Source organism: Lethenteron reissneri, chromosome 2, assembly GCF_015708825.2.
Source record: "Lethenteron reissneri isolate LAM-NWPU_2019-01 chromosome 2, ASM1570882v1, whole genome shotgun sequence".
In the NCBI taxonomy this organism is placed as follows: domain Eukaryota; kingdom Metazoa; phylum Chordata; class Hyperoartia; order Petromyzontiformes; family Petromyzontidae; genus Lethenteron; species Lethenteron reissneri.
The window spans coordinates 748,660-809,930 of record NC_083780.1 but is presented as its reverse complement, the minus strand read 5'-3'; the positions used below and the strand labels follow the sequence as shown (position 1 = coordinate 809,930).

Sequence of the window (61,271 nt, the reverse complement as noted above, 5' to 3'; positions counted from 1 at the left end):
TTGGTGTAGTGGTGTGTGTGGTGTGGTGGTGGTGTACTGTAGGTGTGGTGTAGTGGTTGTGGGATGTTGTTGGTAGTGGTGTGTGTGTGGTGTTGATGTAGTGGTGTGTGTGGTGTTGGTGTAGTGGTGTGTGTTGTGTTGATTATTGGTGTGTGGTGTTGATGTAGTGGGGTGTAGTGTTGATGTAGTTGTGTGTGCGTGGTGTTGATGTAGTGGTGTGTGTGGTGTTGATGTAGTGCTGTGTGTGGGGTGTTGGTGTAGTGGGTGTGTGGTGTTGATGTAGTGGTGTGTGTGGTGTTGTTGTGTAGGGGTGTGTGTGTGGTGTTGATGTAGTGTGTGTGTGGTGTTGATGTAGTGGTGTGTGTGGTGTTGATGTAGTGGTGTGTGTGGTGTGATGTCGTGGGTGTGTGGTGTTGATGTAGTCGTGTGTGTGTGTGTGTGGTGTTGATGTAGTGGTGTGTGTGTGGTGTTGATGTAGTGGTGTGTGTGTGGTGTTGGTGTAGTGGTGTGTGTGGTGTTGATGTAGTGGTGTGTGTGGTGTTGATGTAGTGGAGTGTGTGGGGTGTTGGTGTAGTGGTGTGTGTTGTGTTGATGTAGTGGTGTGTGTGTGGTGTTGATGTAGTGGTTTGTGGCGTGTGGATGTAGTGGCGTGTGTGTGGTGTTGATGTAGTGGTGTGTGTGGTGTTGGTGTAGTGGTGTGTGTGGTGTTGGTGTAGTGGTGTGTGTGGTGTTGGTGTAGTGGTGTGTGTGGTGTTGGTGTAGTGGTGTGTGTGGGATGTTGGTGTAGTGGTGTGTGTGTGGTGTTGATGTAGTGGTGTGTGTGGTGTTGATGTCGTGGGTGTGTGTGGTGTTGATGTAGTCGTGTGTGTGGTGTGTGTGGTGTTGATGTAGTGGTGTGTGTGTGGTGTTGATGTAGTGGTGTGTGTGTGGTGTTGGTGTAGTGGTGTGTGTGGTGTTGATGTAGTGGTGTGTGTGGGGTGTTGGTGTAGTGGTGTGTGTTGTGTTGATGTAGTGGTGTGTGTGTGGGGTTGATGTAGTGGTTTGTGGCGTGTTGATGTAGTGGCGTGTGTGTGGTGTTGATGTAGTGGTGTGTGTGGTGTTGGTGTAGTGGTATGTGTGGTGTTGGTGTAGTGGTGTGTGTGGTGTTGGTGTAGTGGTGTGTGTGTGTTGGTGTAGTGGTGTGTGTGGGATGTTGGTGTAGTGGTGTGTGTGTGGTGTTGATGTAGTGGTGTGTGTGGGGTGTTGGTGTAGTGGTGTGTGTCGTGTTGATGTAGTGGTATGTGTGTGGTGTTGATGTAGTGGTTTGTGTCGTGTTGATGTAGTGGTGTGTGTGGTGTTGATGTAGTGGTGTGTGTGGTGTTGGTAGTGGTGTGTGTGGGGTGTTGGTGTAGTGGTGTGTGTGGGGTGTTGGTGTAGTGGTGTGTGTTGGGGTGTTGGTGTAGTGGTGTGTGTGTGGTGTTGATGTAGTGGTGTGTGTGGTGTTGTTGTAGTGGTGTGTGTGGTGTTGATGTAGTGGTGTGTATGTGGTGTTGAAGTAGTGGTGTGTGTGTGGTGTTGATGTAGTGGTGTGTGTGGTGTTGATGTAGTGGTGTGTGTGTGTTGATGTAGTGGTGTGTGTGCGGTGTGTGTGTGGTGTTGATGTAGTGGTGTGTGCGTGGTGTTGATGTAGTGGTGTGTGCGTGGTGTTGATGTAGTGGTGTGTGTGGTGTTGATGTAGTGCTGTGTGTGGGGTGTTGGTGTAGTGGTGTGTGTGGTGTTGATGTAGTGGTGTGTGTGGTGTTGATGTAGTGGTGTGTGTGTGGTGTTGGTGTAGTGGTGTGTGTGTGATGTTGATGTAGTGGTGTGTGTGGTGTTGATGTAGTGGTGTGTGTGTGGTGTTGATGTCGTGGGTGTGGTGGTGGTTGATGTAGTCGTGTGTGTGGTGTGTGTGGTGTTGATGTGGTGGTGTGTGTGTGGTGTTGGTGTAGTGGTGGGTTGTGGTGTTGATGTAGTGGTGTGTGTGGGGTGTTGGTGTAGTGGTGTGTGTTGTGTTGATGTAGTGGTGTGTGTGTGGTGTTGATGTAGTGGTTTGTGGCGTGTTGATGTAGTGGTGTGTGTGTGGTGTTGGTGTAGTGGTATGTGTGGTGTTGGTTTAGTGGTGTGTGTGGTGTGTGTGGTGTTGGTGTAGTGATGTGTGTGGGATGTTGGTGCAGTGGTGTGTGTGTGGTGTTGATGTAGTGGTATGTGTGGTGTTGGTGTAGTGGTGTGTGTTGTGTTGATGTAGTGGTGTGTGGTGTTGATGTAATGGTTTGTGTCGTGTTGATGTAGTGGTGTGTGTGTGGTGTTAATTTAGTGGTGTGTGTGGTGTTGGTGTAGTGGTATGTGTGGTGTTGGTGTAGTGGTGTGTGTGGGGTGTTGGTGTAGTGGTGTGTGTGGGGTGTTGGTGTAGTGGTGTGTGTGTGGTGTTGATGTAGTGGTGTGTGTGTGGTGTTGGTGTAGTGGTGTGTGTGGGGTGTTGGTGTAGTGGTGTGTGTGTGGTGTTGATGTAGTGGTGTGTGTGGTGTTGATGTAGTTCTGTGTGTGGGGTGTTGATGTAGTGGGTGTGTGTGGTGTTGGTGTAGTGGTGTGTGTGTGGTGTTGGTGTAGTGGTGTGTGTGTGGTGTTGATGTAGTGGTGTGTGTGGTGTTGATGTAGTGGTGTGTGTGTGGTGTTGATGTAGTGGTGTGTGTGGTGTTGATGTAGTGGTGTGTGTGTGGTGTTGATGTAGTGGTGTGTGTGGTGTTGATGTAGTGGTGCGTGGGGTGTGTGTGGTGTTGATGTAGTGGTGTGTGTGGTGTTGATGTAGTGGTGTGTGTGTGTGGTGTTGATGTAGTGGTGTGTGTGTGGTGTTGGTGTAGTGGTGTGTGTGTGGGGGTGATGTAGTGGTGTGTGGGTGGTGTAGTGGTGTCGTGTTGATGTAGTGGTGTGTGTGTGGTGTTGATGTAGTGGTTTGTGTCGTGTTGATGTAGTGGTGTGTGTGTGGTGTTGATGTAGTGGTGTGTGTGGTGTTGGTGTAGTGGTGTGTGTGGGGTGTTGGTGTAGTGGTGTGTGTGGGGTGTTGGTGTAGTGGTGTGTGTTGGGGTATTGGTGTAGTGGTGTGTGTGTGGTGTTGATGTAGTGGTGTGTGTGGTGTTGATGTAGTGGTGTGTGTGGTGTTGATGTAGTGGTGTGTATGTGGTGTTGAAATAGTGGTGTGTGTGTGGTGTTGATGTAGTGGTGTGTGTGGTGTTGATGTAGTGGTGTGTGTGTGTTGATGTAGTGGTGTGTGTGTGGTGTTGATGTAGTGGTGTGTGTGTGGTGTTGATGTAGTGGTGTGTGGTGTTGATGTAGTTGTGTGTGGTGTTGATGTAGTGGTGTGTGCGTGGTGTTGATGTAGTGGTGTGTGGTGTTGATGTAGTGCTGTGTGTGGGGTGTGGTGTAGTGGTGTGTGTGGTGTTGATGTAGTGGTGTGTGTGGTGTTGATGTAGTGGTGTGTGTGTGGTGTTGGTGTAGTGGTGTGTGTGTGGTGTTGATGTAGTGGTGTGTGTGGTGTTGATGTAGTGGTGTGTGTGGTGTTGATGTCGTGGGTGTGTGTGGTGTTGATGTAGTCGTGCGTGTGGTGTGTGTGGTGTTGATGTAGTGGTGTGTGTGTGGTGTTGATGTAGTGGTGTGTGTGTGGTGTGGTGTAGTGTTGTGTGTGGTGTTGATGTAGTGGTGTGTGTGGGGTGTTGGTGTAGTGGTGTGTGTTGTGTTGATGTAGTGGTGTGTGTGTGGTGTTGATGTAGTGGTTTGTGGCGTGTGATGTAGTGGCGTGTGTGTGGTGTTGATGTAGTGGTGTGTGTGGTGTTGGTGTAGTGGTATGTGTGGTGTTGGTGTAGTGGGTGTGTGGTGTTGGTGTAGTGGGGTGTGTGGTGTTGGTGTAGTGGTGTGTGTGGGATGTTGGTGTAGTGGTGTGTGTGTGGTGTTGATGTAGTGGTGTGTGTGGTGTTGGTGTAGTGGTGTGTGTTGTGTTTATGTAGTGGTGTGTGGTGTTGATGTAATGGTTTGTGTCGTGTTGATGTAGTGGTGTGTGTGTGGTGTTGATTTAGTGGTGTGTGTGGTGTTGGTGTAGTGGTATGTGTGGTGTTGGTGTAGTGGTGTGTGTGTGGTGGTGTGTGTGTGGTGTTGGTGTAGTGGTGGGTGTGGTGTTGATGTAGTGGTGTGTTTGGGGTGTTGGTGTAGTGGTGTGTGTTGTGTTGATGTAGTGGTGTGTGTGTGGTGTTGATGTAGTGGTTTGTGGCGTGTTGATGTAGTGGCGTGTGTGTGGTGTTGGTGTAGTGGTATGTGTGGTGTTGGTTTAGTGGTGTGTGTGGTGTGTGTGGTGTTGGTGTAGTGATGTGTGTGGGATGTTGGTGTAGTGGTGTGTGTGTGGTGTTGATGTAGTGGTATGTGTGGTGTTGGGTAGTGGTGTGTGTTGTGTTGATGTAATGGTGTGTGGTGTTGATGTAATGGTTTGTGTCGTGTTGATGTAGTGGTGTGTGTGTGGTGTTGATTTAGTGGTGTGTGTGGGGTGTTGATGTAGTGGTGTGTGTGTGGTGTTGATGTAGTGGTGTGTGTGGTGTTGGTGTAGTGGTGTGTGTGGTGTTGGTGTAGTGGTGTGTGTGGGGTGTTGGTGTAGTGGTGTGTGTGGGGTGTTGAAGTAGTGGTGTGTGTGTGGTGTTGATGTAGTGGTGTGTGTGGTGTTGATGTAGTGGTGTGTGTGTGTGATGTAGTGGTGTGTGTGTGGTGTTGATGTAGTGGTGTGTGGTGTTGATGTAGTGGTGTGTGCGTGGTGTTGATGTAGTGGTGTGTGTGGTGTTGATGTAGTGCTGTGGGTGGGGTGTTGGTGTAGTGGTGTGTGTGGTGTTGATGTAGTGGTGTGTGTGGTGTTGATGTAGTGGTTGTGTGTGTGGTGTTGTTGTGGTGTGTGTGATGTTGATGTAGTGGTGTGTGTGGTGTTGATGTAGTGGTGTGTGTGGTGTTGATGTCGTGGGTGTGTGTGGTGTTGATGTAGTCGTGTGTGTGGTGTGTGTGGTGTTGATGTAGTGGTGTGTGTGTGGTGTTGATGTAGTGGTGTGTGTGTGGTGTTGGTGTAGTGGTGGGTGTGGTGTTGATATAGTGGTGTGTGTTGGTGTAGTGGTGTGTGTTGTGTTGATGTAGTGGTGTGTGTGTGGTGTTGATGTAGTGGTTTGTGGCGTGTTGATGTAGTGGCGTGTGTGTGGTGTTGATGTAGTGGTGTGTGTGGTGTTGGTGTAGTGGTATGTGTGGTGTTGGTGTAGTGGTGTGTGTGGTGTTGGTGTAGTGGTGTGTGTGGTGTTGGTGTAGTGGTGTGTGTGGGATGTTGGTGTAGTGGTGTGTGTGTGGTGTTGATGTAGTGGTGTGTGTGGTGTTGGTGTAGTGGTGTGTGTTGTGTTGATGTAGTGGTGTGTGGTGTTGATGTAGTGGTGTGTAGTGTTGATGTAGTTGTGTGTGCGTGGTGTTGATGTAGTGGTGTGTGTGGTGTTGATGTAGTGCTGTGTGTGGGGTGTTGGTGTAGTGGTGTGTGTGGTGTTGATGTAGTGGTGTGTGTGGTGTTGGTGTAGTGGTGTGTGTGTGGTGTTGATGTAGTGGTGTGTGTGGTGTTGATGTAGTGGTGTGTGTGGTGTTGATGTAGTGGTGTGTGTGGTGTTGATGTCGTGGGTGTGTGGTGTTGATGTAGTCGTGTGTGTGTGTGTGGTGTTGATGTAGTGGTGTGTGTGTGGTGTTGATGTAGTGGTGTGTGTGTGGTGTTGGTGTAGTGGTGTGTGTGGTGTTGATGTAGTGGTGTGTGTGGTGTTGATGTAGTGGAGTGTGTGGGGTGTTGGTGTAGTGGTGTGTGTTGTGTTGATGTAGTGGTGTGTGTGTGGTGTTGATGTAGTGGTTTGTGGCGTGTTGATGTAGTGGCGTGTGTGTGGTGTTGATGTAGTGGTGTGTGTGGTGTTGGTGTAGTGGTGTGTGTGGTGTTGGTGTAGTGGTGTGTGTGGTGTTGGTGTAGTGGTGTGTGTGGTGTTGGTGTAGTGGTGTGTGTGGGATGTTGGTGTAGTGGTGTGTGTGTGGTGTTGATGTAGTGGTGTGTGTGGTGTTGATGTCGTGGGTGTGTGTGGTGTTGATGTAGTCGTGTGTGTGGTGTGTGTGGTGTTGATGTAGTGGTGTGTGTGTGGTGTTGATGTAGTGGTGTGTGTGTGTGGTGTTGGTGTAGTGGTGTGTGTGGTGTTGATGTAGTGGTGTGTGTGGGGTGTTGGTGTAGTGGTGTGTGTTGTGTTGATGTAGTGGTGTGTGTGTGGGGTTGATGTAGTGGTTTGTGGCGTGTTGATGTAGTGGCGTGTGTGTGGTGTTGATGTAGTGGTGTGTGTGGTGTTGGTGTAGTGGTATGTGTGGTGTTGGTGTAGTGGTGTGTGTGGTGTTGGTGTAGTGGTGTGTGTGGTGTGTGTAGTGGTGTGTGTGGGATGTTGGTGTAGTGGTGTGTGTGTGGTGTTGATGTAGTGTGTGTGTGGGGGTGTGGTGTAGTGGTGTGTGTCGTGTTGATGTAGTGGTATGTGTGTGGTGTTGATGTAGTGGTTTGTGTCGTGTTGATGTAGTGGTGTGTGTGTGGTGTTGATGTAGTGGTGTGTGTGGTGTTGGTGTAGTGGTGTGTGTGGGGTGTTGGTGTAGTGGTGTGTGTGGGGTGTTGGTGTAGTGGTGTGTGTTGGGGTGTTGGTGTAGTGGTGTGTGTGTGGTGTTGATGTAGTGGTGTGTGTGGTGTTGTTGTAGTGGTGTGTGTGGTGTTGATGTAGTGGTGTGTATGTGGTGTTGAAGTAGTGGTGTGTGTGTGGTGTTGATGTAGTGGTGTGTGTGGTGTTGATGTAGTGGTGTGTGTGTGTTGATGTAGTGGTGTGTGTGCGGTGTGTGTGTGGTGTTGATGTAGTGGTGTGTGGTGTTGATGTAGTGGTGTGTGCGTGGTGTTGATGTAGTGGTGTGTGTGGTGTTGATGTAGTGCTGTGTGTGGGTGTTGGTGTAGTGGTGTGTGTGGTGTTGATGTAGTGGTGTGTGTGGTGTTGATGTCGTGGGTGTGTGTGGTGTTGATGTAGTCGTGTGTGTGGTGTGTGTGGTGTTGATGTAGTGGTGTGTGTGTGGTGTTGATGTAGTGGTGTGTGTGTGTGGTGTTGGTGTAGTGGTGTGTGTGGTGTTGATGTAGTGGTGTGTGTGGGGTGTTGGTGTAGTGGTGTGTGTTGTGTTGATGTAGTGGTGTGTGTGTGGGGTTGATGTAGTGGTTTGTGGCGTGTTGATGTAGTGGCGTGTGTGTGGTGTTGATGTAGTGGTGTGTGTGGTGTTGGTGTAGTGGTATGTGTGGTGTTGGTGTAGTGGTGTGTGTGGTGTTGGTGTAGTGGTGTGTGTGGTGTTGGTGTAGTGGTGTGTGTGGGATGTTGGTGTAGTGGTGTGTGTGTGGTGTTGATGTAGTGGTGTGTGTGGGGTGTTGGTGTAGTGGTGTGTGTCGTGTTGATGTAGTGGTATGTGTGTGGTGTTGATGTAGTGGTTTGTGTCGTGTTGATGTAGTGGTGTGTGTGTGGTGTTGATGTAGTGGTGTGTGTGGTGTTGGTGTAGTGGTGTGTGTGGGGTGTTGGTGTAGTGGTGTGTGTGGGGTGTTGGTGTAGTGGTGTGTGTTGGGGTGTTGGTGTAGTGGTGTGTGTGTGGTGTTGATGTAGTGGTGTGTGTGGTGTTGTTGTAGTGGTGTGTGTGGTGTTGATGTAGTGGTGTGTATGTGGTGTTGAAGTAGTGGTGTGTGTGTGGTGTTGATGTAGTGGTGTGTGTGGTGTTGATGTAGTGGTGTGTGTGTGTTGATGTAGTGGTGTGTGTGCGGTGTGTGTGTGGTGTTGATGTAGTGGTGTGTGGTGTTGATGTAGTGGTGTGTGCGTGGTGTTGATGTAGTGGTGTGTGTGGTGTTGATGTAGTGCTGTGTGTGGGGTGTTGGTGTAGTGGTGTGTGTGGTGTTGATGTAGTGGTGTGTGTGGTGTTGATGTAGTGGTGTGTGTGTGGTGTTGGTGTAGTGGTGTGTGTGTGATGTTGATGTAGTGGTGTGTGTGGTGTTGATGTAGTGGTGTGTGTGGTGTTGATGTCGTGGGTGTGTGTGGTGTTGATGTAGTCGTGTGTGTGGTGTGTGTGGTGTTGATGTGGTGGTGTGTGTGTGGTGTTGGTGTAGTGGTGGGTGTGGTGTTGATGTAGTGGTGTGTGTGGGGTGTTGGTGTAGTGGTGTGTGTTGTGTTGATGTAGTGGTGTGTGTGTGGTGTTGATGTAGTGGTTTGTGGCGTGTTGATGTAGTGGTGTGTGTGTGGTGTTGGTGTAGTGGTATGTGTGGTGTTGGTTTAGTGGTGTGTGTGGTGTGTGTGGTGTTGGTGTAGTGATGTGTGTGGGATGTTGGTGCAGTGGTGTGTGTGTGGTGTTGATGTAGTGGTATGTGTGGTGTTGGTGTAGTGGTGTGTGTTGTGTTGATGTAGTGGTGTGTGGTGTTGATGTAATGGTTTGTGTCGTGTTGATGTAGTGGTGTGTGTGTGGTGTTGATTTAGTGGTGTGTGTGGTGTTGGTGTAGTGGTATGTGTGGTGTTGGTGTAGTGGTGTGTGTGGGTGTTGGTGTAGTGGTGTGTGTGGGGTGTTGGTGTAGTGGGGTGTGTGTGGTGTTGATGTAGTGGTGTGTGTGGTGTTGATGTAGTTCTGTGTGTGGGGTGTTGATGTAGTGGTGTGTGTGGTGTTGGTGTAGTGGTGTGTGTGTGTGGTGTTGATGTAGTGGTGTGTGTGGTGTTGATGTAGTGGTGTGTGTGTGGTGTTGATGTAGTGGTGTGTGTGGTGTTGATGTAGTGGTGTGTGTGTGGTGTTGATGTAGTGGTGTGTGTGGTGTTGATGTAGTGGTGCGTGGGGTGTGTGTGGTGTTGATGTAGTGGTGTGTGTGGTGTTGATGTAGTGGTGTGTGTGTGGTGTTGATGTAGTGGTGTGTGTGTGGTGTTGGTGTAGTGGTGTGTGTGTGGTGTTGATGTAGTGGTGTGTGTGGGGTGTTGGTGTAGTGGTGTGTGTCGTGTTGATGTAGTGGTGTGTGTGTGGTGTTGATGTAGTGGTTTGTGTCGTGTTGATGTAGTGGTGTGTGTGTGGTGTTGATGTAGTGGTGTGTGTGGTGTTGGTGTAGTGGTGTGTGTGGGGTGTTGGTGTAGTGGTGTGTGTGGGGTGTTGGTGTAGTGGTGTGTGTTGGGGTGTTGGTGTAGTGGTGTGTGTGTGGTGTTGATGTAGTGGTGTGTGTGGTGTTGATGTAGTGGTGTGTGTGGTGTTGATGTAGTGGTGTGTATGTGGTGTTGAAATAGTGGTGTGTGTGTGGTGTTGATGTAGTGGTGTGTGTGGTGTTGATGTAGTGGTGTGTGTGTGTTGATGTAGTGGTGTGTGTGTGGTGTTGATGTAGTGGTGTGTGTGTGGTGTTGATGTAGTGGTGTGTGGTGTTGATGTAGTTGTGTGTGGTGTTGATGTAGTGGTGTGTGCGTGGTGTTGATGTAGTGGTGTGTGGTGTTGATGTAGTGCTGTGTGTGGGGTGTTGGTGTAGTGGTGTGTGTGGTGTTGATGTAGTGGTGTATGTGATGTTGATGTAGTGGTGTGTGTGTGGTGTTGGTGTAGTGGTGTGTGTGTGGTGTTGATGTAGTGGTGTGTGTGGTGTTGATGTAGTGGTGTGTGTGGTGTTGATGTCGTGGGTGTGTGTGGTGTTGATGTAGTCGTGTGTGTGGTGTGTGTGGTGTTGATGTAGTGGTGTGTGTGTGGTGTTGATGTAGTGGTGTGTGTGTGGTGTTGGTGTAGTGGTGTGTGTGGTGTTGATGTAGTGGTGTGTGTGGGGTGTTGGTGTAGTGGTGTGTGTTGTGTTGATGTAGTGGTGTGTGTGTGGTGTTGATGTAGTGGTTTGTGGCGTGTTGATGTAGTGGCGTGTGTGTGGTGTTGATGTAGTGGTGTGTGTGGTGTTGGTGTAGTGGTATGTGTGGTGTTGGTGTAGTGGGGTGTGTGGTGTTGGTGTAGTGGGGTGTGTGGTGTTGGTGTAGTGGTGTGTGTGGGATGTTGGTGTAGTGGTGTGTGTGTGGTGTTGATGTAGTGGTGTGTGTGGTGTTGGTGCAGTGGTGTGTGTTGTGTTTATGTAGTGGTGTGTGGTGTTGATGTAATGGTTTGTGTCGTGTTGATGTAGTGGTGTGTGTGTGGTGTTGATTTAGTGGTGTGTGTGGTGTTGGTGTAGTGGTATGTGTGGTGTTGGTGTAGTGGTGTGTGTGGGGTGTTGGTGTAGTGGTGTGTGTGTGGTGTTGGTGTAGTGGTGTGTGTGGTGTTGGTGTAGTGGTGTGTGTGGGGTGTTGGTGTAGTGGTGTGTGTGTGGTGTTGATGTAGTGGTGTGTGTGTGGTTTTGGTGTAGTGGTGTGTGTGGGGTGATGGTGTAGTGGTGTGTGTGTGGTGTTGATGTAGTGGTGTGTGTGGTGTTGATGTAGTGGTGTGTGTGGTGTTGATGTAGTGGTGTGTATGTGGTGTTGAAGTAGTGGTGTGTGTGTGGTGTTGATGTAGTGGTGTGTGTGGTGTTGATGTAGTGGTGTGTGTGTGTGTTGATGTAGTGGTGTGTGTGTGTGTTGATGTAGTGGTGTGTGTGTGGTGTTGATGTAGTGGTGTGTGTGTGGCGTGTGGTGTTGATGTAGTGGTGTGTGTGTGTTGATGTAGTGGTGTGTGTGTGTGGTGTTGATGTAGTGGTGTGTGTGTGGTTTGATGTAGTGGTGTGTGTGGTGTTGATGTAGTGGTGTGTGTGGGGTGTTGGAGTCGTGGTGTGTTGATGTAGTGGTGTGTGTGGTGTGTTGGTGTAGTGGTGTGTAGTGTGTTGATATAGTGTTACAGTAGTAAGGTGTGTGTAAAGCGTGTTGGGGTAGTGGTGTGTGTGTTGTGTGGGGGGTGGTAGTGTAGCGTTAGCGCGCTGCACTTATAACCCTAGTTTTATTCCTGCTCACGGCCAATACCAGTGGCGATTATCTGAACCGGTCTTGGGCCTCCCCTGTGTCGATTCAGCCTCAAATGAGTACCTAGTGTGGCGTGTAAACATCACCACTGGGGAGACAAAGGCAGCCGGGCGTGGTGTTGACCACCCATCTCCTCATGTGCCGTGCCAGCATTCATAGGTGCTTGCGAACAGCACTTGCCCCAACAGTCTGTGCAGGCTATACGGGGGATCTTTGTCTTTGTATGGTGTGTGTATGGTGTGTGCAGGCGTGGCTTAATGAGAAGCTTTGCCCGGATTTGCTGCCTCAGCACTCGGAGCTCACAGAGTGTGTGGTGGAGCAGCTCACGCATATGGTGGGGCCTGCACACATCCCTAACTCACCCAGCTTACTCACTCCCTCTCAATCAACCCCTCTCACTCACCCCTCTCACACACCTTGCTCATTCAAACCCTTCACACACACCCCTCACTCGCCCCTCTCACCCCTCTCACACCCCTTGCTCACTCACATCCTTCACTAGCCCCTCTCACCCCTCTCACCATTTACACCCCTCTCTTAAACTCCTCATGCTCCTCACCCGCACCCCTCACAAACCAATCACTGACCCCTCTCACTCGCCCCCCACTCACACCCCTCGGTGTGTGTGAGTAGGAGGGCAACCTACGGAGGGTTCAGCGTGCGGACGTGAAGTCGTCTCTCCACCGCATGGAGCTCGAGAGAATCCGCTTCATGCTGAGCTCATACCTGCGCACGCGCCTCAACAAAGTGAGCGTGTGGCACACCCCCATGATGCACACCACACCACCACGCAGCATGTGTATGCTGTGGCATCAACCTCTGGCCCTGCTGACATGGATCTGGTGTAGGGTGTGGAGTTTGTGGTGTGTATGGTGTAGTGAGTGTGATGTGTGGTGTGTATGGGGTTGTGTGTGGTATAGTGTGTGTGTACACCTTTGGGGTGCGACAGGGATGTCCTCTGGCTCCCACATTATTTAACATCTATTTTGACCGCGTAGTTCGTGAAGCCTTCAATAGCTGTACCGGGGGAATTTCCATTTGGTACAGATATAATGGGAGGCTGATCGATGCCCGGGTGCGATCAAGGGATGGCTCCCTATTGGTCAACCACGTTATGTATGCCGATGATTTGGTAATAGCTGCTCATTCAGAAGAGGAGTTGGAGACGCTGCTGCTGAGACTGGAGCGTGCCACCAAGAGGTGGGGCCTTACCATCAGCCCCACCAAAACTAAGCACCTGCCTGGGTATTTTGTACCCCACAACTCCCAATTGGTGATGGGGCAGTTGTGGAGAGAGTGGAGAGTTTCCCATACCTGGGCAGTGTGCTTATGACCGGCTCCAGTTTATCAGCAGAGGTCTCACTCCGAATCAGTCGAGCGGCAATATCTTTTCATCGGTTGCGTAACGCTGTGTGGAAGCTACCTGGTCTGTCGCTCCGCACGAAGCTTCAGGTCTTCTCGGCCACGGTCATTCCCTCCCTTCTCTACGCTTGCGAAACGTGGACCCCCCTGGTGGAGCATCTTCGCCGGTTGGAAACATTTAGGTTGGCCTGCCTACGATCCATCTTGGGTTTAACCAGGCTGGATTGTGTGAGGAGCTCACAAATCCTTGAAAGATCTGGGCAAAGTCCCATCAGTGAGCTCCTCCGGCAGGCAAGGCTGCGTTGGCTGGGTCATGTAGCCCGCATGCCCAGCCACCGCATGCCTAAACAGCTTTTGTTCGGCCGGATCGAGGGGGCTAGACGGGCGCGGCACGGGCTGGAGAAGAGATGGAGTGATGTGGTACAGGAGGACGTGGAGCTGAGTGGACTTGCCGATGACTGGTACCAGCGGTGTCAAGATCGGCCTCAGTGGAGGAGGCTCGTGAAGGATGCTACTGCACAGTTGGAGGCAGTCGCCCTCCAACAACAACGGAGGGCGGAGGAGCGACGCTCACAACAACGAGCGGAGCGCCGGGTGGCTAAAGCACAGCAAGTTGGTACAGTAGGGGGCACAGGTGGTGCATCAGCCAGTCATCTCGGTCATCTCGGTCAGTCGACCCGTGGCACCTGGGTCTGCCCCGTGACCTCCTGCCAGCGGGCGTTCGACACTTCACGTGGCCTCAAGGTGCACTTGGCCTGGCACAAGCATCGTGGTGACGTCACCGCTACTTAGTGGCGAATGGCGGTTGTTGTTGTTGTTGTGTATATAGTGTGTATGTTGTGTTGGTGTTGTGTGTGTATGTCAATGTATTGATGTGTATAGTAGTTATGTGTGTGATGGGGTTGTGTGGCATTGATGTATGTGGTGTAGATGGTGTGCGTGGTGTGTCCACGGTGTGTGCGGTGTAGATCGAGCGCTTCTACACACACGTGCTGGAGAGGGAGAAGTCTCGCACCGAGGGGCAGCCCTCACTCCTGTCCCCCGAGGAGTTTGCCTTTGCCATCGAGTGAGATCCCTCACCTCATTACACCTCCTTCAGCAACACCTCACACATCATGAGCACATTACCTCATTGTCAACACACGCTTAAGCATAGACAAAAGACAGAGACAAAGATCCCCCATGTAGCCCAAATGGACTATCGGGGCAAGTGCTGTAAGCGAGCACCGATTGAAGGCTGGCACGGCACACAAATGGGTGGGTGGCCAGAACTGCGCCTGGCCATCTTAGTGTCCCTAATCACGATATTTACACACCTCACCAGGTACTAATTTGAGGCTGTGTCGACCAAGGGCAAGCCTAAGACCGGTTCAAATATTCACCACTCTTATTGACCATGAGCGAGGATTTAACTCGGTTTGCCGGGTTTGTAGCACAGTGCGCTCTACCACTCCCTGCACTCAATCAGCTCATGTCATCACATACACCTTACACTACACCTCACACCACATCATCACCTTAACATTACCAGACCTCACATCACACCACTTCATCACCTTATCTCACACCTCATCATCACGTCTCTCACCTCGCACTATCTACGCCTCCTTAAAAGTCTCACACCATCTACATCTTCGCACATCTCACACCTCATCACCATAACCATAACCACTCATCATCAAACACTTCATCATCATCATCATCGTCACATCACCACACATCTCATAACCCATCACACCTCATAATCCAATCACATTTCCCACCATGCACTCCTATTGCCACAATTTCACACGCAAAACCACCGCATCACAATCACACATCACTCCTCGTCATCATCACATCATCCATACCTGTTCCCCCATTACTTCACCGCATCACGCATCAGACCTCACTTTAACCAATCGATATGTCACCACCCTCCAACACACATACACAGATCCTCTGTGAAGTCATACAGACTGTGGGCTTTGTTCATCTGGGCTTTGGTGTGTGCATGTGTAATGGGCGACTTCCGCGACACGTCGTGTCGAGGGTACTTCTTCTTTTATTACTCACACTGGGCACAACACAGGCCAACACTTATTCTTCCTCACACTGAGTACAACACTCGATATTAACGTCTCCACTGGCTACACACAGCCGATCACTCGGCGTGGTCCTATTGCCCTCACTCGGCTACACCGCTGGCTGGCAGCGTGACGATGACGGCGATGGAAACCAAGACCCCACACACGAGGCCCGAGCCCCGGGTCCGCTCCCCCTTATATACCCCCAGGCGTGGCTAGGCCCCGCCTCCGGCCACGCCCTCTCGTGGAACCTTCCAGCAGGTTCCGGGAGTATCTCGGCTAGCCCCACCTGTTACCTTTGCCCCAGGTACACCTCCTTCTCTGATTGGTTGGTACTTCACCGTGTCCTTACCCGTGATTCCCTTTCCGGCCAGCAGGTGTCGCCCTGTCATTACACATGTATATACGTGTTGAGTGTATACATCTGTCTTTGTGTTCAAACCTGTATATGTAAAAGTAACAGCTCTTTCCATATATGCCACATTTACTGAACTCTTTCAGTTGGTGGTTCTGAACGACAATGCGACCACACATCCAGTTCTTGTGAGCTGATGGTGTGGACATTGTTAAGATATGTTGTACGTGCAGTGCTGCACACTATTGTGCTGCAAAATCTACGTGTGTATATGTGCACACATGTCTCTGTATTTGTACACGTGTGTGATAAAAGGTGCAGTGGGGAGCAGTGGTCCAGCGGTTAGCGTATCGTGTTGTCACCCAGTGACCCAAGTTCGATTTCCACTCGCAGCCAACATCCGTGCCAACTGAACCGGTCCTGGGCCTTCCCGAGGTCAACTTGCCCTTAAACAAGCACCTAGTGCGATGTGTCAGCATAAACACCGGGGAGACAAAGGCAGCCAGGCATTGTGCTGACCACCCACCCTCTTGTGTGCCATGTTGGTAGCCCTTGCTGCGACAGCCTGTTAAAGCTAAAAGGGGGATCTTTGTGTTTGTGATTGAAGGTATGCTTCCAACATGGATAGATTCCTGAAGTCTGTGGCTCTGAGGCACATGCCACCCAACCTACAGGCCCTGGACCTCAGCAAAGCAGGTGAGTGTGCGAGAGAGGGGAGTGGTAGTGCATCGGTTAGCGCACTGCACGAAGAACCTGGCAACCCGAGGTCAATTCCTGCTCACGGCCAATACAAGTGACGATTATCTGAATCGGTTGTGGGCCTCCCCTAGGTTGAGTGTGATGTGTAATGGTCGCCACTGGGGGGAGACAGGCGGCTGGACGTGGTGTTGGCTACCCACCCCCTCGTGTGCCATGCCAGCCTTCATAGGTGCTTGCTAAAAACACTTTCCCCAACAGTCTGTTAAGGTTGTATGGGGTATATTTGTCTTTGGAGTGTAGTATGAGTCTGTTAGGGTATGGTTGGATTGTTGCTTGAGAGTGCAGGCTGTGTATGTTTGTGTGCTGTGTGTGTGTTTAGCGTCGTGTGTGAAATCGCAGGGTACATGTGTGTGTGTTGGTTTATGTCGGTTAGTGTCTTTACCCACTCAGCCTTAAATGAGTACCTGGTGTGGTGTGTAAACATCGCCGCTGGGGAGACAAAGGCGACCGGGCATTGTACTGGCCACCCACTCCCTTGTGTGCCGTGCCGGCCTTCATAGGTGCTATTTGCTTACAACATGTTGCCCCGAGAGTCAACACATGGGCATGTTGCATAGTGGGGACCTCCACTGGCAACCTAAAAAACTTCAAAGACTCCAAAACAACCTCGCACGCGTCGTCATTGCCCACACTCATCCCTGACTCGACTCACTTGCCTGTCTCCGTGCCCTCAACTGGCTCCCCATCGCCAGCAGGGTCATATACAAGATCGCCTGCCTCTGCCACAACGCCTTCACATCCGCCTGCCCGCCGTACCTTTCTTCATTACTGACGACTTGCAGCTCGGCACACGGCAGATGCCTGCGCAGCGCGACTCACGACCTCCTCTTGATACCAAGATCCAGGATGGTCATGTCTATGCGCCGCTTCTCGGTGGCAGCCCCAACAGTCTGGATCGCCGTCCCTCTGCACATTCCCAGCATCACCTCAATCGCCTCCTTCAAAAGACACTTAAAAACTCACCTCTATAACCACGCTTTCGAGCGACTCTGAGCTTGGCTCCGTGCCTCTGAGTTGCGGCCATTACGTCCGCAAATTTGTGCGCGTTATGAATCGCATTATTATTAAACGGGGGATCTTTGTTTTTGTGGCGTGACCCCACAGTGCCCCGGCCGGACGTGGGCGCATTCGTGTTCCTGCGCGTGCGCGAGCGGCAGGAGAACGTCCTCGTGGAGGCCGAGTCCAGCGAGCAGAGGTGACGGAACCAGGGATTGCGGGAGCAGGAGATACACACTCAACACGTAGCACACGTAGCACACGTAACACGTATCAAGTTGATGTCAGAATCTTTATTTAGATTGGAGGAGGAATCCGATGAGCTATCAAGCTCTTTTGCACAGATGTCCAGTCAGGGAGGGTCAGCAAGTTACGACTGCAAACAATACACAAACATGATAGGAGTGCAAAATAAAGAAAATGGTAAGCAGGTCACTAAATATAACGCGTAGGCTTTTGTGACCAATGTTATTTATAATACAAGTTTCGATTTAAAGCTTTCGTGACTGCAGGGATTCATCTTCTTGGTTCTTTCGGTAAAGTCACGTAGAAGGAAAATAATAAAATAATAAAAATAAAACATAATAAGAGTCTGCCTTCTCGACAGACCTGTTCTCCACCTGAAGACGGCTGCTTGCGTTGTGGCCGAAACGTCGTGAGAATGATTTTATTATGTTTTATTTTTATTATTTTCCTTCTACGTGACTTTACCGAAAGAACCAAGAAGATAATACAAGTTATTTGGAGTTAAATCGATTAAATATAAATGTGTTCTTAACCCAACACCACCCGACACAGACAATCAGTAAGGTTTGTCACGTAGACAAAACGTGCTAATTAATTACGACTTCAGCACACCAGTCTCATTCATCAAGATGGTGCAAGGTCACCAAAAACAACAAGAAAACAGTCCCAGACCACATCAAGATAACACCACACAGCAGCAGTCGTCGTCCCGCAATAAAATGGCCACATTAACATTGAACTATGTTGTGTGACCGTGTGAGGAGTTGAGAAGTCAAGAGACCAGGGTAGTCTCACTTGCGAGAGTGACCCCGGGTCCCCAAAACGACAAGAAATAAAATATTGCACCAACATAAATAGCTGTTAAATAAGTAATGCTCTGGACATAAGTTGACTCGAGCGGATTACGTTTAGACTGATCACAGCACAATTACAATTTTACAGAAAGATTAAACAGATTTAGGCTGACCGTTGTACTAATATGTAAACAGACGAGGATATACAAGTCGAATGCAATTGCAAGTGAAGTTATAAAGTATCGATAGCTTCGCACATACACACACATACACACGACACTACACTACATACTACACTACATACACGGCGATGATGCGTCAACTGATTTAGGACGAGCTTAAAGGAACATACATAGAATTCACGCATACAGACCACATACCATATAAACATTCACATACTAGACACCAGAGGTGTGGACTCGAGTCATGTGACTTGGACTCGAGTCAGACTCGAGTCATGAATTTGATGACTTCAGACTCGACTTGGACTTGCATAACAATGACTTTGTCCCACCTCTGAGGTGTGGACTCGAGTCATGTGACTTGGACTCGAGTCAGACTCGAGTCATGAATTTGATGACTTCAGACTCGACTTGGACTTGCATAACAATGACTTTGTCCCACCTCTGCTAGACACACACAATGCGTACGCACACACTACACGCTCGTCGGTGACGACTTCTGTGCCACCACAGATTGAGGAGCCTAGGTACTCGCTAACAGCACATTTGCCACCAGTTGATGTTGGCTGTGCGGGGGGTTGGTTGTCTTCATGTGTGCAGGGAATTTGTGGTGGACCTGGAGGAAGGCTCGCAGCACCTCATGCGCTACTCCACCGTGGCCCCACTGCTGCTCTCCTCTTCCATCCACCTCATCTAGCCCCCTGCCTCTTCCCTGTGTATTCCTTTCTCCCCATGTGGCCCTGTGCATCCCCGTGTCTTGTCGTGTAGCCCCGCATGGTCACGAGTATATTTGTGTATCCCCATCTCCCTCTGTATCCCTGTGTAGCCCCATATCTCCCCATGGCTCCCCATGGCTCCCTGTGATTGTGGGGGGTGGTCTGTGCTGTCACTTTCTAAATTCTTGAGCGATAATGGATGAGTGATGGAGGTGGTGTTCTACATTTCTTGCTCTCGTGGGTTTGTGCGAGTATTTCAAATTGGTTTGTGTGTTTTTAGTCTGATTAAAATAACAAAGCGATGAATATATCAGGTGTGGTGTGTTTTCTGTATTTGGTGTGGTGTGTGGTATGTCTGTGTGTGGGTGTTGTGGGAGCGGTAGTGGAGCGCTACAAACCTGGTGACCCGAGTTCGAATCCCATTCATGGCCAACACCAGTGATGATTATCTGAAATAGGACCTGGGCTTCCCCTAGGTCGGCTCAGCCTCAAATGTGTACCTGGTACGATGTGTAAGCATCGCTACTGGTGAGACAAAGGCGGTCGGGCATGGTGCTGGCCACCCACTCTTTCGTGTGCCGTCTCGGCCGTTTTCGGTGCTTTCTAACCGCACTTGCCCCAGCATTCTGTTAAGGCTATACGGGGGATCTATGTCGGATGTGTGCACGTAGTATGTATTGTGGTTTTGGTATGTTGTGTAGGCGTTGTGGATGCTGTGTTGTATCTATATACTGGACAGTAATACCTCTGTTATAAAGGAGCTTCGTTCCCAGAGGATCCGTTAACAAAGTCGGCCATAGAGTACCCATTCGCCCCCCCTATTTTTACAAGAAAATCGAAAAAAATCTTCAGAAATCATGCAAATCGATTTAAGAGAGTAAACTTTTCAACAATGTAGCGTTGTTAATGGGCTGCGTGCACTTACCTGCAGTTGCAGACACGGCCCATCAGGGGCAGTAACTTACACCGGCATGTGATCCGCTACATTCCCCAGCCCCAAAGCAGGAGGGGGCTGCGGGGTGTTCTGGGATCCCCCGAGACCCCCCTGGAACTCTGGAAGGGAGGCGTGGCCAGGGGCTAACACACCGGGGAGGTGTATAAAAGGCGGACGTCTGTCCGGGGCCAGTCCAAGACCGAAGCCAGAAGACCAGCTAGCCGAGGACCCTGAGACCCCTTTTCCCGTTGCCCTTGTCAGGGCCGAAACTCTGTGGGCCAGTGGTGAGACCCTGGAAACCCCCGGCCCGACGTCCTTGTCAGGGCTGGGTCCGAGTGGGGCAGTGGTCGGGACCCGCACCTTGGCTGGGTTGGGTCAGCGCAGCCTCCCCTAGGGCGCTCATAGCCGGAGGACTTGGAGCCCGTAGCCCCGTGACAGGGCACGCTAGTCCAGAGGCCATACCCCCCCAGGCAGTAGGTAAAAATGGCCGTTGCCCTTGTGAAGACTGTGACCGTTACCGTTTATTGGAATAAACGCGTTGGTGCCTCTACGAGTCGTCTCCGCTCTCCGTAACCCCACGACAACTGCATGTCCTGTAAACACAACCCAGTGTGGGTGGTGGTTCACATTACCAGCAGCCAGTCAGCGGAGCACTTAACCAGTCTTCCCTTTCCTGCCTGCCGTTGTTCAAGTTCCTCGTGATGGTAAAATTGCGTTGTGGATCTATTACCCTCATTACGTCATCCACGCGACCATCTCGTGTGAGTGTCCAATTCTCTGCCGGTTTTAGGAACCCACTGGAACTATGCACTTTTAAATCTAGGTTGAACATTTTTTTTTCTGATTCCTGTGTTTAGTTTGTTGTCCTTCCACCGCACCTCTGATTATTACGGTTGGCTACGTACTGCGCGAAAGAAGTTCAACACCTGTAGTGTAGTGGGTGTGTGGGGGTGTAGTGTAGTGGGTGTGTGAGGTTGTAGTGTAGTGGCTGTGGGGGTCTAGTGTAGTGGATGTGTGGCAGTGTAGTGTAGTGGGTGTGTGAGGGTGTAGTGGGTGTGTGGGGGTGTAGTGTAATGGGGGTGGTGAATGTCTCATCAGTTGGTCTAGCGACTATGGCGGAGCCAGGATTTTCAGGTAAGGGGGGCAATCTCTCCAGCAATGGAAAATTATAGAGGAGTTGTTACTAAGTAAGGACTTGACTTACTTTGCATTTTATTCGACGCGTGTGCGGCGATGGCGCAGCCATCGATCGAGGGTCGAATTCGATCGGCATTGCGCTCGCTGAAGGTGTTTGCCTTCAGGGAAGTCGTGTACTGTATACACAACTGCACACAATTCTGTGAGTCACTTCTAACTGCTTTGCCGTTACTTATTGTCAATTATGGACTCAGACTATGGTCCTATCATCAACATAGATTCCCTGGCACATAATAATGTGCTACACAGTGGCAGTGGGGGTCGCAAAATGACGATTTATTACTAACTAGCTTTACTACCCGGCTTCGCCCGGGACTTGGATTCACCACACCCGGCCGCCTTTGTATCCCCAGTGGCGATGTTCACACACCACACCAGTTAATTGTTTGAGGCTGAGTCGACCTAGGGGAGGCCCAGGACCGGTTCAAATAATCGTCACCGGTGGTGGCCATGAGCGGGAATCGAACTCTGGTAGCCGGGTTTATAGCGCAGCGCGCGAATCGCTACGCAGTCGCTACAGAATCTTCCGGGGAAAAAAAACACCGTATTGCAATGCTGTGTGCAAAAATCCCAGTGTGATGCAAGTCAAACAATAACAACCATAAGACAATTTAGATTAAAGTTATCAGGCCAACTCCGCACTTCCGCAAGAAACATGGCTTAACCATATGTTTTCGAAATCACCAAAATAAAGCTATAAAAACAATGTAACAACAGTAATCATAGGAACTGTGATTCAAATTTAACAATAAACGATATACATAACATGTACGACCAAACTTGCAGCCATAGCTGGCAGCATGACACTCCCAGTGTATGATGTGTGAGTGAGTCAGCGTATGATGAGTGAGTGTATGATGAGTGAATCAGTGTATGATGTGTGAGTGAGTCAGTGGTTGTGTGAGTGTATGATGAGTCAGTCAGTGTATGATGTGTGTGTGAGTCAGTGTAAGATATGAGTGAGTGTATCACGACCTCCTCCACGCCATCGCGGCCTCCTCCACGCCATCACGGCCAAGAGGCTGCGTCATCGCAGGAGCTTCTCCGCCGAGAGATGCGAGAGCCGCTGCCTCTTGCGGGGCCGCCGAGGCTGCACGCCCAGCGCCTCGTCCCTCGTCCTCCGAGCCCGAAGCGGCCCTGGAGCTCAAGCTCCGGCCGGCCCCGGGCAAGCCGAGCCCCGCCGCCGAGCCAGGCGAGACTGAGGCTCCCCGGGGCACCAGGCCGCAGTGCTGGGACTCCACCACGACCATTGTCACCCCCTAACCCCTCACACACTCATTCCCTCACACACTCCCCCACACACCCACTCATTCCCTCACACACTCACCCCCTAACCCCTCACACACTCATTCCCTCACACACTCACCCCCTAACCCCTCACACACTCATTCCCTCACACACTCCCCCACACACTCACTCATTCCCGCACACACTCACCCCCTAACCTCTCACACACACTCATTCCCTTCCACACTCCCTCACACACTCATTCCCAACACATTCGCCACTCGGGTCGCCGCTTTCCACAGCGAGCGAGGAGGCAGCCATCTTCGGCGGCCATCTTGTATAGTAGCCAAATACTCTAAACCAGTGGTTCTTAACCTGGGTTCGATCGAACCCCAGGGGTTCGGTGAGTCAGTCTCAGGGGTTCGGCGGAGGTTTTAGACACACACCCGACTCATGATTCGTGATGACCCGTCCGGCTTGGCCATCATTGGCTGCAAGTGATCACGCTACATCGCTTGGCCTATCTGTGCTGCAGGGAATTTGGTGCGCTCGATAGTCGACTTGTGACTGTCGTGATGGTACGTCGTGTGATTTCTTTCTTAATATTTTAATCCCTTCATACTAACAATGTCGAGCAAAAAAGAAAGTGGTCGGACGAATGTGTACAATATGGATTCACATGTATAACGGAACGTGATGGGAGTCAGCGTCCTAACTGCATGATTTGCAATGCCAAGTTGAGCAATTCTAGTCTAGCACCGGCAAAACTAAGGGAACACTTCCTTAAGCTGCATGGAGATGGGGAATACAAGAACACAACGCTCGCTGAATTCAAGGTGAAGAGAGCCAGATTCGATGAAAAGGCTACTCTGCCTATTCTCGGCTTTGTGCCCATCAACAAACCGATCCTCACAGCATCGTACGAAGTTGCTTACCTGATCGCAAAGCAGGGCAAACCACACACCATTGGTGAAACACTCATAAAACCAGCTGTGTTGAAGATGGCGAATATCATGCTGGGAAAAGCGGCTGAAGTTAAGTTGTCCCAAATTCCTCTTTAAATGACACCATCAGCGACAGAATAGAGGACATGAGCAAAGACATCTTGGCTCAAGTAGTTGCAGATCTGATTTCAAGCCCGGCAAAATTCAGCCTCCAACTCGACGAGACCACAGACGTTTGCAATCTAAGTCAGCTTGCTGTATTCATGCGCTATGTGAAAGACGACGTGATAAAGGAAGATTTTTTTATTTTGTAAGCCTCTTACAACAACAACTAAGGCAGCCGATGTGAAGAAACTTGTGGATGACTTCTTCAAAGACAACAATCTTTCGTGGGATATGGTTTCTGCAGTTTGTTCGGACGGAGCTCCAGTCATGCTGGGAAGAAAGTCTGGTTTGGTGCGCTAGTGAAAGCCGATGCACCACACATCATTGTTACGCATTGTATTCTGCACAGGCATGCGTTGGCAACAAAAACCTTGCCTCCAAAACTGACAGAAGTATTAAAAATTGTAGTGGAATGTGTGAACTATGTGCGAAATAGTGCTCTGAGGCACCGCATCTAGAAATGGGCTCTGAATTCGAGGTACTTCTGTACCATTCTAACTTTCGGTGGTTATCCTGGGGACAGGTGCTGAATCGTGTTTTTGCCATGCGTATGGAATTCGCCTTGTTTTTGCAAGAGCACCAACATTGTCATGCAGATTGCTTCAAAAATTCTGAGTTCATTCTCATTTTAGCGTACATGGCTGATATCTTCGCAGCTCTCAATCATCTCAATCAGCAGATGCAGGGCGGTGGAGTCAACATCATTGAAGCGGAAGAAAACCTGAAGGCTTTTCAAAAAAAGCTACCGTTATGGAAACGACGAACAGAGAACGATAACTTCGCAAACTTTCCCCTGCTGGACGACTATGTAAGTAAGATCGAAGATGTATCTGGAATCGGAGATATTTCTGTACCCGCGGAACTGAAGCAAGCAATTGCCACGCACTTAGATGAGCTTGCAAAGTCTCTCGACGGATACTTCCCTACAAGAGAGTCATATCCAGCATGGGTGAGACAGCCGTTCACGTTTAGTGTTGAGACAGCAGATGTCAATGACGAATACCTCGACGAAATCATTGAAATTCAGCAGAGCCAGGTTCAACTACAACTCTTCAGAACAACAACGCTCTCAACGTTTTGGTGTCAACAAATGGTAACGTACCCTGTTATTGCTAAGAAAGCCCTGGAGATTTTCATACCGTTTGTTACAATATATCTTTGCGAGCAATCCTTTTCGAGGATGCTGGACATAAAAACGAAGAAAAGGAACAGACTTTGTTGCGAAAATGACATGAGAGTGGCACTTGCCAAGGTGAAGCCGCGCATTTCTGAACTGGTCTCTGAAAGGCAACAGCAGAAGTCACACTGATTTGCAGTAAGTATTCATAATTATGTTTTTGTGTGAAAATCATGTTTTGCTGGTTTTGTTCTTTGAACACAGTGATGTTGATGCACGGTTCATTTTGTGCACCAGTAAAACATATACCTATGTTTTGAATTTGAAAAAATCATATTTTATTTTTCCAATTAAGTAGGGTTCGGTGAATGCGCATATGAAACTGGTGGAGTTCAGTACCTCCAACAAGGTTAAGAACCACTGCTCTAAACGAATGTTTATACATGTGAATGGGAAACCAAATATACAGGCGTCAGGGTTGGGAGCGAACTCACGACCTCCTCCATACCAGGCGAGGTAGTTAACATCTCGTCACCGTGACAGAGTCCCATCAGTGACCTCTGCCGGCAAGCAACTGCGTCTGCTAGGTCACGTAGCCAGCATACGCAGCCACCACATGCCCAAGCAACTTCTATTTGGCTGGATAGAGGGGGCTTAATGGATACGGCATGCGGCTTGAAAAGAGATGGACTGTGATACAGAAGGATGTGTAGCTGATTGGACTTGTAGATGACTTGATCTCAGCAGTGTCAAGATCGGCCTCTGTGGAGGAAGTTCGTGAAGGACACAGCAACAACGGAGGGCAGAGGAGCGACGCTCACAACAATAAACGGAACGTCGTGCGGCTGAAGCACAGAGTTGGCACAGTGGAGAGCACAGTTGGTGCATTACTACTCTCGCCTTGCACTGAAGTTCAGGATAAAACCGTATGCAGCGTCACTCAAAATCTGCTTCGGACAAAGGGATAGAGTTCGGTGTGGAACTCTATCCCTCTTCTTGGTTCTTTCGGTAAAGTCACGTAGAATGGAAATAATAAAATAATAAAAATAAAACATAATAAAATAATTCTCACGACGTTTCGGCCACAGCGCAAGCAGCCGTCCTCAGGTGAAGAACAGGTCTGTCGAGAAGACAGAGTCTGAATGACAACCCCAGACTCTGTCTTCTCAACAGACTTGTTCTTCACCTGAGGACGGCTGCTTGCGTTGTGGCCGAAACGTCGTGAAAATTATTTTATTATGTTTTATTTTTATTATTTTATTATTTCCATTCTACGTGACTTTACTGAAAGAACCAAGAAGATGAATCCCTGCAGTCACGAAAGCTTTAAATCGAAATTCAACTCTATCCCTTTGCACATCAATAACAAATGCACTTTTACTTTTAAGGCTTCTCTATCTGTTTTGGTCAGGCTTTCGAGCAGCCCTGAGCTGGATCTGCGCCTCTGAGTTTTTGACTTGTCGGCACAATCTGGGCGCGTTATAAATGTCATCATCTGCCAGTCATCTCAGTCAGTCAACCCACGACACCTTGATCTGTTCCGTGACTTGCCAGCGGGCCTTCGACACTGCACGTGGCCTCAAAGCGCACCTAGCATGGTACAAGCGCCGTGGTGACGTCACCGCCACTTATTGGTGAACGGCGCTTGTTGTTGTGCTTGTCACCTCACTCATGGACCCACACACGGCAGCTTTAATATACTTTATTCACGTCTCCTTCACAATGGTGACTAGCGATTGGTGGTGATGGAGATTATCGTGTTGTTTAAGGTGATGGTGGTCATGAAGGTGATGACAGTGGTGGTGTTTGTGCTGTTGGTAAGAGTGGTGGTCATTTATCGTGACAGTGGTGATGAAAGTTATGATGATGATGATGGTGGTGATAATGTTGGTGAAGCTGATGGTGATGCTTATGAGGGTGACGATGGTGGGTGGTGATGCCATCACTCCTCCTTCTCCTCTCCGTGCGTGATGATATAGCACAAGGATTTGTAGTCAAGATGGCCTGCTGGGTCAATGGGTGCCATGCTGCACATCTGGTCTGCCTGTGTGATATCAACATCACCACCACATTAACATCATCGGATCAACATCACCACTATATTCACAGCATCACATCAACATCACACCATGACATCATCAACATCATTGCCACGTAACATTAACACCAACACAATTTTATATCATCGTCACCACTAACATCGCAAGAACATGCAACAACAAACATTATCCACTTAATTGTCAGTGATGTCACCGCAGCTTTTGTGCCAGGCTAGGTGTGCGGTGTGTTGCGTTTGTGATGAGTGTATGCCATGAGGGTGTGTTTGTGTGATGAGGTGTGTTGTGTTTGTTCTTCGTGCTTTCGGAGTCCCTGACCCTCTGCTCATGATCTTTAAGGACCTTCATGATGGTGAGCGGGCCCGGGTAAAACTACGTGGCCGGGAGTCAGAGCCATTCCCTGTACACCTTGGCGTGCAACAGGGATGTCCTCTGGCTCCCACATTAATTAACATCTAGTTTGTGAAGCCTTCAATAGCTGTACCGGGAGAATTTCCATTTGGTACAGATATAATGGGAGGCTGATCGATGCCCGGGTGCGCTCAAGGGATGGCTCCCTATTGGTAAATCACGTTATGTATGCCGATGATTTGGTAATAGCTGCTCATTCAGAGGAGGAGTTGGAGACGCTGCTGCTGAGACTGGAGCGTACCACTAAGAGGTGGGGCCTTACCATCAGCCCCACCAAAACTAAGCACCTGCCTGGGTATTTTGTACCATCGGACACTCCACCCACACAACTCCCAATCGGTGATGGGGCAGTTGTGGAGAGAGTGGAGAGTTTCCCATACCTGGCAGTGTGCTTATGGCCGGCTCCAGTTTAACAGCAGAGATCTCATTCCGAAGCGGCAATATCTTTTCATCGGTTTCGTAACGCTGTGTGGAAGCTACCTGGTCTGTCGCTCCGCACGACGCTTCAGGTCTTCTCGGCCACAGTCATTCCCTCCCTTCTCTATGCTTGTGAAACGTGGACCCCCCTAATGGAGCATCTTCGCCGGTTAGAAACATTTAGGCTGGCCTGCCTACGATCTATCCTGGGTTTAACCAGGCTGGATTGTGTGAGGAGCTCACAAATCCTTGAAAGATCTGGGCAAAGTCCCATCGGTGAGCTCCTCCGGCAGGCAAGGCTGCATTGGCTGGGTCATGTAGTCCGCATGCCCAGCCACCGCATGCCTAAACAGCTTTTGTTCGGCCGGATCGAGGGGGCTAAACGGGCGCGGCACGGGCTAGAGAAGAGATTGAGTGATGTGGTACAGGAGGACGTGGAGCTGAGTGGACTTGCCGATGACTGGTACCAGCGGTGTCAAGATCGGCCTCTGTGGAGGAGGCTCGTGAAGGACGCTACTGGGCAGTTGGAGGCAGTCGCCCTCCAACAACAACGGAGGGCGGAGGAGCGACGCTCACAACGAGCGGAGCGCCGAGTGGCTAAAGCACAGCAAGTTGGCACAGTAGGGGCACAGGTGGCGCATCAGCCACTCGTCTCAGTCAGTCGACCCGTGGCACCTGGGTCTGCCCCGTGACCTCCTGCCAGCGGGCGTTCAACATTTCACGTGGCCTCAAGGTGCACATGGCCTGGCACAAGCGTCGTGGTGACGTCACCGCCACTTAGTGGCGAATGGCGGTTGTTGTTGTGTTTGTGTGATGAGGTGTGACGAGGTGTGTTGTGTGACGAGGTGTGTTGTGACGAGGTGTGTTGTGACGAGGTGTGTTGTGTGTTTGTGTGACGAAGTGTGTTGTGACGAGGTGTATTGTGTGACGAGGTGTGACGAGGTGTGTTGTGTGACGAGGTGTGTTGTGACGAGGTGTGTTGTGTGTTTGTGTGACGAGGTGTGTTGTGACGAGGTGTGTTGTGTGTTGTAACGAGGTGTGTTGTGTGTTTGTGTGACGAGGTGTGTTGTGACGAGGTGTATTGTGTGACGAGGTGTGACGAGGTGTGTTGTGTGTTTGTGTGACGAGGTGTGTTGTGACGAGGTGTGTTGTGACGAGGTGTGTTGTGACGAGGTGTGTTGTGTGACGAGGTGTGTTGTGTGACGAGGTGTGTTGTGTGACGAGGTGTGTTGTGTGACGAGGTGTGTTGTGACGAGGTGTGTTGTGACGAGGTGTGTTGTGTGTTTGTGTGACGAGGTGTGTTGTGACGAGGTGTATTGTGTGACGAGGTGTGACGAGGTGTGTTGTGTGTTTGTGTGACGAGGTGTGTTGTGACGAGGTGTGTTGTGTGTTTGTGTGACGAGGTGTGTTGTGACGAGGTGTATTGTGTGACGAGGTGTGTTGTGACGAGGTGTGTTGTGACGAGGTGTGTTGTGTGACGAGGTGTGTTGTGACGAGGTGTGTTGTGACGAGGTGTGTTGTGACGTCATCGTGTTGCATCACCTCTGTGGCTGTGAACCTGTCGGCTTGTGTCATGAGCAGTCTCTTCATTCTGAGTGAAACAACAAAGACAAAGATCCCCCGTGTAGCCCTCAACACACTAGGGGCAAGTGCTGTTAGCGAGCACCTATGAAGGCCGGCACGGCACACGAGGGGGTGGGTGGTCAGAACCACGCCCGACCGCCTTTGTCTCTCCAGTATCGATACTTACACAACTCACCAGGCTCTCAGTCAAGACTGGTTCAGATAATCGTCACAACACAAACATCACGTGACAACAACAACAACACACACCTGGAGGTGATGGTGTTGTTAGTGGTGTGATGATGAGTTACACTCTGGCAATGACAAGGTGACGGTGTTGACACGATGGTGATGATGTTAATGATGGTGATGATGTTGGTGATGGTGATGATGTTGGTGATGGTGATGATGTTAATGATGGTGATGATGGTAATTATGGTGATGGTGGTGATGATGGTGACGATGTTGGTGATGGTGATGATGTTAATGATGGTGATTATGTTAATGATGGTGATGATGGTAATGATGGTGATGGTGGTGATGATGGTGATGATGATGTTGGTGATGGTGATGATGTTAATGATGGTGATGATGTTAATGATGGTGATGATGTTAATGATGGTGATGATTTGGTGATGGTGATGATGTTAATGATGGTGATGATGTTAATGATGGTGATGATGGTAATGATGGTGATGGTGGTGATGATGGTGATGATGATGTTGGTGATGGTGATGATGTTAATGATGGTGATGATGTTAATGATGGTGATGATTTGGTGATGGTGATGATGTTAATGATGGTGATGATGTTAATGATGGTGATGATGGTAATGATGGTGATGGTGGTGATGATGGTGGTGATGATGATGTTGGTGATGGTGATGATGTTAATGATGGTGATGATGTTAATGATGGTGATGATGTTAATGATGGTGATGGTGGTGATGATGGTGATGGTGGTGATGATGGTGATGGTGGTAATGATGGTGATGATGGTAATGATGGTGATGGTGGTGATGATCATAGTGTTGGTTCTGATGTGTGGACGCACTCGTCTGCGTTGATGTGCCCTTGCCCATCGGGGTCGAAAATCTTGAACGCGTTCATGATGGTCTCCTCTGGGTCCGTGCCTGTGGGTGAAAGCGGGGTCATAGTGAGGTCGGGGTGTGGTGGTGAGTGCTGTGTAGTGTGAGTGGTGAGTGATAGGTGTGCATGGTGAGTGGTGAGCGTGGTGAGTGATAAGTGTGAGTGGTGAGTGCTGAGCGTGGTGAGTGATAGGTGTGAGTCGTGAGCATGGTGAGTGATAGGGGTGCGTGATGTGCGTGGTGAGTGGTGAGTGTGGTGAGTGATAAGTGTGAGTGGTGAGCATGGTGAGTGATAGGGGTGCGTTGTGTGCGTGGTGAGTGATAGGTGTGCGTGGTGTACATGGTGAGTGGTGTGCGTGGTGAGTGGTGAGAGTGGTGAGTGTGGTGAGTGGTGAGTGTGGTGAGTGATAGGTGTGCGTGGTGAGTGGTGTGCGTGGTGAGTGATAGGTGTGCGTGGTGAGTGGTGTGCGTGGTGAGTGATAGGTGTGCGTGGTGTACATGGTGAGTGGTGTGCGTGGTGAGTGGTGAGTGTGGTGAGTGATAGGTGGGAGTGGTGTACATGGTGAGTGGTGTGCGTGGTGAGTGATAGGTGTGCGTGGTGAGTGGTGTGCGTGGTGAGTGATAGGTGTGCGTGGTGAGTGGTGTGCGTGGTGAGTGATAGGTGTGCGTGGTGTACATGGTGAGTGGTGTGCGTGGTGAGTGGTGAGTGTGGTGAGTGATAGGTGGGAGTGGTGTACATGGTGAGTGGTATGCGTGGTGAGTGATAGGTGTGCGTGGTGAGTGGTGTGCGTGGTGAGTGGTGGTATGTGAGGTGAGAGTGGTGATTGCTTTGAGCGAGGCGAGTGAGGGGGGTGGTGAACGTGCCTTGAAAGGTGAGTGAGCGGGGTGAGTGTGTGATGTGGATGGTGAGTGGATGGTGAGGTGGATGGTGAGGTGGTGGTGGTGAGGAGTGACCGTTAAGCTTCTCCCCGAAGAGCGTGAGGAACATGGTGAAGTTCACGGGGCCGCTCGCCTCGGCCAACATCGAGGTCAGCTCCTCCTCCTGCACGTTCAGCTTGCCTGGAGACACGGGGGGACACACGGGGGGGACATGCGGCGGAGACACGGAGACAGCGAGAGACACGGGAGACACACGGAGATAGCGAGAGACACGGGGAGACACACGGAGATAGCGAGAGACACGGGGAGACACACGGAAACAGCGAGAGACACGGGGACAGCGAGAGACACGGGAGACACACGGAGACAGCGAGAGACACGGGGAGACACACGGAGACAGCGAGAGACACGGGGAGACACACGGAGACACACGGGGAGACACACGGAGACACACGGAAACAGCGAGAGACACGGGGAGATACATGGAGACAGCGAGAGACACGGGAGACACACGGAGACAGCGAGAGACACGGGGAGACACGGAGACACATGGAGACAGCGAGAGACACGGGGAGACACACGGAGACACGGGGAGACACATGGAGACACACGGAGACAGCGAGAGACACGGGGAGATACACGGAGACAGCGAGAGACACGGGAGACACACGGAGACAGCGAGAGACACGGGGAGACACGGAGACAGCGAGAGACACGGGAGACACACGGAGACAGCGAGAGACTCGGGGAGACACACGGATACACACGGAGACAGCGAGAGACACGGGGAGACACGGAGACAGCGAGAGACACGGGGACAGCGAGAGACACGGGAGACACACGGATACACACGGAGACAGCGAGAGACACGGGAGACACACGGGGACAGCGAGAGATACGGAGACAGCGAGAGACACGGGGAGACACGTAGACAGCGAGAGACACGGGAGACACACGGAGACAGCGAGAGACACGAGGAGAAACACGGAGACACACGGAAACAGCGAGAGACACGGGGAGACACACGGAGACAGCGAGAGACACGGTAAACACACGGAGACAGCGAGAGACACGGGGAAACACACGGAGACAGCGAGAGACACGAAGAAACAGCGAGAGACACGGGGAGACACACGGAGACAGCGAGAGACACGGGGAGACACACGGAGATAGCGAGAGACACGGGGAGACACACGGGAACAGCGAGAGATACGGGGAGACACAGGGAGACAGCGAGAGACACGGGGACAGCGAGAGACACGGGAGACACACGGAGACACACGGAGACAGCGAGAGACACGGGAGACACACGGAGACAGATGGGGAGACACGGAGAGACACACGGAGACAGCGAGAGACACGGGAGACGCACGGAGACAGCGAGAGACATGGGGAGACACACGGAGACAGCGAGAGACACGGAGACACGGGAAGACAGCGAGAGACACGGGGAGACACACGGAGACAGCGAGAGACACGGGAACAGCGAGAGACACGGGAGACACACGGAGACAGACGGGGAGACACGGAGAGACACATGGAGACAGCGAGAGACACGGGGACAGCGAAAGACACGGGAGACACACGGAGACACACGGGGAGACATGGAGAGACACACGGAGACAGCGAGAGACACGGGGAGACACACGGAGATAGCGAGATACACGGAGACACACGGAGACAGCGAGAGACACGGTGAGACACACGGAGACAGCGAGAGACACGGAGACGCACGGAGACAGCGAGAGACACGGGAGACACACGGAGACAGCGAGAGACACACGAAGACAGCGAAAGACACGGAGACACACGGAGACACACGAAGACAGCGAGAGACACGGGGAGACACACGGAGACACACGGAGACAGCGAGAGACACGGAGACACAAGGAGACAGCGAGAGACACGGAGACACACGGAGACAGCTAGAGACACGGGGAGACACACGGAGACAGCGAGAGACACGGGAACAGCGAGAGACACAGGAGACACACGGAGACAGACGGGGAGACACGGAGAGACACACGGAGACAGCGAGAGACACGAGAGACGCACGGAGACAGCGAGAGACATGGAGAGACACACGGAGACAGCGAGAGACACGGGGACAGCGAGAGACACGGGAGACACACGGAGACACACGGGGAGACATGGAGAGACACACGGAGACAGCGAGAGACACGGGGAGACACACGGAGACAGCGAGAGACACGGAGACACACGGAGACAGCGAGAGACACGGTGAGACACACGGAGAAAGCGAGAGACACGGAGACACACGGAGACAGCGAGAGACACGGGAGACACACGGAGACAGCGAGAGACACACGAAGACGGCGAAAGACACGGAGACACACGGAGACACACGGAGACAGCGAGAGACACGGAGACACAAGGAGACAGCGAGAGACACGGAGACACACGGAGACAGCGAGAGACACGGGGAGATACACGGAGACAGAGAGAGACACGGAGACACACGGAGACAGCGAGAGACACGGGGAGACACACGGAGACAGCGAGAGACACGGGGAGCCACACGGAGACACACGGGGAGACACATGGAGACACACGGAGACAGCGAGAGACACGGGGACATACATGGAGACAGCGAGAGACACGGGAGACACACGGAGACAGCGAGAGACACGGGGAGACATACAGAGACAGCGAGAGACACGGGAGACACACGGAGACAGCGAGAGACACGGAGACAGCGAGAGACACGGGGAGACACGGAGACAGCGAGAGACACGGGAGACACACGGACACAGCGAGAGACACGAGGAGACACACGGAGACACACGGAGACAGCAAGAGACACGGGGAGACACACGGAGACACACGGGGAGACACACGGAGACACATGGAGACAGCGAGAGACACGGGAGACACACGGAGACAGCGAGAGACACGGGGAGACACACGGAGACACATGGAGACAGCGAGAGACACACGGAGACAGCGAGAGACACGGGGAACACACGGAGACACACGGAGACAGCGAGAGACACACGGAGACAGCGAGAGACACGGGGAGAAACACGGAGACAGCGAGAGACACGGGGAGACACACGAAGACAGCAAGAGACACGTAAACACACGGAGACAGCGAGAGACACGGGAAACACACGGAGACAGCGAGAGACACGGGGAGACACACGGAGACAGCGAGAGACACGGAGAGACAGCGAGAGACACGGGGAGACACACGGAGATAGCGAGAGACACGGGGAGACACACGGGAACAGCGAGAGATACGGGGAGACACACGGAGACAGCGAGAGACACGGGGACAGCGAGAGACACGGGAGACACACGGAGACACACGGAGACAGCGAGAGACACGGGAGACACACGGAGACAGCGAGAGACACGGGGAGACACACGGAGACAGCGAGAGACACGGGGAGACACACGGAGACAACGAGAGACACGGGAGACGCACGGAGACAGCGAGAGACACAGGGAGACACACGGAGACAGCGAGAGACACGGGGACAGGGAGAGACACGGGAGACACACGGAGACACACGGGGAGACATGGAGAGACACACGGAGACAGCGAGAGACACGGGGAGACACACGGAGACAGCGAGAGACACGGAGACACACGGAGACAGCGAGAGACACGGGGAGACACACGGAGACAGCGAGAGACACGGAGACACACGGAGACAGCGAAAGACACGGTGAGACACACGGGGACAGCGAGAGACACGGAGACACACGGAGACAGCGAGAGACGCGGGAGACACATGGAGACAGCGAGAGACACGGAGACACACGGAGACAGCGAGAGACACGGGGAGACACACGGAGACAGCGAGAGACACGGAGACACACGGAGACAGCGAGAGACACGAGGAGACACACGGAGACAGTGAGAGACACGGAGACACACGGAGACAGCGAGAGACACGGTTAGACGCACGGGGACAGCTAGAGACACGGGGAGACACACGGAGACAGTGAGAGACACGGAGACAGCGAGAGACACGAGGAGACACACGGAGACAGCGAGAGACACGGAGACACACGGAGACAGCGAGAGACACGGAGAGACACATGGGGACAGCGAGAGACATGGGAGACACACGGAGACAGCGAGAGACACGGGGAGACACGGAGACACATGGAGACAGCGAGAGACACGGGGAGACACACGGAGACAGCGAGAGACACGGAGACAGCGAGAGACACGGGGAGCCACACGGAGACAGCGAGAGACACGAGGAGACACACGGAGACAGCGAGAGACACGGAGACACACGGAGACAGCGAGAGACACGGGGAGACACACGGAGACAGCGAGAGACACGGAGACAGCGAGAGACACGGGGAGCCACACGGAGACAGCGAGAGACACGTAGACACACGGAGACAGCGAGAGACACGGAGAGACACATGGAGACAGCGAGAGACATGGGAGACACACGGAGACAGCGAGAGACACGGGGAGACACGGAGACACATGGAGACAGCGAGAGACACGGGGAGACGCACGGAGACACATGGAGACAGCGAGAGACACACGGAGACAGCGAGAGACACGGGGAGACACACGGAGACAGCGAGAGACACGGGGAGACACACGGAGACAGCGAGAGACACACAGAGACACGGGGAGACACACGGAGACACACGGTGACAGCGAGAGACACGGGGAGCCACACGGAGACAGCGAGAGACACGGAGACACACGGAGACCGCGAGAGACACGGGGAGACACACGGAGACAGCGAGAGACACGGGGAGACACACGGAGACAGCGAGAGACACGGAGACACACGGAGACAGCGAGAGACACGGGGAGACACACGGAGACACACGGAGACAGCGAGAGACACGGGGAGACACACGGAGACACACGGAGACAGCGAGAGACACACGGAGACAGCGAGAGACACGGGGAAACACGGAGACAGCGAGAGAGACACAGAGACACGGGGAGACACACGGGGAGACACACGGTGGCAGCGAGAGACACGGGAAGACCTACGGAGACAGCGAGAGACACGGGAGACACACGGAGACAGCGAGTCGAGACGCACCGAGGGAGGCGTACGTCTCCTTGAGGTCGGATTTTCCAATGGCTCCGTCACGATCCTGGTCAATCATCGTGAATGCCTGGGAGTCACCACCACCACAGACACACACAAACACACACACACAGACACACACACACAGACACACACAGATACAGGCACAGACACACGCACAAACACACACACAGGCACACACACAGACACACACAGACACACACATACACACACACAGATACACAGACACACACACAGACACACACCGTGCTGCTGGTGTCGTGGTGATGTGTAGTGTGACGAGGTGTGTGTAGTGTGACGAGGTGTATAGTGTGTGTGTAGTGTGGTGTGTGACGAGGTGTGTGTAGTGTGACGAGGTGTGTAGTGTGGTGTGTGACGAGGTGTGTGTAGTGTGACGAGGTGTGTAGTGTGACGAGGTGTGTAGTGTGACGAGGTGTGTAGTGTGGTGTGTGACGAGGTGTGTAGTGTGACGAGGTGTGTGGTGTGTGACGAAGTGTGTGGTGTGGTGTGTGACGAGGTGTGTGGTGTGACGAGGTGTGTGTAGTGTGACGAGGTGTGTAGTGGGACGAAGTGTGTGGTAGTGGTGTGTGACGAGGTGTGTGGTGTGTGACGAGGTGTGACGAGGTGTGTAGTGTGGTGTGTGACGAGGTGTGTGTAGTGTGACGAGGTGTGTAGTGTGGTGTGTGACGAGGTGTGTGTAGTGTGACGAGGTGTGTAGTGTGACGAGGTGTGTAGTGTGTGTGGTGTGTGACGAGGTGTGTGGTGTGACGAGGTGTGTGTAGTGTGACGAGGTGTGTAGTGTGGTGTGTGACTAGGTGTGTAGTGTGACGAGGTGTGTAGTGTGACGAAGTGTGTGGTAGTGGTGGTGTGTGACGAGGTGTGTGGTGTGTGACGAGGTGTGACGAGGTGTGTAGTGTGTGTGGTGTTTGACGAGGTGTGTAGTGTGTGGTGTGTGACGAGGTGTGTAGTGTGTGTGTTGTGTGACGAGGTGTGTAGTGTGTGTGGTGTGTGACGAGGTGTGTAGTGTGACGAGGTGTGTGACGAGGTGTGTGGTGATGGTTGTGGTGGTGCTGGGAAGTTCACCTCCTTGAACTCCTGGATCTGGTTCTGCTCGAACATGGAGAAGACGTTGGAGGAGGCTCGCTGCGGCTTCCCCTCCTTGCGGCGGCTCTTTCTGCTCGCCTGCAACAACAACCACCATCACATCAACAACTACCACCACAACACCAACCACAACATCAACAACCACCACCACAACAACCACATCCATAACAATAACCACCACCACATAAACAACCACAACAACCACCACCACCACATCAACAACAACCACTACAAGCACATCAACAATCACAACCACAATATCAACAACTACGCGCCTGCAACAACCACCGCAACCACCACACCACTACCATACAATCACAATTGGCATCACACTGCCACTACTACCACCACTACTACTTAAATCAGAAGCACCATCACATCACCACAACCATCAACCACCACCACAACTGGCACCTCTGCCACCACGAATAATTTCCCACGCGTGATCTCCGCCACTGCGGTGATGACCTTCCGTGCGTGGCCAGGTTGCCTTCCCTGGTAAATGGAATATACACCAACACCACCACTACACTCATCATTACCAACACCACCACACTCATCACCAACACCACCACTACAACCACCATCGTGTCACACACACAATCAACCTCTACCACAAGCACCATCACAACCACCATCACCCCTACCACAAACACCATCACAACTGCTGCAACCATCAACACAAACTACCATACCATCATATCGCATTACCACAATCACCATCACGTTACAACTACCACAAGCGGATAACACGTGACCACCACTATTGTTACCACCACATTCATCATCAATACCACCACACTCATCATCACCACCACCACCACACTCATCATTACCACCACCACCACACTCATCATCACCACCACCACTACACTCATCATTACCACCACCACACTCATCACCACCACCACCACCACCACACCCATCATCACCACCACCACACTCATCATTACCACCACCACCACCACACTCATCACCATCACCACCACACTCATCATCACCACCACCACCACACTCATCATCACCACCACCACACTCATCATTGCCACCACCACGACATTCATCATCACCACAACACTCATCATTACCACCACCACCACCACACTCATCATCACCACCACCAAAGGGTTCACCATTGCGCGCTCGGTGCGTGCTGGAGGTCGCCTGTGGACGGTGACGAGGAGAGTGGGGAGCGACCTCTTATAGTGGCCTACGGGAGAGGGATCGGAGATTGGGGAGAGGGAGGAGAGAGGGAGGAGAGAGATGGGGCAGAGGGGAGGGAGTTGTAGGAAAGCAGATTGGAGATAAGGCGGGAGATGGAGAGGGGAAAGATTCAGAGAGGGGAGGGGAGGAGAGAGGTCAGAGTGGGAGAGGGAGGGGAGAGGTGATGGGAGAGGAGAGGAAATCACGGGGAGATGGAACAGAGGGGAAGATGGAGGGAGGAGGGCGGGGGCGCGTTGAGCGGGAAGGGAACGAGAGAGAGTCGAGGGAACGAGAGAGCTTGGGGAGAGAGGGAGGAGAGCGAATATTGGGGGAGAGGGTAAAAATGGGATGGCAATGGGGAAAGAGAAGTTGTGCCTTGCCATATAGCTCAGCGTTAAGCTGCTCTTCTACATCAGCGTGGGTTGTTCCGTCCATGTGAGCTGAAGCTGACGCCGGCCACCGCTGGCGGTGTTGGCGAGGCCCCTAAGGCCCATCCATCTGCCAACCTTCAGGCGTTCCATGTCACGCCACTAATCTTTCACCTTTGCTAACTCCCTCCTGCGTAATATTGAACAAAGGGACAGCGTCGACGCAGTGTTAACTCTCGCCGTGGTATTGGGGTTAGTTGATACATTTATAGTATCTGTTTCATTCGACATTAACATAATACGTAATATTTTTGCAAAAAATCTGTGGATTATTTTCCCATTCCCACTCTTTCAGTTGTTTTCTTGTTCTATTGTTTCCGAGATCCCAGTCGCGGGTACCGATTGTTGTGTACATTTATGCCGGTCGCACAGATGCCTTTTCTTTAATCATTGTTGGAAAATATAAATACAATTTAGAAATCTGAAAAAAATAGAGATCAGTGGACGAATTGGGGGCGGGGAGATGGGGGGCAGAGGAAAGATCGTAGACGTGGAGGAGAGGGGGGCAGGGGGGTCATCGCGGCCTGCGCCAGGGCTGTCGGCGAGCTCCTATTAAGGCAGCGAGAGGCAGGGAGGGAGAGGAGTCGAGTCCCCACTCTCTCCTGCCTCTTCTGACTCTGCGTGCCGCTGACGCTGTCGACCACTCCCAGGCACTCACTTCAGGCCCAGTGGACCTAGGGGAGAGACAGATACCGATAAGAGTTTCCACTCGTGGGCGGCCTGAAATGGAATCCGTGATAAGATGTAAAATAAACAAAGGTCCCCGGATAGCCTTTAACAGACTGTGGGGCAAGTGCTGTTAGCAAGCAGCGCCTATGAAGGTCGGCGCGGCACACGAGGGGATGGGTGGCCAGCCCCACGCCCGACCACCTTTGTCTCCCTAGTTACGATGTTTACACACCACACCAGATACTCATTTGAGGCTAAGTCGACCTACGGGAAGCCTAGAACCGATTCAGATAATAGTAACTGGTGTTAGCCGTGAACAGGAATTGACCCCGGGCCGCCGGGTTCGTAGCGCATTCTGCTAACCGCTGCACTACCACTCCCTATACACACACACACCTTGACACACCTACACACCCCACACACACCACACACACCTATACACACACACACCTTGAGACACCTCATACACCCCACACACCACACACACACCTATACACACACACCTTGACACACCGGAACACACCTACACACCTCATACACCCCATACACACCTATACACACACACCTTGACACACCTTGACACACCTCATACACCCCACACACCCCTATACACACCTATACACACACACCTTGACACACCTCATACATCCTCACACCCCACACACACCTATACATACACACCTTGACACACCGGAACACACCTACACCCCTCATACACCCCACACACACCTATACACATACACACCTATGCACACCTGCAAACCCCACACACCCCTACAAACCCCACATACACCACACAACCCTATGCACACCAACACAAACCACGTACTCCTATACACCCCTACACACACCCCACACACCCAAACACACCTGACATACACCCAACACACCCCTGCGCACACTCCACACACCCCTACACACCCACACAACCTACAAAGTGACGGTGACGTCACCACGGCGCCTGTGCCAGGCTATATGCACTTTGAGGTCACGTGAAGTGTCGAAGGCTCGCAGACAGGAGGCCTCGGGACAAAGCAAGGTGCCATGGGTTGGCTGACTGAGATGACTGGTAGACCCCACCGTGCTAAAGTGCTGCATTTTAGCCGCCTGGCGCTCCGCTCGTTGTCATGAGCGTCGCTCCTCTGCCCTCCATTGTTGCTGAAGGGTGACTGCCTCTAACTGCCCAGTCGCGTCCTTCACGAGCCTCCTCCATCGTGGCCGATCTTGACACCGCTGGTACCAGTTGCCAGCAAGTCCACTCACTTCCACATCCTTCCATACCCCATCAGTCAATTTCTTCTCCAGCCCATGTCGTGCCCGTTTAGCCCTCTCTATGCGGCCAAACAGAAGCTGCTTGGGCATGCAGTGGCTGGGCATGCGGGCTGCATGACCCAGCCAACGCAGCTTCGCCTGCTGGAGGAGCGCACTCGTGCGAATGTGTCCAGATCGTTCAAGATGTGAGGGCTCCTCACACAATCCAGCCTTGTTAAACCCAAGATGGATCGTGGACATTCCAGCCTGAATGGTTATAACCGGTGCAGATGTTCCATTAGAGGCGTCCATGTTTCACCCCACCTCTTAGTGGCACACTCCAGGTTCAGCAGCAGCACCTACAACTCTTCCTCTAAGTGAAAAGCAATTACCAGATCATCAGCGTACATAACATGGGTTTACCAATCGGGAGCCATCCCTCGACCACTCGAGTATCGATCAGCCACCCGATGTATCTGTACCCGATGGAAATTTCTCCGGTACAGCCATGGAACGATTCTCGAACTACGTGGTCAAAGATGATGTTAAATAATGTGGGAGGCAGAGGACATCCCTATCGCACCCCAAGGTGAACATGGAATGGCTCCGACTCCTGGCCACGTTTCTTTACCTGGGCCTGCTGCCCACCATAATGAATTGCCCTTAATGATTGTAAGCACGAAGAACTGCCCACAGCCCTGTCCTGTTGATGGTATTATAGGCCTTGACTAGGTCAATGAACCAGAGATGTAGGTCTTGTTGGAATTCCCTACACCTCTGCTATAGCAGACGGACAGAGAATATGGCATCTGTGCAGGACCGACCTTTCATGAAACCACATTGGGGCTCCGCAAGCCTCTCCTCAGCATGCCTGGCAAGGCGATGTTGAATAATCCTTGCCAGGTCCTTTCCCGGCACACTGAGAAGAGAGATGCCACTTTTGTTTTTTTCCACCAGGCAAGGCCCACTGAGCTGTATAGCTTTTTGCGGACGCGACCTCGCCACAAATGATAGCTCAGCGAAGTGGCTCGTCGTGTGAGAATTTATTGCAGCCAAATACTCTAAACCCGTGTTTCTAAATGTGGAGGGAAAAACTGAGGTACTTCGAGAAAAATGCACACGACCACGGGGAGAGAGAGATACACACTCTAAATATACAGGCAGTAGGGTCGGGATCGAACCCACGATCTCCAATATACCAAGCGAGGTAGTTAACATCCCACCACCTGTGGCCCCCCACTGTGCCACCTCGTTATGTTTTACCCGCCCTGTGCTCTGCTCATTGTTGTGAGCGTCGCTCCACTGCTCTCCGTTGTTGCTGGAGGGTGACTGCCTCCAACTCCCCAGCAGTGTCCTTCACGAACTTCCTCTGCAGATGCCGATCTTGACACTGCTGGGATCAGTCATCTACAAGTCCACTCAGCTCCACATCCTCCTTGCAGCATCAGTCCATCTCTTTAGCCCGTGCCGCGCCCATTTAGCCTCCTTTATCCGGCCAGACGCCGATTGGGCATGCGATGGCTGGCCATACGGGCGACACGACCCAGTGAATGCAGCCTTGCCTGCCGAAGGAGCTCAGAGATGATGGGACTGTTTACAGATCTTTGAAGGATGTGTGAGCTTCTCACACTGTAAACCAAACTGGTTAAACCCATTATAGATCGTTGGCAGGCCAGCCTGAATGTTTCAAATTGGCGCAGATGGAACACCGCCACACAAACATGCGACAACTGACACCCGCAGGCGTGCGCTGGCGCGCGTCTCCCACACGCGCACTGCGATAAGGGCGAGTGGGTGAGCGAGCCCGCAGTATTGATAAGCGGCGTTGGCTTCACGTAGATACCGCTCCAGTCCACTACCACTTTTTACCAGATAAGTAAGGGCCACTGAGCTGCTATACAGCTCTTGTTCAAAAGCGACCTGGCCACAAATGGCAGCTCAACGAAGTGGCTTATCGTGTGGACATTTCTTGGAAGCCAACTACTCTAAACGCACATTTCTAAATATGGAGTAAAAATCGGAGGACCCGGAGAAAAATGCATGTGACCATGGGGAGAACGTGCGAACTCCAAAAATAACGCGGCGTCAGAGTCGGGATCCAACCCACGTAGCTGTTGCAAACTCGGCGAGCGAATTCAAACAGCAGATTATTCCTTCTCACCTGATGACGGACGCTTGTGTTGCGACCGAAGCGTCGTGTTCTTTAATTATTTTTTCTATCTACGTGACTTTACCGAAAGAACCAGAGAGTATGGCTCGCGTTAAATAATGTGGGAGCCAGAGAGCATCCTTGTCGCACGCAAAGGTGAGCAGGGAATAGCTCTGACGCCTGGCCATGGAGCTTTACCTCGGCCTGCCCACCACAACGAAGGTCCTTAATGATTGTGAGCAGAGGCACTCCAAAAGCACGATTAATAACCCAGAGCCCAGACTTTTATTGACCAGATCAATAAAGCAGAGATGTAGGTCCTGTTGGAATTCCGTACACCTCGACTATAGCAGACGGAGAGAAAATATGGCATCATGTGGGGGCCGACGTCTGCCTCCCTGCTCCCTGCGAGCGGGTGGAGCGCGACGCCCCCCCTCCACTCCCCCCTCCTCCTCGTCGGCCGCCTCTCGCCGGGCCCCCGCCGATCAGGTGATCGGCACCCCGCGCCAGCGCCCTCTCTGAGGGACATCGCTCACTGTCTGGCTCACCACCGCCCGGGTTATCGCGCACGCGCCCACGGACACCACCACCAAAAGCGAACGCGGTGGCGTGCACACTCGCACCCCTGCAGGCGCTCGTTTTACACAAAGGCTCGCGCTAAAGAGCTGAATGAATAGGCACGCGTCCCTCCGGGTGGCTAAGCCCTCATCCGCTCGCACACCAAGGCTAGTGTAGGGGTGTTACGGAGGGGCTGTTATACATGGGATCACACGGGAAACAAACACAGTGGGCGTGGCTACGTGAGTGCACGGGGAGGTGATCCTAACGACGTCCGCGCCGGGGAGCCTGGGGGGCTGCCCGGAGTTGTGATCCCCCGGGCCCCACCCCTCAGCCGGGGTTTGGTATAAAAGGGGATGAGCCGGAGGGCTCGAGAAGATAATGTTAAAGCTGAACCAGTGAAGACCGAAGACCGTCTAGGTAGAGCCCTGGACTCCCCTGGGTCGCTGCCCTTATCAGGGCCGAACAGGACCGAGCCAGCGGCGTGGTCCCGAGAGCCAGAGCCGGTGCTCTTATCAGAGCTGGTCTGGGACTCCGGGTACCGTAAGCCCGACTTACCAGTGTCGGGCCAGATAGCCTCCCCTAGCCCGTTAGAGGAGGACTAGGAGGTAGGTTAGACATAGCTAGCAAGTGCATCCCCAGCTAGCCGGGTGAGGGGGCCGATACCCCCTCCAGTGTTGTATGTCCGTAAAGTGTGCCTACTGACGTGGAATAAATACGTGTGCCTCCAACCCCGGCGTCCAAGAGTCTTCAACTATATTACATCTGGTGTCAGAAGTAAACCACGAACATGGACACGCGCCAGACAGCTCGAGCCAGGGTACCGGAGGCAGAGGACACCGCTGCAGTTGTGGAGCTCGAGACGGCTGAAAAAGGAATCGAGCAGCCGGGGCCGGATGCATCCACACCGCAGCATCGGGAGGATGGGGGGCCGTCGACAGATGGACTGAGGCAGGCGCACGCAAAACTGGCGGAGCTGCTGTACGCCGCTGCCGCCACGCTGGACCATATCACACGGCTGGGGGCTGGTGGACCGCCACGGGACGACGACAGCCGACGGCCAGCGCGCCTTCCCGCCATTTCAACGGAGCCCGACTTTGAATTTCCCGCCATCGCTGCAGCAGCTGCTGAGGGCGTGGCCGGCCTGAGCCTCGCGTCCGACGGCGGGCGCACAGTGGCTGCCGCGTCATCACCAGCGGACAGAGCGTCACCACGGGTGCGACCGGCGATGCCATCCGTCGCTCGCGCCGAAGCAGAGCCGGGTGAGGGGAATGACGGAGAGTGGCCTTCCAAGGCGGCCGCTGCGCTGCATCAACGGCTACCTCCACTCAAAGCGTTTGTGGGCGAGGATGGCGACTGGGGCGGCTTCCAGCGCCGCATCCTCGCACACCAGGAAATGGCGCAGTGGACAGATGCCGAGGCTCTCCGCGCGCTGCCGGCGCTCCTCGACGGCGACGCCCTCGCCACTCTTACATCGGCGCCGAAGAAAAAACGCTCCACGCTACAGATGGCACTTGCAGTTGCTGGCTGCAGTCTACGGACCACCGTCGGACTGCAGACAGCTCTTTTATGATCGCCAGCGGGGTGCAAAGGAGTCGCCCCTGGCATATCGTACAAGTCTCCTGGCACTGGCAAAGACGGCCTTCCCACGAATGGACAACGAAGGCGTGGACGCTATGGTTACGGAGAAGATACTCCTGCTGGCGGACGACTTGGATATCGTCGTCGTGGCACAGGACGACGCAGAGATGTGTTCCCTCCAGGCTGCACGACTCCTCCACGCAAACCTGCTCTCGCAACGACGGAAGGCCAGCAAGGCGGCGAGCGGGCGTGCTGTGGCTGCAGTCACCCTCCCGGACGAGGAAATTTGTGCCGTCGACCATCAACGGCAGCAGGGAGCGGGAGTACGGGGGGGCCGGGACGGATCGACCTACCTCGACCATCCATTGTCGTCGCCAGCGCTCCCGCGCTGTTACAACTGCGGCATCCGGGGCCATGTCGCCTCGGGGTGCCGCTCTCCTCGACAGCATGGGACGACGCCTCGACGGGATGCCGGCCCTCCTCCCAAGCTCCATCGACATAACCCGGCGAGACGCGGCACCCCTCATGTTTGGCCCACGCACAAACCCGTCACACACTCGCACACCGCAACGAACGGGGGGGCCGACATTGCACGCGTCACGCCAACACGCACCACTGTGGGGACTAATATCGAACCCAGCCAGTGGTCCGTGTTGGCCCATCGCGTTGTGGCCGCATCGTCGGGGTCATCAGCCATTGTGGGACACATTGACGGGGTTGAGGTGCGCATCCTGGTCGATACGGGAGCATCGGCTACCATCATTTCGGAACTAATTTACAATATTCTCCCTGTCCAGAGCCGTCCCTTGATGCCCGTTAACGTGCCATTTTACGCTGTTAACGGGGGCTCACTTGGCATCATTGGACAAATTCGAGTGCAAATTTGTATCGGTGATATTAAATTGTCTGGCCCGATTTTTGTTTCCTCCTCGCTGGCGGTTCTGTGACTGCTGGGGACGGACTTCCTGGGCAAAATGCCGATTCGTATTTTAATCGACCAGGGCTGCATTGAGCTCCCGTCGGGCCGACGCATGGCGTTTCTGCCGTCCCCCGTTGCGGGTCGGACGGCGTTCGCGACGGTACCGGCGTTCGTAGATAGAACAGTACGCGTACCGCCGGGAGCACAAATGTTGGTACCTCTGAAACTTCGTCGGCCCTTCGCTAAAGGCATGGGGGACCAGGGGGTCCTGCTGGGACCGTCTAGGGCCGGGGTTAGTGGACCTCACTTAATTCCGGCCCAGACCATCGTTAGAGGGGACAGGGATCCTTTCATCGCGGTCCTTAATGTGGGGTCGCAGACGGTGGTGGTTCCACAGGGGACCGTGCTTGCTCACGCAACGCCGGTGCCCTGTGAGGAACCCGTCGCGAACCACGTAAGCACTGTCCCTCTGCCGCAACCACATTCGGACAGCGATGAAGGGTGGCTCGAGGCGCTTTGTGCGGGATCGACGGACCTGTCGGATTTAGAGCGTCAAAAGCTTAAAACACTGTTGCGTGAATTTTACGACGTTTTCAGTCAGAACAAATTCGATTTGAGTTGTGTCACCATATTGATACAGGTGACAGCGCGCCAATACGTCAGAATCCTTTTCGGTTAAGTCCCGCCGAAAAGGACCATGTCAAATCGGCCGTTGATGACATGTTAGCCGCCGACATCATTTCTCCCTCTACCAGCCCTTGGGGAGCGCCGATCGTCCTGGTTAAAAAACAGGATGGCTCGTTGCGGTTTTGTGTCGATTTTCGTCGCCTCAACAAAATTTCTGTTGCCGACGCATACCCGCTCCCACGGATGGACGAATCGCTTGACGCCTTGGCGGGAGTGCGATTCTTCTCCACATTGGATTTGCTTTCGGGTTTCTGGCAGCTTCCTCTGGACGATGATTCAAAGCCTAAAACTGCATTCCGTACACCGCACGGCCTGTTCCAATTCAACCGGTTGCCGATGGGACTCCACTCAGCGCCGGCAACTTTCCAGCGATTGATGGAATTGGTTTTGGCTGGATTGCAATGGGACTCGTGTTTGATTTATTTGGATGACGTTATCGTCTTTAGTAAAACATTCGACGAACATCTCCAGAGGTTGCGGGCGGTTTTCCTCAAGATGCGGGCTGCTAATCTGAAGTTTAAACCCCAAAAATGTCATCTGTTACGCGAATCTGTGCGTTATTTGGGACACATCGTCGGGCGCTCAGGTATTGTTACCGATCCCGCCAAAACGCAGTGCGTCAGCTCCTGGCCGACTCCCACCTCAGTGGGAGAGGTCAGGAGCTTCGTTGGATTCGCGTCGTATTACCGACGGTTTGTCGCGGATTTTGCGACGATTGCGAAACCCCTACACGCTTTGACGTCAAAGGGGGTTCGGTTTCATTGGGGACAAGAGGAGGAGGCTGCTTTCCGCTCCCTTCGGGACGCTCTGGTAAAAGCTCCTCCCTTGGTTTACCCCGATTTTTCTAAACCCTTTTTGCTCGACACCGATGCGAGCAACACGGGTATTGGGGGCGTGCTTTCCCAGGTGGTTGACGGCGTGGAACGGGTAGTCGCGTACGGTAGTCGGGTGTTGTCTCCAGCGGAGCAAAGATATTGTGTCACCCGTCGGGAACTGTTGGCAATTGTCTATTTCATCCAACAGTATCGCCCATATCTGTACGGTCGGTATTTCACCGTCCGCACAGATCATGCGGCACTACAGTACGCCCTGCGAGTTCAACAACCATCGGGACAATTGTCTCGATGGTTGGAGATTCTCCAGGACTTTGATTTTGAAACTACATACCGTAAGGGCGTTCGCCACACCAATGCGGACGCTCTGTCGCGCATGCCAACCACCTCCGAATGCGCATGCCTCCTGGGGTCGGGACGTTGCAGGCCTCCGGGGGAGATACCTGTTCCGGTCTTGGCGGCCGCCGACGACGCAATGGCGATGACGAATTCGATTGCACAACAGGGAAAAGATTCCCTGTTGGGGTTACCTGTCACTGAATGGGGGCGCCTCCAGATGGAGGATACCTCCCTCCTCGCGTTGCGTCGTCGCGTCGGGGGTGCTGGACGGGGGAGGGGTGATGCCGACTCATGGGAAATGGTCCAGGGTCTGCTAATGCATTGGGACGGGAGATCCCATCGACACCGGCTGGTGGTCCCTTCTGGGTTGTGGGGTAAGGTGGTGTGGGCCGCTCATGAGCGCCTCCTCCACCTGGGGACCCAAAAGACCCTCGCCTTGCTTCAGCTTGATTTTTGTTGGCCTGGCATGACAAGGGATGTCGGGGATTTGTTGGGGTCATGCCCTCGGTGTGCGCAGCGGAAACCACCAGCATGGGAGTCTAACCCGCCCTTGCAATCGATCAAAGTCTCCAGAGTGAACGAGCTTGTCGCGCTGGATATTCTGGGCCCATTCCCCGCCACCCCCAGGGGCAATAAATATTTGTTGACCGGTGTGGAGTACTTTACGCGCTGGCCTATGGCCTGGCCCCTTGCCAACCAGTCGGCAGCAGCCATCGTGGAGGCCTTTGTCCAGGGATACGTCCTGGACAAAGGTGCTCCGGAGCGGCTGCTGACCGACCAGGGCAGAAATTTTTCCGGCAAACTACTCCAACAAGTCTGTGAGCTCCTGGGCACGAAAAAAATTCGTACCTCCCCGTATCACCCGCAAACTGACGGGATGGTCGAGCGTCTGCATCGCACCATCACGTCGATGTTGTCACAGCAGGTTTCGGACTCACAGACCGATTGGGACTTGCAAATTCAAGGGGTCTTGGCAGCATACCGAATGGCCCCCCATGCGGCAACGGGATTTTCCCCCTTCTTCCTCATGTATGGCCGCGAACCTGACCCGCCTGTTCGGGCCCAGCTGCAGATCCCCGCGCCGCAGGGTAAAACTAAATTGGCCGACCATGTTAAATTTAATCTTGCCAAATTGACAGAGGCACGGGATGCTGCCATGCAAAATTCTGACCTCCGTCAGAAAGCCAATGAAAGGCTCAGACTGGGTCGGGCGCACGTGCTGCAGTGGAAGCCGGGGGACAAGGCATGGCTGCACTGTCCACAGGTGCCACTTGCGACCTCCTCTAAACTGGTGCGGCCGTGGCGGGGTCCTGTGGAAGTGGTTGAGGTTTTGCGGCCGCAGTGCGTACGCATCAAATGGGGGAAGCGGCGGTGGTTTGTACACCCCTCCAGATTAAAACCCTTCGTTGCGGCACAAATTCCCACTTCACACACGCGTGGCCAAACATGTGGGGGGTCGACCGACTCACTGGGTCCATCTCCGTTGCTCTCACCTAACGGGTTGCCGGCTGTGCCACCCCCAGGTGCATCAGGAGTGACGGGCTCACGCCCAACGACCCCGCCTGGGGATGCCGAGGGTCTCGCGGCATCAAAAAGAGACTCACTCGGAGACGGGTGGTTGCCACCCGGCAGTCCGCCATCCGGGGTTGCCCCGTGTGACGGGCCTGCTGCAAGGACGCGCGCAAGAATGCGCAGACTCTTGTGATGCCGAAAAGAAAAAAAAAACACAATTCTTTTTTTTCTCACATGCTGTGTTCACTGTGGGTGGTGTGTTCCTTGCGCATTGGATTGTACATATGTTGTGTTCGCTGTGTGTCGTGTGTGTGGTGGGGTTCCCTGCCAATTGTATATAGGGCGTTTTCTTACGGAATTCGTATTTATTCGGGGGGGGGGGGGGCATCGGTTTATTTTTCCTCCTTGCTGTTGTTGTTCTTGTTGTTGTTCTCCTTCTCGTTATTGTTGAAAAAAATTGTGAGGCACACGCGGGGTCAAGGGGTAAATAAACTTTTATTGTCGTTTGTTGCAGCCGGGACGGCTGCGAGCTGTACGGGGGGGGGGGGGGGGTGATGTAGGGGTGTTACGGAGGGGCTGTTATACATGGGATCACACGGAAAACAAACACAGTGGGCGTGGCTACGTGAGTGCACGGGGAGGTGATCCCAACGACGTCCGCGCCGGGGAGCCTGGGGGGCTGCCCGGAGTTGTGATCCCCCGGGGCCCCACCCCTCAGCCGGGGTTTGGTATAAAAGGGGATGAGCCGGAGGGCTCGAGAAGATAATGTTAAAGCTGAACCAGTGAAGACTGAAGACCGTCTAGGTAGAGCCCTGGCCCCCCTGGGTCGCTGCCCTTATCAGGGCCAAACAGGACCGAGCCAGCGGCGTGGTCCCGAGAGCCAGAGCCGGTGCTCTTATCAGAGCTGGTCTGGGACTCCGGGTACCGTAAGCCCGACTTACCAGTGTCGGGCCAGATAGCCTCCCCTAGCCCGTTAGAGGAGGACTAGGAGGTAGGTTAGACATAGCTAGCAAGTGTATCCCCAGCTAGCCGGGTGAGGGGGCCGATACCCCCTCCAGTGTTGTATGTCCGTAAAGTGTGCCTACTGACGCGGAATAAATACGTGTGCCTCCAACCCCGGTGTCCAAGAGTCTTCAACTATATTACACTAGCGTTAAATGGCTGCGCGAATTTGCGCGCGCCTCGCCGTTAATGCTATTGTCGCTGTGTAAACGCGCTGTTTAAACATGCTGTGTAAACGCGCTGTGTTAACGCGCTGTGTAAATGCGCTGTGTAAACGCGCTGTGTAAACGCGCTGTGTAAACGCGCTGTATAAACGCGCTGTGTTAACGCGCTGTGTAAACGCGCTGTGTAAACGCGCTGTGTTAACGCGCTGTGTAAACTCGCTGTGTAAACGCGCTGTGTTAACGCGCTGTGTAAACGCGCTGTATAAACGCGCTGTGTTAACGCGCTGTTAACGCGCTGTGTAAACGCGCTGTGTAAACGTGCTGTGTTAACGCGCTGTGTTAACGCGCTGTATAAACGCGCTGTATAAAAGTGCTGTGTTAACGCGCTGTATAAACGTGCTGTGTTAACGTGCTGTGTTAACGCGCTGTATAAACGCGCTGTATAAACACGCTGTGTTAACGTGCTGTGTAAACGCGCTGTATAAACGCGCTGTATAAACGCGCTGTGTTAACGCGCTGTGTAAACGCGCTGTGTAAACGCGCTGTATAAATGCGCTGTGTTAACGCACTGTGTAAACGCGCTGTATAAACGCGCTGTATAAACGCGCTGTGTTAACGCGCTGTGTTAACGCGCTGTGTAAACGCGCTGTGTAAACGCGCTGTGTTAACGTGCTGTGTTAATGCACTGTGTAAACGTGCTGTGTAAACGCGCTGTATAAACGCGTTGTATAAACGCGCTGTGTTAACGTGCTGTGTTAAAGCGCTGTGTAAACGTGCTGTGTAAACGTGCTGTGTTAACGCACTGTGTTAACGCGCTGTGTAAACGCGCTGTGTAAACGTGCTGTGTTAACGCACTGTGTTAACGTGCTGTGTAAACGCGCTGTGTAAACGTGCTGTGTAAACGCGCTGTGTTAACGTGCTGTGTTAACGCGCTGTGTTAACGCGCTGTGTAAACGTGCTGTGTTAACGCGCTGTGTAAACGCGCTGTGTTAATGTGCTGTGTAAACGTGCTGTGTAAACGCGCTGTGTAAACGCGCTGTGTAAACGCGCTGTGTAAACGAGCTGTGTAAACGCGCTGTGTTAATGTGCTGTGTAAACGAGCTGTGTAAACGCGCTGTGTAAACGCGCTGTGTAAACGTGCTGTGTTAACGTGCTGTGTTAACGCGCTGTGTAAACGCGCTGTGTAAACGCGCTGTGTAAATACGCTGTGTTAACGTGCTGTGTAAACGCGCTGTGTTAACGCGCTGTGTAAACGCGCTGTGTAAACGCGCTGTGTAAATGTGCTGTTTTAACGCGCTGTGTAAACGCGCTGTGTTAAATCGCTGTGTAAACGCGCTTTGTAAACGTGCTGTGTAAACGCGCTGTGTTAACGCGCTGTGTAAACGCGCTGTGTTAAATCGCTGTGTAAACGCGCTGTGTTAACACGCTGTGTAAATGCGCTGTGTTAACGCGCTGTGTAAACGCGCTGTGTTAAATCGCTGTGTAAACGCGCTGTGTAAACACGCTGTGTAAACGCGCTGTGTTAACGCGCTGTGTAAATGCACTGTGTTAACGCGCTGTGTAAACGTGCTGTGTTAACGCGCGCGAGCGCCGGCGAGCGGGTTTATCGCACCCTGCCCCCGCCCTCATTACTCATGCAGCACACTGCAGGCGCTCGTTTTTCACACACGCTCGCATAAACACGCGTGAGCATCGGTGGCTCACACACACGCTCAAATCATCAACACCACGCCGACACTACAGCCCTGCGCTCGCTCTCTCGCGCACCACCGCCTCCCCGTGCAGTCGCACCACACGCAAATCACCGAGGTTCTACCCACACACACAGAAATCACTCTGAACTAAAGTTTATTAATGGCGCAAATACACCCTACATGGAGAGGGAATATTTCGCAAGAAGGGCTTAGCCTGATTCTGCCTACGAACCCAAGCGTTCTACCACGTACCTCGAAGCTGGACTCACGGCGTCGTGCGGACACTGTGAGAGTCAGAGGGAGAAGGACGAGCGACAACCTCACCAATCACTGTGTGATGCCGCTGCCGCGAAGCCGCTCGGCGAGCGCCCCATCTACGACCTCGCCACCACCAAGCGACGGGGCCGACCCCGCTTCCCCCTCACCACCCCCTACATAAACACACCCTCACACATTTCACCCCCATAGAACTCCGAGGGGAGGTCACCTGGCCAACAGGTTTTCACCCGAAAGCCCTCATAGGGATAATCTTCACGGTTTCCTGCGGCCAGGGAATTGGGCGACCTCCCCCGATGCTAAGTCGACCCACGGCGCTGTGACCTGGGTTGAGATTGCATGGTCACGGCGGGGGCTGTCCAGCCACCATGGTTGAAACGCACCCCCCCCCACACACACGGATCGGCAAGGCAGGCAGGGGGGGCCGCAGCCATGAACGAGGGGAGAAGCCAGGGTGGACGGCTGATTGGCATAGCGGGTGTGCTCGGGGACCGCCGCCACGTAGCAGCCCGTGGCGAACCCTTTGTTATGGAAACTGCGGCTGATTAGCATAGCAAAAGCGCACGTGGACCGGCGCCGCAGCCAGCGGGGGCCCATTGTTAGGGAAACAGGGAGTGCGGCTGAACCGGTATGGCGACCCGATTGGCCGAGAAGGCCCTCGGGTCGGCTTTCTTTGATGTAGGTTAATGATAAAAGGGGGGCGCAGAAAGGTAGAGCGCTCTCTTGCTCCAAAAGTCTGCCCTCGGGACGGTCTCCAGTTCGGCCACTCGAACGTCCATGTGACGCGTCGAGGTGAGCAGCGAGGACGAGACCACCGGAACGCCGTAAGCATCTAACTGTGAGTAAGAGGAGAGAGAGTGTTGGGATTGAGTCTAGGGAAACCAACATCGCTTAGAGTCCATCAAATTAGATAAATCGGGTACAGACCCTCGGGCGATAGTGTAGGCCTGCATTGTCAATCCTTACTGACTTAACAGTGAATAGCAGCCGGCCGGTAATAAATCATTAATAACTAATCGTAGCCTCGTGTGGTTTTGACGAGCGTGCGAAAGCGTGTGTTCGTGCGCTCACAGCGTGTGTAGTCAGTGCTCCACGGGTGTACGCTCCCTCTGGCTGCTGCGGACCCTGCACCGCGTACGGACTAACCCCACTTTACGCACGCCGTCTCGCAGCCCTTCAAACCTCCCGTAACGAAAACACCAATCGGCAACGCAGACGCGAGCGAAGTCATTCGCCCTCCGACCCCCAGCTGCCATGCGATTTCTAGAGCGTGCACGAAGTTTAACAGTAGCGTGTGGGTAGTTATTACCAATGTTTGAGGGAAGGCACGCGGAGGGTGTTTGAATGAACAAGGTGGCTAAGGAGCCAGCCGAGAGTTATGTCTCACAGAGAGGAATCGGGGGGCAGTAGTCCCCACAAAATGGTGTCAGAAGCGGTACGATCCCCCACACCTCCAAGGGAGAGAGGCGCTTCACCCCACGCTAAGGTAAGACATGTATTCACCGGGCAAGGGATTCCTTCATGGAAATCGTTCGCCCGCAGCATGACGTGTGCTAAAGATGTTAATGGCTGGACGGACGCGCAGGCGTTACAGCAGCTTAATATGCATTTGGATGGGCGGGCAGCCGACTTTGTGGAAGCTTTACCCGCAAGCACACAAACACAGTGGGGGGAAGTAATACGCCGGCTCGACTTGCGCTTCGGCGCGAGTAATGAGGAGGAGGCACAGGCGGCCCGACGAAGATTTTCGCAATTATGCCGAGGACGTGCGCTCGCTAACACAGATCGCACACCCGGGGTATGCGACAGAGATAATTGAGGATCTCGCTGCCCAGAGGATTAAGCAGTATTTTGCTCGCACCTCGTGGTGGCAGCCCAATGTAGACTCTGCACGCCTCCCCTTTGACACTCTTGTCGAGTGCGCGTGTGCATGCGACTCTCTGGTGAGCGCATGCAGTTCCGAGGGTGGGGACGGGAGGGCACCGTAGCAAGCCTACTCCCAGACGAGGAAGAGGAAGAGGAGCTCGCCATCGCGGTAAGGGGACGGGCTAGGGAGCCCCAGAGACCCCGCGAGACAACCCCGGGGTGGGTAGCCGGAATACAGACCGGCATGGGAGATATCGCCGGCCAGGTGGCCCACGTACGTGAGGAAGTGAATAGAAATATGAAGACCATCCAGTCTGAGATGGGTGAACTATGCTCCACAGTAGGGGGGCTGGCCGGGCGGGTGCCCCAATTAGAATCCGACTATGGACAACGGTGTAATGGGGGGAGAGGGAGTGGGCAGAGAGCCCACTACAGAGCCGCCACCCTTCCCCCTGCATGCCATATATGCGACCAACGGGGACACCGAGTGAGGGACTTGTCCTCAGATCGCTCGAGCTAGACAAGAGCTAAGGTCAAACATTAAGGCCCCCCTAGAGAGGGGACCACCGGGGGGTGAAATCGACGTAGCCCCGACACAAACAAGCTGTAATGATAATAGCGAGCGAGTGACCCCCAAGCAGATTCCAGCAACGAGACCAAGGAACGCGGCGACTCCTGGCAACTGGCTGCGGGAACTGGTGGAGGGAATCACGGGAGTCACGTCCCTGGTGGAGGGGCAGGTCAACGGGCGGCGTACCCAGATCCTGCTGGACACGGGGGCGGTGGCCTCACTCGTGAGCGCGGCGCACTGCAGCATGATCAGGGTCGACGTGAGCCGCCTGCAGGCCCCGGACCGCGCACTGCCCACGGCGAGCGGAGCCGGAATGGGACTACTGGAGAGGGCTACCCTGGAGGTCCGCATAGGCAGCCAGGTGTGCACCCAGGAGTTCTACGTCTCGAGTGTGTTGTGCCACGAGTGTATTGCAGGTACCGACCTCCTGGAAAAGCTGGGACTCAACGTGCAACCCCGCCAGCGGTGCGCCACCATGGAGAGCAGCGGGGAGTGGATACCATTCCTGGGACGAGAGCCGAATCGACCCCTCTTCACACCCGTGGCCGCTACCCTGGTGACGGCCATCACCATCGGGCCGCTCACCGACATGCTGGTACCGGTGACAACACCCTCCACCGACCCCGCGCACCGACCATCGGGTGAGGTAATGCTAACCCCCCACCCGGAGTTGGCGAAACGGTATGGGGTTGTGGGCTCAACCACGTTGGTAAACGCAGATGGAGGCCGATTGTTTATGCGGATGTTTAACCCTCACAGTACCCCGGAGATACTGCGACGGCACACCCCGATAGCCACTGTACACCCCCTGCACGCACGCCACTCTGACGACTCGGTGTTTGCACTCTGGGCTGAGGAACCCCGGTCGCCCCAAGGGCGACCAGGACTTGGCCTGGCGAGTCGGCCCGACTCCCCGAGCCAAGGTCGTTCCCCTGCTCGACGCGTTACACGTACCTTGGGCAGATTTACCTAAGGGGGAGGCCAATCAGCTGTGCGGGTTACTGCGGGAGTATGCTGATGTGTTCAGTGAACATGACTCGGACGTGGGTCGGACAGACCTCGTTAAGCACCAAATTGACACCGGTGCAGCCCAATCCATCAAACGCCCCGCGTACCGAGTGGGCGCACCCGAACGGGCCCGGATCAAGGAGGCGGTCGGGGACATGCTCTGTGATAACATAATCCAGCCCTCGTCGAGCCCCTGGTCAGCCCCGGTGGTACTAGTAATGAAAAAGAATGGGTCAACCCGGTTTTGCGTCGATTACCGCAAACTGAACGCGGTCACCCTCAGCGACGCCTTCCCCATACCCCGCATCGACGACACCTTTGACAGCCTCGCCGGAGCGCGGTATTTTTCCACCCTCGATCTCGCGTCCGGGTACTGGCAGATAGAGATGGCGGCCGAGGATCGACCAAAAATCGCCTTCACCACCCCGATGGGACTATTCGAGTTTCGAGTACTCCCGTTCGGACTCACCAACGCGCCCGCGACGTTCCAGCGGCTGATGGAGCTCGTGATGCGGGGCTTGCAGTGGGAACAGTGCCTGATTTACCTGGATGATGTGATAGTGTTCAGTAGATCTCTGTCTGAGCACTGGTCCAGGTTACGGGAGGTGTTCCAGAGACTGCGAGTGGCCCATCTCAAGCTCAAGCCGCGTAAGTGTTCCCTTGCGCAGCGCGAGGTGGGGTACCTCAGACACCGCGTCAGCGAGGCAGGGGTGCGCACCGATCCGGAAAAGGTACGCGCCGTAGTGGATTGGCCCCGGCCAAGGAACCTGACAGAGATCAGATCATTCTTGGGGCTCGCCACCTATTATCGTCGATTTGTAAAGGGATTCAGCGAGATTGCACGCCCCCTCACCCAACTCACTTCCCCTAAGAACCCCTATCAGTGGACAGGGGCCTGCCAGACGGCCTTCACCACCCTCAAAGACCACCTCACCCACACCCCCACCCTGGCTTTCACGCGGTGTTGTCGCAGGTGCAGGATGGGATGGAGCGGGTCATCGCGTACGCCAGCCGGACCCTGAGTGGGGCCGAGCTGAACTATTGCGTGACCCGCCAAGAATTGTACGTGGTAATTTTCGCGTGTAAGCAGTTCCGGCCGTATTTGTACGGCAGGAAATGTCGCGTATGCACCGATCATTATGCTCTGCAGTTCCTTCTTACATTCAAGGAGCCGCAGGGGCAGATGACCTGGTGGCTGGCGCAGTTGCAGGAGTACAACCTGCAAATCGAGTATCGGGCTGGGCGGACGCATGCAAACGCGGACGCCTTATTGAGGGGGCCCGCGGTGTGCACCGAGACCACGGGGGGACGCTGCCGGTGGGCAACGGACCCCCGGGAGGCCGCGGCAACTGACCCCCCCCCGTTGAGAGAGAGTGCGGTATGCGCCACAGAGACCCCCACGGAGGAAGCCAGGAGCCCAGCAGACCGCCCGGCGATCACGGAGCTCACGACTCAGGACCCGACGAACCACCCCGCCCTGATCGGACGGATCCAAGAAGACGTCGGCTGCGCCTTCCCGGGCCTGGACGACGAGCAGCTGAGACGAACCCAGCAGCGTGATCCGGATCTTGCGGCGGTGGAAGCGGCCCTACGAGACAAGACGGACGCCCTGCCAGGACCCTGGAGTGGTTTGTACGGCCGGTTGTGTGTGCAGAACAGGGTGGTACGAGAGCTAACAGAAGCCGGCCAGCCGGGGTACATCTGTGTTCCCGCCCAGGTGTGACCCCAGCTGCTACGGCTGGAGCACGACCACCCGCTCGGGGGCCATGACGGGGAACGGCGCACTCGGGAGACCCTGCGTCGCCAGTATCTCTGGCCCAAATTGACGCAAGACGTGGCCGCCTGGGTACAGGGCTGCTGCGCTTGTCAGCAGTGCGGACCGAAACCGACACAATATCAGGTACCCCTAAGGCCGTTCCACGTCAGCCGCACAAACCAGCTGGTCGGGATCGTACCTACAGGGGCCTTTTCCGCGGTCCCATCGAGGCAACCGGTATATCCTCGTAGCAGTGGAGTATTTCACCCGCTACCCCGTGGCAGTGGCCATTCCTGACAAAACGGTCCTTGTGGTGGCCCGGGCATTCGTGGAGCATTACGTACTTAAGCATGGAATCCCGGAACGAGTCCTCACCGACCAGAGTAGCGAGTTCGAGGCCGAGCTGTTCCAGGCGCTGTGCCGAGAGTTCGGAATTCAGAAGGACCGAACCACAGCGTACCACCTCCAAGCGAACGGGATGGTGGAGCGCATGAATAAGACCTTACCGGGGAAGCTCAAATGTATGGCGGCCGCAAATCAACGGGATTGGGAAGAACACCTCTCCTACGCCCTATTCGTCTACGCCACGTCGACGGGACAACCCCCGTTCTTAATGATGTTCGGCCGTGAGTCTCGTTTACCCGCAGACCTGCTGTTCGGCGTTCCTTCCCCCCAACCGGAGGAAGGGAGCCGCCCCGTGGAACCCCTGATGGAGACCCTGCGGGAGGCCCGAGGCCGAGCATACCCGTAAGGGGAAGCTGCACATTGGCGGCAGGAACAGGGTAGCCGACCCCGCGTGGAGCCCCCCTTATTCCCAACAGGTGCTAAGGTGTGGCTATCTTCTTGGTTCTTTCGGTAAAGTCACGTAGAAGGGAAGTAATAAAGTAATAAAAATAAAACATGACAAAATAATTCTCACGACGTTTCGGCCACAACGCAAGCAGCCATCTTCAGATGGAGAACAGGTCTGTTGAGAAGACTCTGCCTTCTCGACAGACCTGTTCTCCACCTGAAGACGACTGCCTTCTCGACAGACCTGTTCTCCACCTGAAGACGGCTGCTTGCGTTGTGGCCGAAACGCCGTGAGAATTATTTTGTTATGTTTTATTTTTATTACTTTATTACTTCCCTTCTACGTGACTTTACCGAAAGAACCAAGAAGATGAATCCCTGCAGTCACGAAAGCTTTAAATCGAAATTTAAGGTGTGGCTACACACCCCTCGCGTCGGGGCCGGGCAGGTGGGGAAACTGACGACGTACTGGCGAGGACCCTGGACCGTGGTGCGGCAGATCTCCCCCTGGACGGTACTAATCCAGGGCGGGGAGAGGGGCCGAGAGACGGTGGTCAACGTCCGCCGCTTAAAACCATGGAAAGCGGCTCCGGCGAGAGAGAACCCCACCGCCCGAATGCCCCGAAATCCCGGGGTACCTGTGTAACGGGTTCCGGAGACACTTGTAGATGTAACTTCTTTATTACAATACAACACTTCAACAGTCCTGATACTCTGTTACAGCCTAGGTACACAGCCTAGCTACACAGCCTAGATACTCTAGATACTCCACTCTGGCTACGCTCGCCCTCACAAGGCGTAGAGTCGGGAGTTCCAGAGTCCCACCACTGGCTCTCACAGCATCCCAGGGTCTTCAGATGGCTGGTCGTGGGTCTTGGGTCTTGAGTTACAACTGGGCCCCGATCGTCCAGGGAGCTCTCCTTTTATGCCTGGTCCAACGAGGGGTGGGGCCGTGTGCACCACCAGACATCCCACAGAGCACACACAGCCCCCCCCCCCCCCCCCCCGTTGGCGGCGCCCAGGGGATTAAGCGCCTGGGAACTCAACGCCTGGCGCCCAGGGGATTAAGCGTCTGGACCCCCTGGGAACCCAGCGCCTGGCGCCCAGAGGCTTAAGCGTCTGGACTTGCCTGGGATCCCAGAGCCCCCAGCAGCCCCTCCCTTCTTATGTCACTACATTAACCCCCTCTACGTAGCCTCCAGCCGTCCCGGCTGTCAATAATTAGAAAGTTTAAATTAACGAAAGGGAGAGAAAGAAAAAAAATATGCGAGCCTCAACAGGAAAAGAAAAGAGAACAAGAAACCAACCATAAAAACCATAACCAACCTGTACAACTCTACACTATATACAAGCATCAATCAACAAAAAGGTGAAGCAATGACACGTGAACAAACGACCCGCGGCACACCTAGCCCTCCTCGGGATCCGCATAGAAAACGGAAAATTAACAACAACAAATATACAGATTCCGACGCGCTGGATGCACAACCAACACCGGTAATCGAACCGAAATCACACAACCACCGCATGAATGGCAGGGATCCACACCACTCTGCCAGCCTCCCATCAGTCAGGTGGAGAGAAGGCGAAGACCAACATGTCGAGCATCCCTCTACACACACTTATCCGGACGTCTGTCTACGTCCCGGGTCGAGAAGTCGTACTTCAGGGCCGACCCATGTACTGGGCAAAGAAGTCGCACTTCAGGGCTGCTCCAGTATCTACATTTTAAAATATATATATAAAATTTACATGACAACCAAAATAAATCTGCCTGCTCCTGTCCATAAATGGTGGCCGCACACGCGAACCGCATCTCCAAGGCATCCCGTGCTTGCGTCCCAGCAGCCCTCAATGAGGACCACCACCGACATTACATGTCAACCGTTTGCACCCCCCGCCTTTCCAACGTGGCGTCTCCATCCTAAAACCGCGCACGTCGGCCATATCGGGGGGGACTTCAACCCAGTCTCTCTCCAAGACTCGCATCGCAGCATATAGCTGTACCGACCGATCTGAGACCCAACCTCTCTCCAAGACTCGCATCGCAGCATATAGCTGTACCGACCGATCTGAGACCCAACCTCTCTCCAAGACTCGCATCGCAGCATATAGCTGTACCGACCGATCTGAGACCCAACCTCTCTCCAAGACTCGCATCGCAGCATATAGCTGTACCGACCGATCTGAGACCCAACCTCTCTCCAAGACTCGCATCGCAGCATATAGCTGTACCGACCGATCTGAGACGACCCATTGTTCACTCCCTGCACAACATGCACCCTAACAACTGAGGGATACAGTCCCAACGTAACGGGACAACTACACCTGAACACGACGAATCTCCAGCCCACTGTTTCAACGCGCCTCGGAGTGTTTCAATCTCCGGGCCATCAGGGCGAGCCTACTGCTCCAGACGTACCACGGAGGGTCTCAACCTCCGGGCCGTCAGGTCAAGCCGTCAGCTATTCCATGACGGGACCACACTCTCCGAGCCCTGTGAGCGCACAGCCCACTAGGCTAGACATGCCACAGAGTGTTTCAATCTCCGGGCTGTCAGGTCAAGCCGTCAGCTATTCCATGACGGGACCACACTCTCCGAGCCATGTGAGCACACAGCCCACTAGGCTAGACATGCCACGGAGTGTCTCTATCTGCGGGCTGTCAGGTCAAGCCGGCAGCCATAGCATGACGGGACCACAACTCTCGTGTTAGACACGCAACACCCGCTGGGACATCCTGGTCAGGATCTGCACCCCAAGATATTTGAGAGCCAGCATGACAATTCCAATCCTTGGCAGCATGTCACCATCTCAAGATAAATGCCCCATAGAGTATATACATCGTTAACAATGACAGCACAAGCTATACATTAACAATCACGAACAAAGCTCAATATAAACCATACATTGTTAACAATCACAAGCAAAGTTTCGCACAGACATTGACAACACTCACGGGCGAAGCTCCACACAGTTTACCCAACAACAGTCACGACTCCCCGACGACAACGAAGAAAATGTCAACAAAAAAATCATTCATCCGGAGCGCGTAAATGTACGAAGTGTCAGGGGCCTGGTCTCCCGACCTCCAACCTTTGGCCAGAGCAGCACAGGCGGCGAGCAGCGTGTCGGTCCATGTGCCGGCCCCTGCGCTGGTTACAGTAAGAATGGCGCCCTCACTGTCTGGTCGCAGCGCTGATGACGCGCTATGCTAGGTTGCCAACAGCTGTCACCCGGCGGTGAGGGACGCAGCGCTGATGACGCGGCGTCGTCGGGTTGGCCCACGCTGGGCCCGGAAGTGACGTCGCTCCCAGCGGTCACTGCTCCCCCGGCAGAAGTGACGACACACCCG

General features: G+C 53.5%; 2 protein-coding genes across 2 annotated transcripts; one reads left to right on the top strand and one right to left on the bottom strand.

The window, feature by feature from the left end:
* Window positions 1-10,774: 10,774 nt before the first annotated feature.
* GINS4 (GINS complex subunit 4) lies at window positions 10,775-18,800 on the top strand. Its single transcript, XM_061548338.1, has 6 exons — window positions 10,775-11,352; window positions 11,652-11,765; window positions 13,349-13,446; window positions 15,409-15,497; window positions 16,665-16,755; window positions 18,379-18,800. Exons 1-6 carry the CDS (start codon window positions 11,155-11,157, stop codon window positions 18,473-18,475), a joined length of 687 nt encoding a protein of 228 aa, XP_061404322.1. The 5' UTR covers window positions 10,775-11,154; the 3' UTR covers window positions 18,476-18,800.
* Window positions 18,801-25,764: 6,964 nt separating this feature from the next.
* On the bottom strand, window positions 25,765-37,950 carry LOC133340259 (myosin light chain 5-like). The gene is made up of 7 exons (XM_061548322.1): window positions 37,793-37,950; window positions 36,639-36,737; window positions 35,547-35,622; window positions 30,568-30,672; window positions 29,580-29,658; window positions 28,506-28,554; window positions 25,765-26,122 (listed from the first exon to the last, which is right to left on the bottom strand). Exons 1-7 carry the CDS (start codon window positions 37,793-37,795, stop codon window positions 26,021-26,023), a joined length of 513 nt encoding a protein of 170 aa, XP_061404306.1. The 5' UTR covers window positions 37,796-37,950; the 3' UTR covers window positions 25,765-26,020.
* Window positions 37,951-61,271: the final 23,321 nt, after the last annotated feature.

Excerpts from the sequence above, each read along its gene's own strand:
- LOC133340259 (XM_061548322.1), bottom strand. Across the intron at positions 35,623-36,638 it reads AGATCCAGGAGTTCAAGGAG|GCATTCACGATGATTGACCA; the intron begins GTGAACTTCCCA and ends GGTGACTCCCAG. Across the intron at positions 26,123-28,505 it reads ACAGGTTCACAGCCACAGAG|GCAGACCAGATGTGCAGCAT; the intron begins GTGATGCAACAC and ends GATATCACACAG.
- GINS4 (XM_061548338.1), top strand. The coding sequence starts at position 11,155 with ATGTGCCGTGCCAGCATTCATAGGTGCTTGCGAACAGCACTTGCCCCA. Across the intron at positions 11,766-13,348 it reads TGCGCACGCGCCTCAACAAA|ATCGAGCGCTTCTACACACA; the intron begins GTGAGCGTGTGG and ends TGTGCGGTGTAG. Across the intron at positions 16,756-18,378 it reads GCCGAGTCCAGCGAGCAGAG|GGAATTTGTGGTGGACCTGG; the intron begins GTGACGGAACCA and ends TCATGTGTGCAG.